The following is a 72,089-nucleotide window of genomic DNA, read 5'->3' on the forward strand; positions in this document are numbered from 1 at the left end:
CAAAATATAACAGTCTTTGTACACAATTATCTTTTCATTCAGTTTTCAATTTTTAAAAGCATTCAAATAAAAGGAGTCAACAGTAGCAGGAAATTATCTTGCGAAGAACTGTCTTAGTAAAGTTTGAATCCATTATAAATAACCTCTTTTGTGCTTGAGATGAAGAGGCACACCCACCTAGGTTTAGTGGAGTCTAAAGTGCAGAGGTAATTGGTCTTCGACCATCCCTGTTCGTTGCCTAAGGCCGATTGGACTACTTGAGGGTTTGGCAAGTCTTTTTGTTTTCCAATCTGTGGTTTTGGGCACCAACAACTTGTTCCACCAAATGGAAGAGATAGGGAAATTAAGAACATGCTAAGGAGATTCATCATACCAAGTGAGGTGTTAGGAAACTATTTACCATTTTTTATGCATTTTCCACATTTTGAGGTGATGGTCCATATTTTGGATTAGGTGTTTGAATAATGGAATACTCAGAGCTCCACATGTGTGTTTTATAGTTATTTCAAGGATGATTGTCCCCTAGGTTTTTACTTTTCTCAAATCTGGACTATGAGCCCTTGTAAGCCCAAAATAGCATAAATTTGCATTGTGATCTAAAACGACTTCTAAAGCCTCATTAGGCATTTAGGCATATCGGTTTAATGTTAGGAACTCGTGCTAGGAGGTTTAGTATAAGTAAAAATGCATAAAAGGCAAAAATACACATTTGAGAAAGAGTTGTCATTGTTGCTTAACAACTTTTTGCAACTTTTTGAAAAACTTTGCATTTTTTTAGCAAATTGGTGGTTAGGCAACCGATGTAGAGTTGGTTATGACCAAAATGGCATATAAAATGCTTTGAGAATGACCAAAATGACTAGAATAGAAACTCAATTGTGCTACAAGAATTTAATTTTGTTTATAGTCATATATATTGAAATGCTTGACTTTGATGTTATACAACAATTTCATGCACATACAATCAAAAACATTTGTTTTTTCACCATATATAATGAAATGTTAACAACAATTTCAAAATAGAGAAGATAAGAGTACCAGTTGGTGTCAACAATTTTTTTTTTGTTCGATAAAGCTATATTTTATATTAATTCTGAAAATGTTTACATTCTAAAAGATAAACCTTTATGGCTAGCCGACTAGACCATCAAAGTTGGTGGACGGTATACATAACGATCCATACATAACACATTCAAAAACATTTAAAAATAAAACACAGCCCTTGCTTCAAAAAAGGTTGTATGTGCCATCTCGCTACGCCATGTGAATAGTGACCTTGCCCTTTTCCACATCCAACACTTCCATGTTTCTAACTTGGTTAATTTATGTCTCTCTGCTGGAGCCTTCACCGAACTGCAGCACACCACCCTCTTAGTTGTCCTTCCACAAGGTCGACCCCGTCGTTTTGTGCGTGCAGGAACCATTCATTGCAGAAGTGCTCTATATTCCGACCAAGGTCCCCATTTTGCCATCTCCACATGCACTTCCCAGACATCGACCGTCTCAAGGTATTGCACAATACCATAAATCCCATCCTGTGCTACACTTCTTCTGGCCTCTTTATCAAATGTGGCACTCCAGAGCAAGAACAGTCGCAAGGGAGGAGTGAATTCACTCATGCGAATCCATGCTCCGCCCACACTTTTAAAGTCATCCATGTCTCGTGCCAAACCTAATAAATCTTTCATTCCGCCTAGCCATTCCTTCTTCACACACTTGTTCACGATTTCTCTGACTTTCAAAACAGGTCGGAGCTCTAGACACCATGCCATAAATAGAGACACTATGTCCGCATTCATTATATACTTCCATCCACCATCATGCCATAAATAGAGACACTATGTCCGCATTCGTTATATACTTCCATCCACCATCTACATACTCAGACCCAAGGATCAACTTCACCGAGGACATGAATGCGGTTTCTTCATAGATAAGCAGGTTCATCAACCTATCATCGCTTATTCATCCCCAAAATATGACCCATGTTTTGCTTGTTTCTAAATAAAAGTTGGCCTCCATATTTCAAATTGAGATAGCTGTGATTCCAAAACGGGCATGCAAATCTGTCAGACTAACAATGACATCTATAAATTATTTCAATTTTTATCAACCTATGCCTTAATTTTTTAGTGCTTTCTAATAATTAAGTTCATCTACCACATGTTCCATGTTATTCTACAATCTAAGTTTTTGCACAATAGTCTGTGGACATTTTTGTACACTTACAGATTTCCATATCATGCTATCCTACGAAGACCTTGGATTCATATGATGCACACAACTAATCAAAAGTTTCTTTGATTAACAAGGCACGTTATGCGTTTCGCCCATGACCGCTCCAAAATGGTAGTACGCAATGACTAACACACCTATTAGTTGCATGTTTTACACCATCGATTTTGCAATGAACGGGCAGCGATTGACTAACACAATGCTAACACGCTGTACAATAGGTGCTCCCGCTCCAAAGCGAAACTTTCGTACAGGGATGCATCTATTCTGGCTCCAAAATGGCAGTATAGATTGACTAACACACGTGTTACACTGTTGATTTTGTAATAAACATTTGTGATTGACTAACCTGTATCTAACATGCTGTACAAAAGGTTTGTTTTGGAGCCAGAATAGCTTCAGCCAAAAACAACATGTTAGTGATAGGTTACTCAATCATAGTTGTTAATTGCAAAATAGGTTACGCGTTCGGCCATAGCTCCAAAACATACATTTTTTTTGTTATTTTAAACTATTTATGTAATAAATAGTAAATCATAATAAAAAAAGAAGACAAAAAACCTTGTGTAAAATTATCTAAAAATTTATATGGGTATTTCTACATATTCATTTGAATCATTTGAAGATAATTTCAATATTAGTGTTAATCATCCAAGGACTAACATGCGTCTTAATTGTTAATCGCCCAAGGACTAACACACATAATCCATTGAAGAAGCATCAAAACCGATAACAACACATGGAAATCCAAGGTCGGACCTATTGGTATTACTCTCGCCAATTAAATCAATAAGGCAACTACGGTTACATCAGAGAAGCGACAAAAGCATAATATTGTCTTGTCGATAACCGATGAGGCTATCGGTAAGACTCATACCGAAAAACACAATACTAGAAATGTCACCAAATGTGAAGGTTGTAGCGAAAAGAAAGTCTGAATAGCTTTGCCCATAAATGACATACCAAATAGACGCGGGCAACCTAACACCAATCGCCCACCAAAACGGGAGTACAGAGAGACTAACACGCATTTTTGTCGCGCATTTTATCACGGATTTTTGGAGCCCGTAAACATGCATCTAGCTCGGTATCTAACCCTAACACAAGTAATTTCAAACTAGAGAAAAACAAGAATAACCAAAGCAAAACAAAACAATAAAATTTTCGCACTACGTATAAACCAAAACATGCAAATTTTCCCACTGTATACAACCAGAAAAAAAAAGGCTACTCAACATACCTAACAACCTTCAGAAATGAATACAGACTGCCCTTGAAAAGTAACTCCTCGCTGCCTCCTTCTTGAAACCCTTCTTTGCCTTCAAAAACAACATAAGACTTCAACAATGAGGGCTTTGGACACTTTCTTTAATCGCGCATTAGTCTCTTTATTCTTCCTTTTTTCCACGTTAAAACAAAAAATGGCGGGAGGACGCGTTGTATGGCTCACCTAACACACGTGTTAGTGCGGAATGGCGCGTCCCTATTCTACATCGTCCATTTTTCTATGAATGGCTATAATTTTTTCCACATGAGGCCACAGAAAATGGCATCGGTATTCTATTGAAACAGTACAAGGCGTACTACGATTTTCCTAACATGCTTGTTAGTGGTGCATTCTACATGGTTGATTTTTCACTGAACGACTGTGATTGACTAAGGAGTAAGGACACCACCTGTCAGTAGCACGTACGAGAGGTTTTGGAGGGAGCCACCGCAGTTTGGAAGCCCGCGCCCTCTTTTTCTTGCCGTTTTGGCGTCCGAACGTGGGCATCTACACTTGCCATCGGTTGTTTGTTTTCAATGGCTTCTAATGTGTGTGTTAGGAACAACACACCGACACAAGCCGCGACCCATGATCCTCCATCCTTCGGCATGTCCACATAGTTTTGCATGGGCCCCGACGTTTGAAACAATTGAGTCCACGACAACTCCACATCATTTTCCCTAGGTCCGGCGGCTGCGCCAAATTGGTATGGTATGCATGTCGTTGGTACGATAGGTCACTTTTGGAGCTAGACTAGACGCGTCTAGTATACTAAATAGAAGCAAAGCATGAGATTTAATAACTCAAGTGAAATACTCAAGAGAAAATCACTTCACTAATATTAGCGTACATGGTACGCATATTAGACAGAAGCAAATTGCATGGAATTTAATAATTCAGGTGAGATACTTAAAGGAGAAACCATTCTACTGATATTAGTGTACAGGGCAAGTATCTTAAGTAGAAGCAGAGAAAGCTTAAGAACAAAAGCATTTATTCTCTTGTATGAAGTGATATATCATCCAATGCTATAACCTCTCGAAAGCCATTCATGTACAATAACTAAACCTTCAGGTAAGAAATAATTTGATAAATTCACTCTCTACGATTAGCCTCTCCATGAATTTTATCCATAGTGCTATCAAAGTGATCTTTCTCTCTAAATTAAACTTGGACCCACATAAAAGTGGAGGTTAATGCAAATAAATTACATTATAGAGAAGAGCTAAAATGTGGATCCAAATTTTAGCCATGACTATGAAAAAGAGGTTATAAAATAATATAGCTAGAGAAGAACTAAACCTTCAGGTTAGAAACAATTTGATACGATAAGCCTCCCCATGAATTTATCCATAGTGTTATCAGAGTGTTATTGCTCTCTAAATTAAACTTGGACCCACATCAAAGTGGAGGTTAATGCAAATAAACAACATTGTAGAGAAGGGCTAAAATGTGGATCCAAATTTCATGAGCAATATTAAACTATCCTAAATATTTGATTAGGTTATAAATTTAATGATATTTAAATAATGATTAAGTAGAATATCATTATTACATAGGACAGATATATTATCTTAATAAGATTACAACAATAACAAATTCAATGTGCTACGTGGAGAATTAAATGGTATGATTTTTAAACCTTTCATGGTCCTCTAAGAAGGGGTAAAGGTTTTTCTTTATTAATTTGGTTCTCATGATTATAGAAATGTATAATAATTATTAAACTAGGTAGTTTCCACATAAATAGAAATTTATAATAATAATTAATTTTAAATAGTTTAATGTTATTAGAAATCACATAATAAATTAGGGTGAAGTAAATAAATTAGAATAATTTGAAATCATTATGGTATGCTCGAAACTGTGTAGACATGTGGTGGTAAACAAACACTCAAACAAATCAATGAAACATTATGTTAGAGATCAAAATCATTAAAACAAGCAAACTAAATAAAGATCTTAAGTACGTCTCATTGTTCTCTATCTCCAAGAACCCTTCAAATCAAGGTGGCTCTCAACTTGGAAGAGCACTTGATCTATATGATGACTACCTAAAGAATGAGGGATACATGATGAAAGACCTAAATGCTTGTGCAACTAAGATCTTAGTGAATGCTATTGATATGGATATGAAACTATGATATTGATATGGTGCAAGATGATGAGATTGATATGAAGCTAAACTAGCATGAAAATGATATTGAGATGATATTAAGCTAACATGAAAATGAAACTAACATGATATATTGCTAACATGATAAATCTAGGCTATGATGCTACTAAATGATATAATTAATATTATCAAAGAGAGTCTAAAATGCTAAATGCTATGTGACTATAGTGTAGATGCATAAAACTTGGATGATGTGTAATGGAGAAAATGGGCTCTATTTATAGAAGAAATGATCAAATGGATGGTCAAGATTGAGTTGGCTTGAGAAGGGTTAGGATTGAAAGTTATCAATCCATGTGAGATCTTCAACCCAATTTTAGGTTGACAAGTGTCACCATGAGGAGGCTTGAGGGGATGTTAAGTAAGCATTAGATGCTTATTAAGCTTTGAGGGTTAAGCTTAAGAGGATAAGCCATTGGATAGAGATATTATCCAAGGATGAAGGCTATTGTCCAAGAGTTAAACTCTTGTGCAAATTTGGAAGATGGTCAAAGAGACAACCATCATGGACTAGGGTGATGTCTTGTAAGAGGCATTAAATGTTCTTTGAAGACTTTGGAGGTTAACTTGTTGGAAGGTAGATAACCTTCAAGGCTTTTGTAAGGGCCTTACAAGTTTGAAAGACTCAACAAGTTAACTTGTTGAAAAAGGTAAAGTCTTCAACACATTTTGAAGACTTTCCCCAAATTTGGAGAAGTGACTCCCCCAAATTTAGGGATGTGACATGATTGGAGGAATTTAAGCTAGATAAGTGAGATTTGAGGACTTCTACAAGAATGATTAGGAGGCTAATGGAAAATATAGGAGAATGTAAGTAGGATAAATTGGAATTTTATTTTAAAAAAAAAATATTTATTTAAACTAAAATTAATGCAACTTGCATTTGTAGGAAAATGCAAGTGGGGGGTTTATACATAAATATTGATTTATTTCTTTGCAGAAAGGATTTTAATTAAATGTAAATTTAATCAAAATGGTGGAAGAGAATTTAATTAAATAAATAAAATTTATTCAATTAATGGAAGAAAGGTGATATTAATTAAATGTTGTATTTAATTAATGGCTAGATAGAAGAAAATGAGATATTAATTAAACCTTAGTTTAACTAATAGGATGGATAAATGATAATTGAATAAATAAAATTCATTTAATTAAGTGTGTAGGTTTTAGGCATCTACATTTTGCCCCTCTTTGAAGTGATGTGTGACCACATGTTGATTTAAAGAAAATCATTTGACATGTTGCCAAAATTTCTGATTTTGTTGCCATTGTCAAAATTTTCGATATGATGCCCTAAATATTGATTTTAAGATTTTGATACTGATATGATGTTGATGTGATAATGATGCCCCCTCAGGAGATGAATTGAGAAAAAAAATGTTGCTCACGATGATTATGTCAATTTTTGATGATTTTTGGAATTTTTGGAAAATTTTGTTGACTTTTTGGATTTTTTAGATTTTTACAAAATTTTGGTGATTTTTTGGTTTTTTTAGATTTTTACAAAATTTTGGGGATTTTTTAGATTTTTTCAAAATTTTGGCAATTTTTTAGATATTTTAGACTTTTACAAAATTTTGGCAATTTTTTGGATTTTTTAGATTTTTACAAAATTTTTTGATATGGATCTGCTAATAAAAATAAAAATAAAAATGATTAAAGCTATGAGATTTCCACAATCCATTTTGTATTCTAATGTATTTTTCTGGATTCGATTGTGTGTATTTTTTTCCATCAATGTTTCGAATCACACTTTGTGATTCATCATCAGGATGAAAAGAATTCCAAAGACATGAAAGATGATGAATCACTGAGTGTGATTCGCAACGTTGATGGAAAAAAATACACACAATCGAATCCAGAAAAATACATTAGAAAATAAAAATGATATTGTGTGTAAAATTACATGCCCAGTACAAAACATACACTGCGCATGTCCATGTAGGCAACACATGGAGCTATATAAGCCTCCAAGGGTCCACTTTGAGCTCATTTGTACACTTGGCTTGTGGAGATTGGAGCTTGGAGAGGACAAGGAGAGAGATAGAAAAATAGTGCCACCTCATCACAGCCACAAATTTGAGCGGGTTCAACGATATGAACGACCAACAACGCATGGACCACCGATAAGTAAATTTTCCAACCTCGTGTGATTTTTAGTTATATTTAGCTAGGTTTTTGAAGATTTTTGTATGGTTTTGTGCGATATTTGTGTGCCCTAGTTTTTAGATTCTTTTAGCTCATAGGTTAAAACTCGAAGCGCATTTGTAATTTTTTGTAGCGCGTATGCAATTTATCATGGCACATTTGTTTAGTTATGTAACACATATGTTTGATTGTTTAGCACATTTGTTCAATTTTGTAGCGCATATGTCTGATTGTTTAGCGCATTTGTCTGATTGTTCAACGTATTTGTGCACTGTTTTAGCACAAAGGTAAACTAGTTTGGTGCATTTGTCACAGTTTTGATTTTTTGATACTTTTAAATATTTTTGGCATTTCCAAATTGATTGTAGAGATGTTAATGATGTCGGATATTGGGTCCAAATATAGATATGAGTCTTTGATGTCGATATAGGTCTCTAATGTCGATATGGGTTCAAGTATGATATGAGTCATCTATATGAGTCACTGTGGTCAATATGGGTCTTGATTTGATATGGGTCTTTGTTGTCATTATGGGTCTATATAGTTGATATGGGTCAAAATGATTTCAATATGAGTCATGGTAGGATAACTATGATTTTGATATGGGTCCACCGTGTCACTGATATGGGATAACTTGTTTTCGATATGGATACCTTGTTGTGGATATGGGTCAAATTTTATTTTTGATATGGGATACGTTGCTCGTTGATATGGGTCAAATTTTGTTTGTGTTGGTTGTCGATATGGGTCAACTGATTTGATAGGATAGGATAGGTGAAGTTAAATTCACCTAATTGATAAGAGTTTAAGAATGAAACTCTATGAATGGTGTCGTGACTTTTTTCATTCATAGGAAAGTGTGTCGATGGTGTTTAGGATTGTAATGGCATTGATTGTGGTTTTGTAGGCTGCATTAGGTGTGTTGATGATTCAAGAGAAATAATCAAAGACTTTGTCTATGCGAGCAGTGTTGATAGATGCAGGAAGAGCTTTTATTGTTGCATGTGGTTTATCTTATATTATGTTCACGCCTTCCTATTAGAATAATAGGGCACTTCTGACTACCTTGGCAGACATAATGATCATAACACCTTCCATTTTCCCACTGGAGACATTACTGTGAAACTCGAGGATGTATACAGGATTCTTTAGATCTCGATCACTAGAGAGTTAGTTCACCATGATGTGTAGGAGCAAGGTAGGATGGATGCATCGTGGGAGGTGTTTGTTGATCTATAGCTTAGTGGTTACTCAGTGGTATGGTAAGACATGGTAGATAAGTATACCCCACTATTGTCGATACTAGCAGGGTTAATAGGTGGTTTCCTATGTCCCGATAAGAGATCACATGGGTTCTCAGTTGGATGGGGTCAGATACTTCGATGGATGGTGAGATATTAGACACGATATGCTTGGGGGATCTATGTATTGGCACACTTATACCACGAGTTACAATAGGTTATTTATGATAAGGGTGCTAGCCTATTAGTAGGAGCCACATTGTTATAGATTTGGGCATGGGAGCACATAGCTATGATTCATCTAGTGTTAGAAAGGTCCCGACTAGTTGGACTTCCATATTTATTTATGTATAGATAGGCTACTTCCAACCCATGCTTGGGAAGTTAGAGTACTGGAGGTGGATCCTTGATGACATGGATTCAATGATATGGAGACCTTACATGGATTGTGAGGTTTGGGTTGAGGATACAATAGAGATCCTGGTGCTTTTTTAGAGAAGGTACTTGATATTGAGGACTCCCTATATTGCTGAGATATTTATTATGCCACGTGTGTATCAATAGTTTGGTCGTACCCAAGGGATTCCTTAGGGTTCGGCCATATATTCTTGAGCCCAGATTGGATTTTGATATAACATAGGCCGACTTTGAGACACTACCACATGTTTGGTGGGATGTGCATTGAGGGTTGGTAGATGTTGGGATGGTTGATTAGTATGCCTATTATTTTGTGAAGAATCCCTTCCCACAATTGACAAGACCGAGGGAGCTGATACAACTCTTGGAGGAGGTGGGTGATGATGATTGTGAGGAGGGAGGACTAAGAGGATGGATGGGTGGTAGGTGAGGGTGGGGGAGAGAAAGAGGTGGGAGAGGTGGTGGTGCAGGCAAGGGTAGATGTCAGATTGGCCATGAAGGAGGTGGTAGCGGTGGGGAAGGTGGTGGAGTTAGAGGGAGAGGTGGAGGATTGAGGTAAGGTCTAGGTCGAGGAGGGTCATTGCAGCCAGATGATGTAGCAGAAGAATACAAGACGGGGGAGGAGGAGGGTTCATCTAAGGAGGGTTGATATGAGGAGACAAAGTCTGAGTCAGGGGAGGAGGTGATAAGGTAATGGGTGGGATGGATGAGGAGGAGAAGAATGTGAAACCTTTGATCAAGCAGACGAAGATAGATATGCCTCCACCTACTGCCACAACAATGGTGACAATAGCATTGGTGGATCAGTATCCATAGCCTTCACAACCATCAGGGGTGTAGATATCAGTGCCACCACATTAGTGACAGCCTCAGATAGAATCTTTACAGTCATCAGTACAGAGGCTACAAGGTCAGCTAACATAGGCATAGGCTCAAACTAGCTAGTTGTAGAGATAGGTTATTACAGTGTCACTGAAGTGAGATACAACTCAAGTAGAGAGAGACACAACTCAACGGGAGTTGCAGGCATCATAGGCTTAAATATCATAGTTATAGACATAGGTTGCTAAAGTCACTACTGAGCGGGATACTAAGATAGAGAGGTGTGGGTGAGCTGAGGATCTTGTCCAATTTGTTTAGCGAGCTGCATCTCAGGGGCCATTTGGTGAGACATTAAGAGAAATGTTGTATCAAACTGGTCGGGCAGATTATTACAAGGGTTTATATTTCTAGGCAGTGCCTCTATATAGGTGAGCATAGTATTTTGTTAAGAGCTCGAGGCATGTTGGTTCTCAGTGAGAGGACTTTAGCCGAGGGGTTACAGGACCTAGGAGAGATCTTGGTGGAGATGGTATAGGTGGTAGTGGCATTCGAGGTCCTAGACTAGCAGATTCGAGTGGTAGCCAGTCTTAGATTTTGCCCCTCATTTATTTTGATCATTTGATGATATGTTCATACTGATGCATTCATTTTGATCTTTGGATATGGTGTACTTATTGATGTATATTGATGATTTTGTGCTTCTTGTTGATGCACATTTATCTTTTGATATGACATCTAGGGACATTCAGACATTTATTCTTTTAGTTTGATTCATTTTTGACATGTATTAGTTCTTTTCTTTTGGATCATCATGGGTCACACATGCATGATGATATGATACTAAGATGCTTATATATCATTATGGATGCTTTTACTTTGATGATCTAGATATTTTGATATGTAGATCTACATGATTTGTTGCAATGATTACATTTTATATGATTGTATGTGATGATGTGATTTATTTGGATGAGATGATCTATATGTTTTGAGGGTGGTATATGCCTATATGATGATTGCTTTTATGATATGCAAATGTAAATGTAGATGTGTACATGTGATAAAAAAATGTCCTATTATGTTGTGATGATATATACGTCTGTAGATGATATAAAAGGTAGATGTAAATGTTTTAAATGATAGGATAAATTTTTCGATATGGTACTAAATGATAATGATGAAATGTTTTCAATGGAAATGATGTTAAATGATCAATGATATGTAAAATGAGATTAATGTAAAGTTAAAATTATATGATAATGAAACTAAATGCAATGATACTAATAATGATATGATAATGAAACTAAAAAATGCAACTAAATGTAACTATAAATGATATGAGATGAGATGATATGATATGAAAATGTACCTAAGGATATGGAATGAAACTAAAAATGATTAATGATATGTAGTGCACTTTAATGATGTGATAATGCAACTAAATGTATTGATATGAAATGATGATGAAACTAAATGTGACCTTTTAACTGATATGAAAAATGATGATGCACCTAAATGCAAATTTTTACATGATGTGAAATGATAATGCAATTATGATATGATAATGAGAATGCACCTAAATGCAAAATCTTAAACGATATGAAATGATAATGTACCTAAGTGCAATTTTGAAATGATATGATAATGAGATGTATCTTGAAAATGAGATGCAAAACTAATATGATAATGCTATGATACTAAATATTAAATGATATGAACCAATAAATGATATCCAACAAGGTGGAAATGACTTATTAATACGTGCTAATATGAAATGATCCCTCATTACTGACATAGTCATCCTTTTGATCAAATTTTATTGTGCATTTTCATTTGTCATCATTGAGCCTTTGATATGTTGAAAGTTGATACAAGCATTTGGTATAATCGAACCATAACGATTTGAGTATAACTTACATGGAGTTTGATATTGCAAGATGATACAAGTGTCAATGTATAATTGAACCAAGATGACCTGAGTGTTGCTTGTGTAAAACACACAAGAGTTAACCTTTTTCCTATACAAATCCAAAATGTCCTCAGTGATATGTTATTTGATCACATCGTGAAACAAACTTGCATAGTAAAAGGTGTCACTCACAAATAGAAAACAAAGAAAATGTCACCCTCCATCCTTGCTTCTCTAGTTTCAAGACATCTTTGAGTTGCTCAGGAGATATGATATCAAAAATAAAAAACAAACATAGATAAACATTCATGCTACCTTTTTTTTTTTATCATATAAAATATCTTGCAAGTAGATCTTAGTTTAGTTTGCTCAGTTCATGTGATTTATAGTTTTGAAAGTTTTTTTTTGTCAAAATGTCTCTATTTTGATGGTTATCTACTTCATTAAAAACTCTAAAAGGCGAGTGCCCCTATTTGTAGTCAGGATTTTGCACCTAGCTATGTACACTTCTTTGATATGGATATATACACTGACCACCAAGCCATGGTGAGATATGATGTAGATAATTTTTCGGATAATAAAGGACAATGACTACGCTAAGTGTGTGTAAGATTGTGCTGCATTTTTCAAAGCTTTGTGATGGTCATGGGCTTAGTGAAAATGGATGCAAAAGATATGATATGGGTACATATATATGAAAGAGCCAATATATCACAAATAGCGCTTGTTGCTATGTTTTCACTATTTATTTTTATTACACTTTTTGATTTGTTTTTTGTTTTTTTTTGTATTTTTCTTGATTTTTTAATTTTTTGTATTTTTCTCAATCATTTTGATTTTGAAGAATTTGGATCTTGGGAAATTATCTTCTTTTGAGCTTGAAGAATTTGGATCTTTTGGAGCTGTAAAGTATGAACCTTCCTTTCATTCATCATCATCATCATCATCTACCGGCAAAAGTGATTGGAAGTCCCTATATGCAAAAGAATTGAAAGATATGAGCAAAGAAGATGAATAATTTAAGCAACTTGAAGCCTTATTTGCTAGAAGAGTAAAGGTCTGACAAGAAGTAAGTATGAAGGAAAATAACCTTTTAAATGTTTTACATGTAATAAGATTGGTCATTATGCATCTAGATGTCTTGAAAGGAATGCAAGATTTGAGGAAAGAGTTAAGAAATCATTTAAGCCTAACCAGAACAGATATAGATTCAAGAAAAGTAAACAATGCTACACAAAGGATGAGGAAGGAGTAAGTGATGACTCTAGGGATGAACCAATATAAGACTTTGCTAGTGGACCCGGCAATGGAAAGGAATGGGTGTTCTATGCTTTAAAGGAAGATGAACCGGAACTGGCTATCATGAATGAAGAAAAGGCCCTGGCAGCAAAAGTTGAAGATAAGGATGAATGGGTAATTGATAGTGGATACTCACATCATATGACTGGAGATAAAAAAAAATTTTGTCCCTTTAAGAATACAATGGCGGTTAAGTCAAATTTGGAAATGAAAAAGCATGAATGATTAAAGGTAGAGGTATTATTACTCTAGATGGAAAAGATAATACTGATAATGTCTATTATGTAGAAGGTTTAAAGAATAATATTTTGAGTTTTGGTCAATTGGTGGACAAGGGTTTCCAACTTCAGTTTAAAGATAGAAAATGAAAAATCATTAACAAAACTAGTTTGGAGATTGCAACCAGTACTCAGACTGGAGGTAATATCTTTCACTTGAACACTGGCAATAAGACATGTTTGATTGCTCATATTGATGAGAGTTGGTTATGGAATAAGAGGCCGTGTCATATTAATTTTGGTTGTATTGTTAAGATCAGTTCAACTAAGTCAGTTAGAAATATACCTAAGATTATGAAGCCTCATAATCTGGTATGTAAGGAATGTCAATTGGGAAAGTTAGTTAGAACTTATTTTAAGAACATACATGATAAATCTAATGATGTAGTTGATTTGATTCACATTGACTTATTTGGTCTAACAAGGACTAGAATCTTTCAAGGTGATAGGTATTTCATGTTGATTATTGATGATTATTCTAGAATTATGTGGGTGACTTTTCTAGGGGAGAAGTCTGATCCCTTTGAGAAATTCAAGATCTTTAAAGCAAAGGTTGAAACAAAAACTGGATTGAAAATAAAATGTCTAAGATCAGATCAAGGAGGCGAGTTCACTTCTCATGAATTTAACAGTTATTGAGAGATAAATGGAATTAGGAGACAATTATCTGCACTTCAGACTCCTTAGCAGAATGCAGTAGTGGAAAGAAATAAGATAACCATTTTGGATACAACAATATCTATGATGATGGAAGCCAAATTGCCTCACATCTATTGGAGAGAAGCAGTGAGTACATCAATCTACACATTCAACATAGTTCACATCAAAGGTGAAACTGAGAAGACTCCTTGTGAATTATGGTTTGGACATACACCTACTACTAAATATTTTAGAATTTTTGGAAGTAAATGCTATATCAAAAGAGATGATTCAATTGGAAAGTTTGATCCTAGATTTGATGAAGGGATATTTCTTGGTTATTCAATTCAAAGAGAAGCATATAGATGTTATAACAAAAGATTGTAGAAAATTGTGGAGAGTGCTAATGTGAAAGTGGATGAGTAGTACAAAAACCAATCTATATAATATGACATGGAACCGACAGTGGAAATGATCATAACTAAACTGGTAATACCTCAACCAGTACCGAAAACTAAGAGAGTTATACCGACACAATCAAAAAATTTAACTGTGACTGATGATCAGAGTAGTGAACCTGAAGTTCAGAAAACACCAAGGTATGTAAGGTTAAATCATTTTGAAGTTTAAATCATTGGAGATAGGAACAAGGGAGTTATTATAAGAAGAATATTGGCACATGAAGAGGTATGTCTTATTTCTCAAATTGAACTGGCATTTGTTATTGAAGCCTATAAAGATAAACATTGATTAAAGGCTATGGAAGATGAATTAGATCAGATAGAGAAGAATAAGACTTGGACTTTAGTTCCCCAACCTAAAAATAAGAATGTTATTGGAACTAAATGGGTTTTCAGGACTAAACTAAATGAGGATGGTCAAGTTGTAAGAAACAAGGCTAGATTGGTTTGTCAAGGATATTCTCAAATGAAAGGAATTGACTATGGTGAGACATTTGCACCTATAGCTAAAATTGAAGCTATTAGACTATTTCTTGCCTATGCAAATTATAAGAACTATTAGGTTTATCAAATGGATGCTAAATGTACATTTTTGAATGGTAAACTTGAAGAAGTATACATTGAGAAACCTGATGGATTTTCACTGATAGATGATAAAGATGTGGTTTGCAAACTGAAGAAAGCTTTATATGGATTGAAACAAGCTCCTAGAGATTGGTATGCAAGGTGGGATAAATATCTTTTGAAGCTTGGTTTTACTAAAGGCAGTGCTAATAGTAATCTATATTATAATATCACTGATGATCATATTCTAATAATTGAAGTATTTGTTGATCATATCATTTTTGGAGGAGAAGATGAATTGTGCATGGAATTATCTAATAATATGAAGATTGAATTTGAAATGTCCATTATTGGTGAAATGAGATTTTTATTAGATTTGTAGATTACTCAAACTGACAAAGGAATTTTTATCTGTCAAACTAAGTATCTAAGGGAATTTTTGAAGAAGTTTGGTATGGATAATTCTAAACCGGTAAGTACTCCTATGGTGACAAGTGAGAAATTATCTATCAAGGATACTTCTATACCGGTAAATTCGACAAGGTATAAGTCTATGTTTGGTGGTCTATTATATCTAACTCAGATTAGACTAGATGTTATGAATACAGTAAGTATTGTTTCAAGATATCAAAGCAATCCTAAAGAAAATCATGAATGTGCAGTAAAGAGGATATTCCGGTATTTGCAATGAACAACAAAATATAGCTTATGGTATTCTAGAAATAATGATTTCACTTTATGTCCATATACAGATTCAGATTGGGCGGGAGTTACTAATGACGGGAAGAGCACTTTTGGTGGAGCTTTCTTTCTTGGAAAGAAACTGGTTTCATGGATCAACAAAAAATAGTCATGCATTTCTTTATCTACTACAAAAGTTGAGTATGTTGCAGCAACAACTAATTGCACTAAAGTCTTGTGGATGAAGCAAATGTTGAAGGATACCAAGGCAAATTGTAGTGAACCGGTAGCTATCTACTGTGATAACTCTGCAACTATTGACATGTCTAAGAATCCAGTATTTTCACTCTAAGACTAAGCATATATCAAAAAAGTATAACTTTTTGAAGGACAAGGTAGAAGGAAAGGAAGTCAAATTGGTTTATGTGAACACTAAAGAACAAATTGCAGATATATTCACTAAACGGATGTCTAAGGAATCATTTGAGTATATGAGAGACAGGTTAGGGGTTTCTACCCCTCCGACAAAGACTTGATTGATGCATTTTGTCATTAGTCTGACATGAATTATCAGAGATATTATTCATTCTGGCATTGATGAGTGGTGCTACTACTTAGGTGGAGTAGTCAACTTTGAGATTCAAAGGTTTATATTCTTGCTTTGATATTTTTGCTAGATTTCTAGCATTGATGTCAAAGGGAGAGAGATAGTGATGTGAAAAATAAATTCAAAGATATCATTCATAGGGGGAGAGTTATTGATATTCAGGAGATTGTTGGTTGTCTTCCACAAGGGGAGACTTGTTTGGCATTTCTTGGTACTTAGATGTTTTTCACATCTAGTGTTGCCATCAATGCCAAAGGAGGAGATTGTTGGCATTATGGATGAATTGATTATGTGTTGCATTGATGTTTTGTCATTGATGTCAACACTAGCTATTATGATTGGTTACCGACAGACAGGTTCTGGTTATCAGCAAACATGTTTTGGTTACTGGTAGAAGATCTAGTGTTATCAGTATAAGAGACTATCTGTTAGACACTTTTGGCATGTTTGGATCAATGGAGTATGTTTTATTTTATGTGTTATATTCTTCTGGGGCATGTTTTGGTTAGTTGGTATTGACTTGGTAATCAAATTCTATCATATACTCTTGTAAACCCTTACCAGCATTGGTTTAAGGTTTAACCGACAGAGCTTTCATAGAGAAATATTAACATGATACATAAGTGTTGTTGGTGCGGCTTCTAGATGGATTTAAGGATGATGAAGATGTTCTCTGATCATGCCTCAATTGACTAAAGACATTTCTTTGGCGTGGTGGACCTAGAATAGGTCTGGTGCCTATCTAGATTATGGACCGGTATCATGTTAACGTGTACTCTACATGTTACCGGGATGTTTCAGGATGATTTATGTATTGGTTATTTTTGTTTTGGTCTTAAGCCGACATGGTATATCACTATAAAATGGATATATGTAATGATCTTATTGTAATATCTTTTAGGTGGCTGAACTAATTGGTTTAGGCCTTAGGGATGGTATAAAATGATGTAAGATCTCATTGTAGATCATGGGAATTATGTGTCATGGTCTTGAAATGTAACATCATATGCCAAGGAGATTTGGTCGATCATAGGTGATCAAATTGGGATTAAGGAAAAGGTCAAAGGCCTCTAGTATTGAGCTTAACCGAGACTGTAATCAGGCATGGTAGATGTTATCTCTGGTAGTTCATTATTCTGGATTCTTGTCCATTTATCTTGAGGTGCTTATAACCTCTCTGTAGTCAGTGAGACTCTTTTGTAATGAGTAGTACGCTCTATGCAGTGTGCCTTCCTACATGTGTAGGCCCCTCATTGTATCACATACTTTCTATAGAAGTATCATCTGAATGTGGGTAGGCTTCCTATAGTGGTTTTTCCCTTTTGGGGTTTTCCACGTACAAATCATGGCGTTATATGGTATGGTTTCATTGTGTTGATTATCTATTTCATTGTTAAGTTTTATTGCTTACCCATATCTGTTTTTGTTGTTATGATATTTAATGTTTATGTGATCTGGTTAAAGGTTGTTAAGTGGATTAATTGATATAATTTGTCAACAACTGATTCACCCCCCCCACTCTCTTAGTTGTTCATCGGTTATCCTAATAGTATATGACATAAAAAAATGGAGTTAAAGCATTGAACAAACCTAGATGGGAGATGAGGGGGAGACATGCTAAAGTAGGGGAACAAACATGAGGTGTAAATTGGACTGGTGATAATTTACGATTCTACAATTCCTATGGGAACATGATTGTAAGTATTAGTAGAACACTATTGTAAGTCATACGAGCACCATATATTAAGTCTTACAGGAACATTGAATTAATTCCTAGGGGAATATTATAAATTATCCTCCTTGTAGATCTTCCACTTGTAAAATAATTGTATTAAGACCTATGGGCACTATGTAATGAACCTAGGTAAAGGCTAATTTGAGGAGATTGCAGCTCCAATATAAATTTTTTATAAGACCTCATAGCATCATTTTTAAAACACTAGGATTATAAATTATGACAAGATGAATTTCATGTATTCTAGAATGCATGATCTTCATGTTAGTATATATTTGTGTCCATATTTATCATTGATAAAGAAGACTTGCATTGTTGACGTATTTCATTTTTTTCTTTTATGGAAATTGACATGTGATGACATATTAACATTAAGGGTAGGTGTAAGAACATAATATTATTAGGCATCACATCCTTATAACATTATATATAAGGTTCTAATATAGTGTTATAAAACCTTTCATTATGTGCTTATAAGCATATCCCATTTGAAGTAATTATAATCTAATATTTATTAGATTATTAATTATTTATGAATGGGGGTTATTAAAAAGGTGTGACTAGTGAAGTCACACTTCCTCCTATATTTAAGGAGGTTCTCTCTCATTTGAGAGGTATGTGAACATGGATCCTTATGGTGAGTTATATCACTATGCACAAGAGGTATTAGTGGCCATGTGGAAGTATTGGAGGAGTGTCCCCAGGTTCTAGTCTATTTTATGATAGACTACATTTCTAAGTGTTTTAATAAAATTATGCTTTATGGATTTTTTTTAGCTAAAAGGGTTTTCCCCATGTATATCTTGTGTAGTGTGTTAATTTATGGTTGTATGATTCTTAATACATTTATTTTATAACTTGTTTATAATGATTAGTATCCTAGGATCCTAATTTCTAACATGAGTAGATGTCAAATACTACAATGTTGTTTGATACATCATAAACTATAGACATTGGGGACATAATTGAGGATACTTTATTCTTATTTGATAGAAGCTTGAGTGTTCTTTTCATCACATCTTCATTGCCTTCAAAGGTTGTTCATCATCTATTGTCAATGTTGTTTAATTTTGTTGTAGCTGATTGGGCATCTTTCAATTTAAACATGTAGACACTTGAGTAGTCTTCAATGGCAAACACAATGAAATTATTCCTTCCATCTCCCTTTTCCCTTGGCCATTTGATTTGTTTTGTTCCAAGGGGAGGAACATGGTTTGGAGCTTTATCAACATTCATCCTTGAGCCTTCATCTTTGACATTGGATCTTCTTCATTATGGAATGGATACATCACCTCTTCCTTTCTCTTGTATGGGGGGATATTGATTGTACTTATGTGATAGATCTAGTACTTTGGGAACATTTGGAGTCCTTCATGCTTAGTCACATGTACTCATTTTTCATTTATTTTTCTCTCCTTCTCCTTAGGAGAAGAGTTTTCTTGCACTGGGTTTTTCTCCTTTTTTGTTTGTTTGTGAGAGTTGCATTGGTTTTTGCATGGCTACACAATCAAGCCTTTGTTGTTGGGACTTGTTTATGCTTACATTTTTCATTCATCATTATATTCTTATCTTCTCCCTAAGTTAATATTAAAGGGGGGTGTTGGAGTAATTAGTACAATTATCTAGTTATTTGATTAATTAGGTTTATCAATAACTTTATTCACTTAAGCTAAACTTAGGTATTTTTTTCTTTTATATAATTAGGCTAATGATTGTGACAATTGGCAATAGCTAATCTAATCATGCTTTAGGGTTTAGCATAGGGTATCATTCATTCTTTTCTAAGAATTCATCATTCATTGTAACATTATCTTTTTGTGCAATCGATATAAAATTCTTAGGTTGTGTTGAGTAAATTATCCCTACTTGATTTCTCTATGTGACAAGTGGTGTTCTTCCAGAGGATTCTTGACTTGTGAGGTTGAATCATCAACTTTTACAATTATCACAAGTAAGGAAAGTCAAATCTTAATGACACCTTTCACTAAGGAGGAGATCAATTGGGATTCCTTGTAAATGAACTCAAGCAAATCCTTAAAGTATAATGGATTTTCTGTTTCCTTCTTCTAGAAATTATGGTGAAAGGATACAAAAGGTATTCAAATAAAACGATTGTGCTTTAGTTATACAAAACTTCAAGAATCTTTCCTTTGAATCGTTAATAGATTTTTAAGAAATCTCCATCAGTAACACTTTATGAAAAATTCTCTCAAATTTATTTAAGAATCAATTAAAAATAATACTCCGTTTTTCAAATTTCCAATTTGAACAAAGTGTCTTAAAGATCCATTATTGAAGATATAAGACTAGACATGAAAGAAATCACTGAATTTACAATTCAAATAAAAAAGCACGACAATCCATTTTGTTAGTATCCTACAATTAGGGTGTTATATGATAAAATATCCTTTTTTAACCATTCTGTTAAACAGTTTACGTGCCTTGTCTATGCTTCCACATTTTCTATACGTCTACTAGGGCATTTCCAACTCTAATATCTGATGATGATTCTTCTCATATTATGCTTTGATGGATGATCATACGCTCTTCAGAATTTCCCATTTTGGCAAAACTTGTTTGTTGCATACGGTAAAACTTTCACGTGGGAACAGCGTTCGAATTCTAACGTCAAAGATGAGTTTTATTCCAACGGAACGGACGCGAATGAACGCTATGGGAAAGTACTGGACCCACAGCTATCTAAGCTGTCAAAGCGTGTAGTATGTGCGCTTTTTACCAAAAGGAACGGAACAAGTTGGGCTTGAAAAATAAAAATGTGTAGACGGAAGAATGATGCCATGTAGATTATAAATGTTAAGGATGTACGAGGTTGACGTTTGTCGTTCCTCGTAATTGTGGACTACATTTTTTTTTTCATACAAGTCAAGCTAGTGGGCAATTGAGGGGTCCATCTTGCCACCTTTTTTTCAATATTGCGTTTGGAAAAAGATTAGCATGATTAAATTGATAGCTTCGTCGACCCCACAACTGCGTCCATCCCTCTACCTATTTTCACTCAGAGCGAGTAAAATCGTAATTTGTAGTTTCCTCCACTCAAATCACGTTATTGAACTTACGAGAAGCATGAGGAAGATTTTCGTGACACCAACAATGTCGTAATTCGTAGTTTCATCCACTTACATAACATCATTAAACGTCGTGACTATCACGATGAAGGTTTTCATAACAGCGACTAAATACTTTATATCCAAATCGAATATGAATAGAGATGAAAGCGTATGCCGACAAAAGAGGCAGCAACATATAAATTATTATTTTCCAATTTTAGATGTGTGAAATCGGATTATATTCAACATGTAAGAATGGTGAGGGATGGCGACGGGCAATAAAATCAGGTATTCACTACCTTCAGTGACTGTGATGTAGTTTTAACCTGCCCTATATTTTACTTTCACTTGCATAAATGTGTCAAACTAATGGCCAGTTGAAGATTACATTTTTCTACCCTTTTTCTATATTGCGTTTGGAATCAGATTAGTTTATTTCACTACCTTTTTTCAAGTTAGTGTCTCGTGGAATGCATAGTTTATTTTTTCATTCAAAGTGTGTTGTATTTGATAAGACGTTCATAAAAATACTCACATAATGAATCTAGAAGCAGTTCATATCAATCTCGTGGAAATCTAGTAACAATATTCTGTTCTTGTCACATTCATAATAAATAAATCCTAATTTGTCGTTCCTTGCGCTCAGATCACATCATTGAACAACACAAATATCGCAAGAAAGATTTTCCTCACAGCGAGTAATCACTTTATGTCGAAATCGAATATGAATACATGTTAAAGCGCGTCTGGATAGCGAAGGCAGGAATATGTATATTACTTTCCACATTTACATGTATGAATTCGGATTCGTACTCTCTTTTACAGATAGGAATGTGATGAGGGATGATGAGGAGCGATGAATACGGATTTTCACTATTTGGTATGTTCACTACTTACTATCTTCGATGCTCAGAAAAACCACATAATTTAGCCATTTGCCTACCAATTTTAGTTTCCTAATTTCTTATAAATATTGTCATCACTTTTGTCTAAAATTAAAATTTCTAGACGTTCATAATATTAAATGCAAGGAAATCAATCTATAATTTGAAGTCATATCCTCTCACATGGATAAACATGACAAACATGAATTATGAAAGTTCAAAAGACGAGAGAAAGGATTAAAAGTTATCTTCATATTGGAGAGCAAACAATGTCAAATTCAACAAATACAAAATGCATTTGAGAATTTCTCCAAGGGAGAGAATTTGATAGAAGTTTTCTTTAAAAAACTTAGAAAGAAAATAACAAAAGCACTTCTCCCCTTTATATCCTCCCCTTTATATCCTTTTTCCTTTTCTAAAACTATTTGCAAATAACTAAAAACAATTAATTCATTTTCTCATTCTTAGATGACCAGTTAAATAATTCAAATTATTTAAGTTAAATAATTCAAATTATTTATTGTAAACAATTCAAAAAAATCAAATAAGCTTTCCAATAACAAACATATTTCAATTATAATCAAAATAATTGTGATAAATTAATATGTTTATTGCTGTATTTAGATTAGCATATTTTCTTTTTCCAGTTTTTCAATCTCACAAATGCATTTTCTATTATTAAAATTTAATGATCAATTGTCAAAGTATAAAAAAAGCAACAATGAAATAGGAAATCACATATTTATAGGTTTTCCACAACATAAAAATTATTGAATCATCAACTATATAGATCAATACTAAAAACTGAACTATTAACAAGACATATTCACCCATCGAGACATCTTAGGGAAACAAACCATGTACTTACACACTCAAGTCACACATCAATCATACCTACACCATACATAATGTCCAAAAAAATACATAATAACCTAGTAGCTATAATGTCATATCCATCACATCTAGATTACATGCTATAATGATAGCTAAGGAATAAACATCATGATAATCCAATCATAGAAGCATAATATCAACATCTCAATGTATATAAGACAATGTAAATGCTATTTGTGAATTTTGAGTAGGGATCTGATCCTCAATTGCATCAAAAAAATTCTATTCTACCTTCTCTACCACCCCATAGCTTATCTTCTTTTTGGTTTTTGCGGTCACAAAGGTTCTTCTTTCTCCAAAGTTCATTACTATCCCTCTCCTAAAGGTTGTCAATGACCCTCAGGCTTCTTAGAACCCTTCAATTGAGTCACCACACTTCTCTCCCAAGAAGTGTATGTTTGAGTCTTTGTAGGATATTCTAACACTATTAACTACCTTCCACAAGATTATTGACACTCATTTAATAGGAACTAGTTAGATAAGAAAATATTAAGGTAGCTTCATCCATGGCTCCTGTTGTAGGTGATATGCTTTGTAATACCCCTCTTACCCTCATACAGTAGAATAGGTATTACAATACTCAACCTATACTTTAATGCGGATGATGCAAGTAATATAGTAATAATTAGTGTAGATAGAGACGTTTGTTGGTTCTAGTAGTCACTGTGATGATTAAGTTTCTAACAATATAGTTAATTCATGAAGGTAGCATGGTTATATTTTATGTATGATGGATAGAAAGGGATGACATCACATCATTTGAGTAGATGAGAATGCATGTGATGTTAGAATTGCCTTCCAATGATTTAACATTTGGTTTCTTATAGCTATTTGAGGGTGCTTAGGTATAACGTGTAAATGTCCTAATTATGATTCTTCTGGATTTATGCTGGTTTTAGCAGCATGTTATTTGTTAGATGTAGATAGACTTAGTTGATTTAATCAAGGTTACTTATATATAATGGATCTATATTTTAGGAGATGACTATGTGGTGATGATTTATATTTTCAAGGACCTATTGGTGGTATTAGAGTTTATCATTACGTCTATGATGTTCTAGTGGTGTTGATACATTGAGGGTATAACAATGAAATAATAGGGTTTAATGGTTAGTGTTACTTGATGATTAGATGTGAGATGAATTATTATGATTATGATGATATATGCTCATGAGGACTTATGATGATGTTAGGGGTTTATGTTATATGTTAGATGACTATATGTTAGATGATGTATTGTGTTTATGATGTACTAACATATGTTCAAATGATTGCATATGAGGACTGCTTATGATTGCTAATATTGTTTGTCAGGCGTATATATATGGATGTGTATTTGTGCAAGTGTTTTGTGTTTTATTTTGATGCAGGTACTAGGGTTTGACTCCACCTGGCTTCATAGGTATGAGTGTGCCTAACAATCCTTGATGGTGGTAATGGAGATAGCATAAAGGCCCAAGTTGACTTAGCCCTAATTACTGTCTCATATTAGGAAAATCATCTTTAGTTTTGAGTTTACCTATTTGAATTGCCATAAAGGAAATATTCATATCCCTTAGTTAGTTGTCTTGATTATCTGGCGAACAATGTAAATTCTATCTTGTTTATATTCATATGTATTCTTGTGGGTAAAATTACAAACCTGTGTCACACTTTTACAAAGGAAAAGTCTAACACAACAGTAATTGTTCAATTTCATCACCATAAATGTGTCATTTGCATTTTGAATTTGAAGATATGTAAATTGATTAAATGTGTAAAATTTGTTGAGGTTTAAGTCTACTATTTTTTGAAAAAAATTTATCAATAATTTATATGTTTTTTAAAGCTTTAAAGTCCATTTTGTTATTGTTGAAAAATGCTAAAAAATAGGGGGTTTAGTTCCCACCTCAAAAGAAAATGTAAATCAACTTTTTTTTTTCCCGATTTTGATATTCGTTATAGATCACATATTTATACAATGCTTGAAAAAATAAATTAATTGTTGATGTATATTTTGTTTGTTATAGCATTTGGAAGTCGAATACACCATAATTTGATAGTTTTTATCTCCGACCATAATTTGTCTATTCAATTTATGATAATCAAAAAACTAAAAATACCCTTTTGGAGAAGACTCTCTCTTCTAGTGAACCATATTTTTTTCAATTTTTTTTGAAGTGATTCGACATTTTTTTGTTTTTCAAAGGAGCCTATTATCAAACAAAAGAATACCTAGTTGTAGTATTTTTAATTTTTTATATATTAAATATAATCAAAATATTATAAAAATTATATGAGTAGAATCATGACTTCGATCTCTACAAAAGGGTATTTTTAGTTTTTTTAATAAATTTAATTTACCTATTTTATTGCAGAAGTGACAAGTTTCAGAAAATCACCATTTTTGTTGATGTGGCTACCACTTGGCATTCCACATAGGCTGTTTTGGTTGGAAACATTCTAGCTGGAACTATTCAAAAATATTTTTGGCCAGAACTGCTTTTCGCCGAAACTCTGAGGGTCGACATGACTGGTCGTACAAACGACTGATCACTTGAACCACATATTAATAAAAGTTTTTTTCGCAATTAAAAAATCCAAAACAACCAAGTGCGAAAATAATAAGAGTTATTTTTGGAAAAAAACATTTTTTTTTCTCAAATACAGTGGCATTTTGGAGTGAGTAGGAAGATTATAAAGGGGCGAAAATTTTGATTTTTTTTTCGGAAGGTGTCTAGCCTTTCCAAGTATTTTAGTTTAAATTATTTTTTTAATCATGCTTAATTTACAATATTAGATATTTTTTTGGAAATTAAATATTTTTAAGATTAAATTTAAAACTTTATTTTATTATTCGTTAATTGCGCTTCAATCATTTATTTTCAATTATGTTATCTTAAATTTATTTTTCAATTATTGTTATTAAATCATGTTATTAATGTTATTAAATCATGTTCATTGTACATTGCATAGTCAAATGTAGAATCCAAGTAAACTTAATTTCTTACTCTTTAGATCAATGCTCTTATTTCTTGAATGCTATTTTTTCATTTTCTAAATTTTAAAAATTGGAGTTTAAGACAAATGATCTAAATGGATGAAATTCATACATGTTTCATTTATTCAATTTAAAAGTTTAAGAAAACAAAATTATTTATACATTTCATTAATCACATTTTGTTTGTTAAGAACAAGGAAAAGTAACTAGATATAACTTATTTACTATATGAGTAGATTAATTCTTATAAATTTACATACTTAAAATCTAACTAAATATTGAATTTGTAAAATATATTTAAACACTTTAATGAAATTGAGTATATATTCAACACTATTTAGTACTGAATTATATTATATTTTATTTCCTAATACTTGACTCAAATTCTCTATATATTAGCTAAGTGATTTGAAGAAATTAGTGTTATTAAATCATGTTCATATGTACATTGAATATAGTCAAATGTATCTAATTGAAGTATACTTAATTTCTTACTTTTTATCAATGCTCTTAAATTTCTTGAGCCTTATTTTTTCATTTTCTAAATTATTAAAATTGGACTTCAAGTCAAATGATCTAAATAGATGAAATTTACACATGTTAAGTTTAAGAATGCAAAATTATTTATACATTTAACTAACTACATTTTTTTGTTAAGAACTGAGAAAAAGTAACTAGATATATAACCTTTTTAGTTCAAAGCACTAAATTTTGAAGATCTGCATATTTGCATGTTTTTGTTTTTAGGTTCAAAGCACAAAATTTTGAAGATCTAAATATTTTTTGCAATGGGGAATAAGAGGACTAGATCAAGGTTGTATGATCGTAAAAGGGACGATAAGATGAAAGGTCATACAAAACATAGTCAACAACAATCCATTGTTGTTCACACTCAACATGATGATGTTCAAGAAACATCTACTCAGGTACGAGATGAATTTTTATTTCTGTTATGGAAAATTTGATGGAAATGGATGAAGATAGTCTTTTCAATGAAATTCCATCTAAAGTTATGATACTTGAAAGCACATTAAAATTGCATTGTAAGAAATTGCGAGATGATTATTTTCAAAATAAGTCTATTATTGGAAGAGCACAATTGTTTGCTAAGTTATTTAGGTAAAGGTAAATGAAACCTCTTTGGAGTTGTTGGGTGTTGGTAATAAGAAAAGTTCTCCTGATACATTATTAAAAGAAACTATAATTGTAAATTTACAAGAAGCATTGAATTGTATTGACAACACAAGTCGAGGTGTTGATTTAAGTGTTGCACGTAGAGCATTGATGACTATGGTTACTAGTAAGAAATTGACTCGTAAAAAACAAGTTAATGCAATTTATCAATTAATACATGTATCTAGAAGAACTGTTCAAAGATACATTAGGAAGAGAAATATGTTGGATGAAAACATCGAAAAGAATTGGGTAAATATCTGTAGGGTTCCTAGAAAAGACAAAATTTCCGAAGATATAAAAAGACAGGTCATTGATTATTGGACCAACCAATCTCGTGTTTCTTCTAATAGAAGGGACACTATACAGATGATAGATGAAGATGGTAAAAAAGATTACACATCCAAAAAATTTCTTAGATACAACACAAAGTGAATTGTTTGAAGCATTCAAGCAAGAATTTTCAGATGTAAAGATTTGCCAAAGGATGTTTGAGAGATTGTGTCCTTTCTTTGTACGCATAAATAAGGTACGTGAAACTTGTTGTCAAAATCATGTTGAATTTCATCTACATTTGCAGTCTTATAAGAAGTTCATGGCAACAATTAATCCAAATCTAGTCATTCCTACAAGTACAACACAATTTGTCAAGTTTATTTTATGTGATAAATTAGAAGTTTTAGATGAGTTCAAAATACAATGTATAAAAGGTGAATGTAATGATTGTGGATTTTTGAGTAAGTTTTTGTTGCAAACAGGGAATATTGATATTCATGCACTAGTTATATGGAAGAGATTTGAATATGAGACTTAGCAAAGTAAGTTAGGAACTGAATCCAAAAAATTATGTTGAAAGAGAGTGAATTGCCCTACATTCAGTTTATAGATATATTTTATAATATGATATATCCACATATCCAACATTATCATGGTACAAGATGGTAGGCTAAATAGTTTCATGATTCAAATAATTGTTTTCCAACAGGTTGTATTCTTTCAATTGTATATTTCTCCGAGAACTATACATTTAGTCCTCACACAGAAATTCAAAGTCAATATTATCATTTCGATCAAGTTGCAATATTTGTACAAGTTTGCTATAGACATGCACAATTTTATGTGGATGGTATAGAGAGTACTGAAAATGAATGCATTATCATCAAGGAGGTTCGTTTCTATATCAATGATGATACGTGTCATGATAGGAGCTATGTAGCACATTGTTTTGGAATTTTTTTTGAAGATATTAAAGATCATCGGATAGAATGTACACAACATTGGATTTGGTCAGATGGATGTGCCGCTAAGTTTACATTAGCTTTGAAATTGATTATTTAAGTTGATTTTTTTTCTTATATATGATTTGATTGTATATAGAAGGTCAATAGTTTTTATATATATATATATATATATATATATATATATATATATATATATATATATATATATATATATATATATATATATATATATATATATATATATATATATATATATATATATATATATATATATATCTGCGTGTGTGTGTGTTATATTCATGTCAGGGCAATTTAAGTCTGCAAAAGCTTTTAAATAGTTATCCCTACAACATGCTCGACATAGCATAAAATTTTTGTGGAACTTCTTTGAGAGTGGACATGAAAAATGAGAGACTGACGGAGCAAGAGCATGTGTGAAGAGTGCACTTTGCCAACATGAACTTGCAGGTAAATTCTCTTCATATTTATGTACAGATTTAATTCTCTTCATATTTGTGTATAGTTCTAATTCTCTTCAAAGATTAATTTAAATATATATATATATGTGTGTGTGTGTGTGTGTGTGTGTGTGTGTGTGTGTGAAATAAACTAACATTGACTAAGTAATTTGTATTATCAGATATTGATCGATCAAATCCTTATAATTTTCAATCAATTAATGGTATTAGAAGTTTTCATAAGTCACAACTACAAGATTTAGAAAGACTCGTGTTATTCTTGCAAGAGTAAAATCATGCTTTTTTGTTGATTGCATTGCGAACAACACAGATACTCATTGTCAAAATATTGCTAATGGATATGTTTTGCAATGGGAAATGAAATAGTTTTACACAATGCCTCCTTACGAAGATAGTGACATTATTGATAATTATGATCTTCTATATTCAGCTAATTTTGAACGTGTTTCTGATTTAGTTGTTACAGGTGCGTGCATGCATATTTTGTAAATTATATATGTACATATACAAATTTTTAAATTCTTATTTAATTTAATATTGTTAATATTAATTTAAAAATGTATAATGAACTAATATTGCTTGAAATATATATACATGTGGTCTATTTTCACAGGTGATATTTTTGCAGTGATTGTTGATCCTGGCAATACTGAAAGTGTAGATTATTATCTACTGAGATGCACACAACCAAAATTCAAGTTATTGGAATCAATCAATGATGATCATGGGCAACAATATCCCACTAGTTCAGTTGTTGTTGAAGGCATCTATTATCAACAATAAAGATAGATACAAATGGTGTAACATTCATTGATTATATGCTTGGCCAAAAAGTTGTACACTACAATCACTTAGTAATAGCGACAAGATTGCACTTGGAGACATTGCCAAAAAAAGGACGTGGCAACCAAAAGTGGAGGTTGTCTATTGAAGATCATGAATTTTTTTTAGAAATTATAAAAGATAGGGAGGACCCGGATTATATGTACGAGAAGCTTTAAGTTCACTTGTCATGTTTGAACAAGTAAATTATATTTCATAAGTCTTATTTTGATAAACTCGTATATATTTAGATATTTTTAGACATGTGTTTACATTTGGATAACTTGTGGAAATTTAGTTTTGTTCATGCATTTATTTTACTTTTTATATGTTGATTTTACATGTTTTATTCTTAAATTAAATATTTTGTGTCTATGCATTGAACATGTATACATATTGATTTTAATTTTTAATGTTATTTATGTGTATGGATTCATTTCATTACATGTTGTCTTAAGGGGTCATTTAAACACATGTATGGATTCATTTATATTTGTACACATGCATGGATTCATTTTATTCATCTATATATTCATTTAATTTATATTAGTTTCATTTAATTTATGTTGTATATATAGTTACACTGGTAGCTTGAATTTTCAATGTGTGAATAACCTATTAAATCATCTTTAAATATATGTAAAAATGTATCGATTCATTTATAGATATGCATGATCCAAGAGATCATCTATATATATATATATATATATATGTATGTTGTCTTAAGGGGTCTTAAGGGGATATTTGTGTCATGGATTCTTTTATATTTTTACACATGCATGCATTCATTTTATTCATCCATGTATTCATTTAATTTATATTTACACATGTATGGTTTCATTTAATTATTTTGTTTGGATTCATTTAATTATGTTGTTGTAAGGTGTTTTAAGTGGTCTTAAGGGGATTTAAGGGGATATTTGCGTCATGGATATAAGTTCATTAAATTTAAATATATAGATATAAGTTCATTAAATTTTTGAAGTAAGTTCATTAAACATACATAAACACCTAACTAAAATGAACAACTAAAATAAATTCTAATGACTAAATTTATATGCTTGAGGGGATTTAACTAAAATGAGCAACTAAATTAAATTTCAATCTAATTATGTTGTATTAAGGTGTTTTAAGTGGTCTTAAGGGGATTTAAGGGGAAATTTACGCCATTGATTGTTTTATATTTTTACACATGCATGCATTCATTTTATTCATCTATGTACATTCATTTAATTTATATTTACACATATATTGTTTCATTTAATTATGTTGTTTGGATTCATCTAATTATGTTGTCCTAAGGTGTTTTAAGTGGTCTTAAGGGGATTTAAAGGGATATTTGTATCATGGATATAAGTTCATTAAATTTTTGAAGTAAGTTCATTAAACATGTACATAAACACTTAACTAAAATGAACAACTAAATTAAATTTTCACGACTAAATTTGTTTAACAATGAAAAACTAAAATATACATAAACACTTAACATTCACATACACATGCAATTAACTAGAACACTTAACTAAATTCAAATGACTATATCTATCACATAAAATTAACTAGAACACTTAACTAAATTCACATAAGACCCCTTGTGATACCATTTGGTCTTATGTGGTCCTAATAGGTCCTAAGGGGGGCACATGTGTCGTAAGGGCCCTTGTGTGGTCCTAAGGGGTCACCCATGTGTTAGAACACATGCGCGACCCTAAGGACCTCATAAGACCCCTTACGATACCATTTTGTCTTATGTGGTCCTAAGAGGGCCTCAGGAGTGCACATGTGTCATAAGGGGGCTTGTGTGGTCCTACGAGGTCACCCATGTGTTAGAACACATGCGTGACCCCTTAGGACCACATAAGACCCCTTGCGACACCATTTGGTCTTATATGGTCCTAATAGGTCCTAAGGGATGCAGATGTGTCATAAGGGGCCTTGTGTAGTCCTAAGGGATCACCCATGTGTTAGAACACATGAGTGACCCCTTAGGACCACATAAGATCCCTTGTGACACCATTTGGTCTTATGTAGAACACATGAGTGACCCCTTAGGACCACATAAGATCCCTTGCGACACCATTTGGTCTTATGTGGTCGTAATAGGTCCTGAGGGATGCAGATGTGTCATAAGGGGCCTTGTGTGGTCCTAAGCGATCACCCATGTCTTAGAACACATGCGTGACCACTTAGGACCACATAAAACCCCTTTCGACACCATTTGGTCTTATGTGGTCCTAATAGGTCCTAAGGGGTGCAATGTGTCGTAATGGGCCTTGTGTAATCCTAAGGGACCACCCATGTGTTAGAACACATGCGTGACCCCTTAGGACCACATAAGAGTCCTTGTGACACTATTTGGTCTTATGTGGTCCTAATAAGTCCTAAGGGATGCACACATTTGTCGTAAGGGGCCTTGTGTTGTTCTAAGGGGTCACCCATGTGTAAGAACACATGCGTGACCCGTTAGGACCACATAAGACCCCTTCCAATACCATTTGGTCTTATGTGGTCCTAATAGGTCCTAAGAGGTGCACATGTGTCATAAGGGGCCTTGTCTGGTCCTAAGGGGTTACACATGTGTTAGAACACATGCGTGACCCGTTAGGACCACATAAGACCCCTTGCGACACCATTTGGTCTTATATGGTCCTAATAGGTCCCAAGGGATACAGATGTGTCGTAAGGGGCATTGTGTGGTCCTAAGGGGTCACCCATGTGTTAGAACACATGCATGAATCCTTAGGACCACATAAGACCCCTTTCAATACCATTTGGTCTTATGTGGTCCTAATATGTCCTAAGGGGTGCATACATGTCTCGTAAGGGGCCTTGTGTGGTCCTAAGAGGTTGCCCATGTGTTATTATACATGTGTAACCTCTTAGGAGCTTATAAGACCCCTTTCGACACCATTTGGTATTGTGTGGTCCTAATATGTCTTAAGGGGTGCATACATGTGTCGTAAGGGGCCTTCAGTAGTCCTAAGGGGTCACCCATGTGTTAGAATACATGAGTGACCCCTTCGGACTACATAAGACCCCTTGCGATACCATTTTTTATTATGTGGTCCTAATAGGTCCTAAGGGGTGCATACATGTGTTGTAAAGGGCCTTGTGTGCTCCTAAGGGGTCACCCATGTGTTAGAACACATGTGTCACCCCTTAGGACCACATAAGACCCCTTGCAACACCATTTGGTCTTATGTGGTCCTAATAGGTCCTAAGGGCTGCACATGTGTCGTAAGGGGCCTTGTGTGGTTCTAAGGGGTCACCCATGTGTTAGAACACATGCATCACCCCTTAAAACCACATAAGACCCCTTTTGACACCATTTGGTCTTATGTGGTCCTAATAGGTCCTAAGGGATGCAAATGTGTCCTAAGGGGCCTTGTGTTCTCCTATGGGGCTACCCATGTCTTAGAGCACATGCATGACCCCTTAGGACCACATAAGACCATTTGCGACACAATTTGGTCTTATCTGGTCCTAATAGGTCCTAAGGGATGAAGATGTGTCGTAAGGGGCCTTGTGTGGTCCTAAGGGGTCACCCATGTGTTAGAACAGATGCGTGACCCCTTAGGACCACATAAGACCCCTTTCGACACCATTTGGTCTTATGTGGTCCTAATAGGTCCTAAGAGGTGCACACATTTGTCGTAAGGGGCCTTGTGTGGTCCTTAGAGGTCACCTATGTGTTAGAACACATGCGTGACCCCTTAGGACCGCATAAGACTCCTTGTGATACCATTTGGTCTTATGTGGTCTTATTAGGTCCTAAGGGATGTAGATGTGTTGGAAGGGGCCTTGTGTGGTACTAAGGGGCCACCCATATGTTAGAACACATGCATGACCCCTTAGGACCACATAAGACCCCTTGAGACAACATTTGGTCTTATGTGGTCCTAATAGGTCCTAAGGGATGGAGATGTCTCATAAGGGGCCTTGTGTGGTCCTAAGGGATAACCCAGGTGTTAGAACACACGTGTGACCCCTTAGAACCACATAATACCTCTTGCAACACCATTTGGTCTTATGTGGTCCTTATGGGTCCTAAGGGGTGCACATGTGTCGTAAGGGGCCTTGTGTGGTCCTAAGGGGTCATCCATGTGTTAGAACACATGCGTGACCCCTTAGGACCACATCAGATCCCTCTTGACACCATTTGGTCTTATGTGGTCCTAATAGGTCCTAAGGGGTGCACATGTGTCATAAGGGGCCTTGTATGGTCCTAAGGGGTCACCCATGTGTTAGAACACATGCGTGACTCCTTGCGATAACATTTGGTCTTATATGGTCCTAATAGGTCCTAAGGGGTGCACATGTGTCGTAAGGGGCCTTCTGTGGTCCTAAGGGGTCACCCATCTATTTGAACACATGCTTGACCTCTTAGGACCACATAAGATGGTCCCTTTCAACATGATTTGGTCTTATGTGGTCCTAATAGGTCCTAAACGATGCACATGTCATAAGGGGCCTTGTGTGGTGCTAAGGAGTCATCCATGTGTTAGAACACATGCGTGACCCCTTTGGACTACATAAGACCCCTTGCGACACCATTTGGTCTTATGTGGTCCTAATAGGTCCTAAGGGGTGCACATGTGTCGTAAGGGGCCTTGTGTGGTCCTAAGGGGTCACATAAAATAATTATATACAACTTAGGACATACATACACATCAAGACATGCTATCAGGGATCATTTGTGGTCCTATCTAGACATGCTATCAGGGATCATCTATCAAGACATGCTATCAGGACACGTGTGTGACCCCTCAGGACCACAGACGACCCCTGATAGCATGTCTTGTGGTGTATGTATATCCTAAGGTATATATAATTATTTTATGTGTATTTATGCATGTATGTATACCTATGTATGTATGTGTATTTAGTTTTATGTATGTGTATGTCCTAAGGTATACATATAATTATTTTATATGTATGTATATGTATGTATGTATGTATGTATGTATGTATGTATGTATGTAGGTAGGTAGGTATGCATGGTTGTGTATGTTTGTATGTAGGTTTGTATGTATGTGTATGTATGTGTATGTATGTATGTAGGTTTGTATGTATGTGTATGTATGTATGTAGGTATGTATGTGTATGTTTGTGTATGTATTTGTATGTATGTGTGTATTTAAGTACATGCATGTATTTATTTTCTAATATTCTAAACTAATATGATACAATAAATACAATATATATATATTTAAAACTATTTTACAAAAACTTAAAAAAAACTAATTTGCTATCAAAAAATTAATTTTCTATTATAAACTATTAATATGATACAATAAATATATTTTAAATTAAAAATAAAAATAAAAGGTACTTACCATCGAAACCCTTCCGGCTGAATCTTTGGAAACGTTTTTCACCCTCCTTATCTGTGAGCCGCTCAATGCAAAATGAGGGGCTTGGGCGGATTTTGGCTTTTATATAGGGCAAGGGGTTTCCGGTCGGAACCCTTCCGACTGAAACATTTCCGGCCGGAAACACCTTTCCATGCGAGCGCTACGTGGCTACCAAATCGGTCCGGTTGGAAGTGTTCCGACTGGAACATGTATTGTTAGCCTAAAGTGTGAAACATATCCATACAATCACCCTTGTGTGATATGTTTAATAATACTTATGAGATGATTATATAATTTTTTTGTGTGAGTATTTATAATTATTATTATTATATTAATATCATTGTTAATGTTAATACCCGTGTGTGGGGATGGGTGGGGGGGCCTTTTTCATCTTAATCCTCCCACCCACCCCTTTCCTTTATCACTTGATTTATTTCATCTTTTCTTTGAGCATGTTACGTTAGAATCTTGTTTGATGTTTGGTTTGGTTCTCTCTTGCGTTCTGGAAGCCCTACTGGATCCCTTTACTATATTGGGCAGGTTTTGTAACTCATTTTAACCCACATCGATTATAAAGAGGTATCCCTACTAGATTCCTTTACTATGTTAGTGCCTCAATTGGTATCTGTTGGTGTTAAGATGGACAAAGAGGAGAAATGCCAAATCTTGCTTTATTCTTTGCTTGATTCATGGGATTCTCTTGTTATGGCTATCTGTAGTACTTCTATTATTTTGAAGTCTGCAGATGTGAAGGGTACCCTACTTGGTGAAGAGATGATAAGGAAGGTATCCATTTGTTCAAAGGAAGCCATAACTACTCATGGAAGACCTAAGGAAAAAGGTAAGAAGAATGAGAAGCGCAATAAGTATAAATCCAAAGGGAGATCCAAATCTCATGGTAAGTCCAAATTCATATGCTTGAATTGCAGTAAACCAAATCACATCTGTAATGGTCCAGGAGCATCTAATGTCTAGTCATCATGTTAAGTAGATGTTTGAGTCTTAGGAGCAGGGGGTCATGTTATTTTGGTTCAATAAGGTATATGGAGACCATTTGTAATGTCATTTCATGTTTTCAGGTCAATATGTCAGAGTTGGAGTCATATTTTGCAAGTCTGTAAAAATTTGTCAATGTTGTCATCGAGATAAGTTATACTAATAAAATATCAATGTTGTCATCAGGATAGTTATTCTGATGAGGTACCGCTATTGTAATAGAAGTGTCAAGTTTTCCATTGGGATAGTTATCCCAATAAAAGGGTCATCGAGATAGTTTCTTCTATCGAGATTGGCAAATATGGTTTAGTCGACTATGCAAGGTTATCCTGATAGTTCTTCAATTGCCTCGTTCGGTATAGCTATGCCGACATGGGGTCATTAGGGTAAGTTTATCTTATCGGAGTTGCACAAAAAGGTTATTCCGCCGATAGTACCTATTCTGATGGGTGAATAAAGACTTTAGTTCGGGATTTCTATCCCAATGTCAGTATCCGTTAGGGTCTTATCAGTTCGGGATTGTTACCTTGATGTACGTGTTCAAATTTTATTTTTCAAATGTGGAGGTTGAATAGTCATGCAGTCCAAAGGTCAAGGCAAGAAAACATAAATTTAGTATAAATTGTATAGTAGCATTGGAAAAATCGATTCGAAAGGGTAAAATATGGAAATTTGAATTTGAATTTGATTCTGGAACATATTTTGAAAGTTTTGAAATCACTAGCATTGTATTGGAAGTTCTTTTAATTTTTTTTTGTAATTAATTTGTTTCCTATACTTACATGTCGTTGTATGAATTCAAATTGGTTGGTCAAGTTATATGTATGGTTAAGCATTTAATTGCATTCTAGTTTCTTGTGATCTGAGTTTCGCATTTGTTGTGAAGAATAAGTTTAACCGTTTGCACACGGTGACTTGGTTAGTAGGGCAACTATGGTCTTAACCTTGTTTTGACAATTCTCCCTCTATGTATTGCATCAAAGTCGTATCAGAGCTTAGGTTCTGATGGGGAGTTTTGTGTGTGTGAAGTTTGAGAGGAAATAGTGATTGCATAGAAGGAAAAGGGAAAGATGTCTCCCAAGGGAAGTGTAGTCCTCACAAAAGAGGTGAGGTTAGTTAAGGAGGGCCAAGATGGTAAGTTGGTCAGGATAGCAGTAGTGGAAGTAAATTTGAGAAGAACTAGGGTTGCTAATATGGATAGCGACTCATAGGAAGAATAAGTAGATGAGAAGGGGAATGAAGCTCCCAAAAATGTACCCCAAGAAGAACAGTTGGGGCTGAAAGAGAAAAAGTTCATAGCGATGCTCAAGGTTATCAAAGGAGACCATTATGACATGAAATTGGATTTTCTAATGTATGTTGCAAGATGGATAATGAGGAGGTACTAGATTGGATAGATGCCCTTGATAATTACTTTGACTTCATGGAGGTCCCAGAGGACCAGAAGGTGTATCTGGCCAAGACAAAGTTGAAGGGGTCGGCACTGAGTTGGTGGAATTACACTCAGTCAGAGAGATTGAGAAGAGGAAAGCCCAAGATTAACATTTAGGACAAAATGGTAGGAAAGGTGAATGCCCAATTTCTATCGGGTGACTATGAGGTTCAAATATTTAGGAGATTGTAGAACCTAAAGAAAAAAGAAATGGATGTGATGACATACACATAGGAGTTTCATAAATTGAGCCCGAGGGTAGGGCACCATGAAGATGAAGTGGAGAAAATATAAAGGTATATAAATGGGTTGAGACATAGCATACACGACGAATTGAGTCTAACTACCCCTAGGAGTGTAGAAGAATGTTTCCATTTAGCCACAAGAGTAGAAGAGAAGGTTAAAAGGAGGCAGGAGCAGTAGGCCAGGGGTAGAGGAAAGAACAATAGAGGAAGAGGAAACTTTGGAGGAGGTAGAACACAATTTCAAAAGCATTAAGGGGAGACTAGTGGACAACAAGAACAAACTAATGAGCAAGGATGTGGATTCAAGGGAAGGAGATCTAACACAAGAGGCAGATTTGGAAACCAAGGAAGAGGATCAAATACATTCTTAGGGAAGTGTTTTCAATGTCGCCAAATTGGTCACTCAGCTTGGAGATGCCTAGAAAAACCAAGTACAAGCTCATATGGATGAGAAAGGAGGACACAAGTTGTTCATGAGGAAGAGGCAAAGAGAGTGAACTTACCATCATTTCTTGTAGAACCTATGGTAGGGGAAAACATACTCATGAGGAGGACATTGATCAAGGTCCCAACCATCAAGGAACCACCACAAAGAAAATATTTGTTTAGAACCATATGTATGACACAAGGTAAGGTACGTAAAGTGGTGATTGATTCCGGTTCAACTAATAATTTAGTTGCAATAGAGATGGTAGAAAAGTTAAAACTAAAGTAGATCCCTCACCCCACACCATACAAGGTTTCTTGGCTAAATAAGGGCCAACAAGTACTTGTCAATGAGCAGTCTTGGGTAGAGTTTAGTATTGGTCCTTATGAGAATAAAATTTTATGTGATATCATTCCCATGGATGTGTACCACATCCTACTTGGCAGGCCTTGGTAGTATGATAGGGAAGCCCAACATGATGGAAAGAAGAAAATCTTTATCATCAGTTAGGGGGGATTATCTTATACCCTTACCCCACTAAAGGAAGTTGAGAGTGCAGTCCATGAAGGAACCAGTGTAATGGTGGTGAAGGAGAAGGATTCCATGAAGAGCCTACAAGAAGAGGAGTGCATATACACCATTATGAGGAAACCGATCTCAGAAGCAACAGATAATAACAACAAGGAAGTCCCTAAAGAGGTGCATACCCTACTTGATAATTATGAAGGTATAGTAGTGAATAATTACCTAATTTTTTTCCTCCCATCCATGATGTGAGTCATCATATTGACCTAATCCTTGGTGCAAGTCTTCCAAACAAGGTGCCATACAAAATGAAACCCCAACAAAATAAGGAGATCAAGAAGCAGGACCAATAATTGCTTGATAAGGTCATGGTGAGAAACAGTTTGAGCCATGTATTGTGCCAATAGTTTTGACACCCAAAAAAGATGGAGGCTTTGCATAGATTCAAGGGATATTAACAAGATAACCATTAGATATAGATTTCCCATTCCCCATATGGAAGATCTCATGGAAAGTCTGGTCAGAGCAAGGTACTTTACTAAAATTGATTTAAAAAGTGGTTATCACGAAATAAGGATCAGAGAGGGGGATGAGTGGAAGACGACTTTCAAGACTAATGAAGCCCTGTATGATTGGCTTTTCATGCCTTTTGGTCTATCTAATACCTTGAGTACATTCATGAGACTCGTGAATGAGGTCCTTAGAGACTTCATAAACAAGTTTGTGGTAATATACTTGGATGACATTTTGGTATTCAATGGGACAAAGGGGGACCATTTGGAACACTTGGATAAGGTGTTAAGAAGGTTGGATGAAGAAAAATTGATGATCAATCTCAAGAAGTGTGAATGGATGAAAGAAGAGTTGGTATATTTGGGGTTTGCAATTTCACAAGGAACTTTGAAGATGGATCTGTCAAAGGTAGAGGCCATACTCAATTGGCCAACACCTAAATCAATTGGGGAATTCAAAAGTTTCTATGGTTTAGGAAGCTTCTACCATAAGTTCATCAAGAATTTTAGTTATATTGTGGCACCCATGATAGACACCATCAAAGGAGAGAAGAGGAGTAGATTTCAATGGACTAAGGACACTGATCAGAGTTTTGAGTACCTCAAGAAAAGGGTAGAACATCAACCTATCCTTACCTTACTATATTTTAAAAAGGTATTTACAATAGAGTGTGATGCTAGTGGTTATGCCATAGGGGCAGTGTTGAGTCAAGAGGGGAAGCCAATAGCTTTCTTTAGTGAGAAATTGAATGAAGCCAAAAAGAAGTATTCATCCTATGTTTTGGAGTTGTATTTTATGGCACAAGCACTTAAAAAATGGAGACACTACCTACTACCCAAGGAGTTTGTGGTAAACACAGATAACCATGCTTTGGGCTTCCTAAACAGTTAGGATAAGTTGAGTCATCAGTGCATGAAGTGGGTAGAGAAATTGCAGTCCTATAACTTTACTATAAAGCACAAGAAAGGGAATGCTAGCAAGGCAGTTGATGCTTTAAGCAGGAGGACAATGCTGATACAAGAGGTGTAGTTTCAAAGTGTAGGAATTGATTCCTCAAGAGGTATGTATCAGAATGACGCAGACTTTCATGAAGTGTTTGTTGTTTGTGAGTAGTTACATGGTTCTTTTCATAGTGAGTATGCAGATTATGTAGTACAAGGTGGTGTTTTGTTTAAGGGGGCTCAGTTATGTGTCCTAAAGTGTTCTATGAGGGAAAATTTGATCAGAGAGAAGCATAGTGGTAGTCTTGGAGGACATTTTGGATGTGATAAGATATTGGATCGGGTCAAAAGGTTTTACTCCCGGCCTAAGATGCACCTAGATGTGAATAAGTTTGTGGAAGGCTATGGTATATGTCAAAGAGAAAAGGGGTCAAGTTCTAATGCAGAGTTGTATCAACCTCTACCCATACCCAATAGACCATGGGAAGCCATCAATATGGATTTTGTTTTGGGTCTATCAAGGACCACAACGGGATATGACAATGTGTATGTAGCTGTGGACAGGTTCAACAAGATGGCTCACTTCATTGCATGCAAAACAACCAATGATGCCTCCCACATTGAAAACTTATTCTTTAAGGAGATTGTAAGGAACCATGGATTGCCATTATCCAGTGTGTTTGATTGATTAATTTTAATATTTTTTATTAATTAAACATTGCAAGTAGGGTTTTAAGGTGAAAAAAAAGCTAATTAAAAAAATATATAATTAATGATATTAAAAAAAAATTAAAAATTATTTTCACTAGTAGAGGGAATCTTCTCCAAAAGGGCATAATGTTTTTTTTATTGATAAATTTAATAGTCAAAGCGTGACGTAGAATGAAAACTACCAAATTCAGCTATGTTGGACTTCAAAATATTATTACGAGAAAAATATACATCAAAATTAATTTATTTTTTTTAACATTGCATATATATGTCCTTTATTTAGAAATTAAAAAATCAGAAAAAAATAAGTTCGTTTTCATTTTTTATTGTGACGCCGACTAGAACTCTTGCTTTTTCAGCATTTTTTAGCAATAAAAAATTTGTCTTTGAATTTATTAAAAAAAAGTCAACTTAAAAAAAATATATTTAAAAATAACAGACATAAATTTCATTAATATTTCTACATTTGATCAGTTTACATCATTTTGAAATTTAGTTTAGAAATGTCACTTTTATGTGGTCAAAGTTAAACAATCTTAGTTTTGTTAGCCACTTCCTTTATAAAAGTGTGACATAGGATTGTGCTTTTACTCGGATATCTTTGTTGGTTACCTGATCGCACTAATGAATATTGACTAATGGATACTAAAATAAATGATCTCTTAAACTTGTTGGCAATCTCATCTGCTTAACTCATACTCACCATAACATCTCTTTTTTATAGTTGGCCTTGTTTTTCACTTCATGATGCAGCTAAATAAGGTTCATTACAAAGTTGACAAACACATTTTACATAATATCTAGGGCACACACAAGTATGGTATTCACTATACAATCGATGCAAATTTAGACTTTATTGGATACACAAATTTTGATTGGGTTGGAAAAATTAGTGAGTGCAAGTTTGTATCTAGTTGCATTTCAGACTTTGGTTCAAGTCTTATTTGTTGGTAGAGTAAGAAGCAATGTACCATTTTTCTCTCTTCGGCTAAGGTTGGGCATTGGGGGACTATCAATCCGACGACTAAGACTATTTTGAGTTGAAATATCCTCATTGAACTTGACATCATCTTTTTGAAGACTGTGTTCATCTATTGTGATAACCAGAGATCCCCCAAGATCTCAAAGTACATTGTCCATCATCAATGGCTCAAACACATTGAGATCCATATGCATTTCCTTCCATAGTTGATTTAGGAGTAGGTCATTGATTTGTGCTACTGTCTTACAATAGATCAAGTTGTAGATATATTTGCTAAAACCTTTAGTAGGAGAAAATATGTTCATCTACAATATCTCTTAGAGGTGTACGAGAATTATCTTCTAGAGAGTCACTTGTATCTTTTTCAATAATCCTCTCATGAGAGATTTTTTTCCCACTAGGTTTCCTCCTCTTTTTATTGTTTAGGGTATCTTTTGTACATTTGATCCATAGAGGACATTATAGTCATGACCCATTCTTATTTACATTTCCCCTAAGTTGCACCTAAGAGAGGTGCTAGTATGAATAGGGTACTCTATCTAACTTGTTCATCTAGTTATCCACTTTGGTCCTTTTCACATCGTATTAGTTATGTTTACTTAGGATCCATATGATATATTTAGCATTTTCTTTCATATCATAAGATTAAGACACTTTTATAATCTTATGATACTTATCCACTTTATTTCTCATATCATAAGATTAAGACGCTTGTCATAATCATATGAGATCTTATCTCTTCCCTTGGCCTATATAACAAAGGGTTCCCTTTGCAATCTTAATTCTCTAGTTCACTGTAAAATTTGGATTCTCCTGAATATGGTTTATTCTTGCTCATTTAGTCTTCACTACTTTCCTTCCTTCATCTATTTCTATCTTGGGTAGGCTTTTGAAGCCAAATTTGAGAAGGTGGAATTAATTAATCAAGTGAACTATTGGTGCACAAGAGGTGGAACTTGATATTAAACTAATCCATTAATGAACAATATGTAGATAAATATATAAATAATTGGATAATGTAACATATAAATGGATAAATAACATGATCCCCAGTGTTGAATGAGAGATACAAAATCTTATGAAATGAATGAGTGACTAGATATCCTGTCAGATAAATAAATAAATTAAAATTAGAATAATAATGTATACTTAATTGATAAATTGATGAAAGCGAAGTTGATATTATTTAGATGTATACATTTTTTCCTTATTTAAAACAATATTTTAGAAAAAATATTTATAAAAAATAAACGAAATATAGCAAAACAATTAAAAGAAAGAAAGAAAAATAAGAGCTATAAAAGAAAATCGGCTCCCTCATTATAGCTAACACTAATACTACATATTTATAGCTAACACTAATACTACATATATTAGCCGGTGGCTATCTAGCCAACAAAATGAATAATTTCCTAGTTATTAAAAATACTGAGGACTATGCAGCCTTGTTCATTACCTCAACTGAAGAGACATCGCCCATATATTGTGATTATAAGGGAGAGGCTAATATAACCCATTAATTGAACAACTAATTTATTTGATAAAAGCGAGATCCCAAATAGGGAGTCCCACTATGCATATTGAAATTGACAGTCGAGTGAAGGGAGTCTTATCTACGCATATTTAGAAATTGAGGTAAACTTTTATTACATTTAATTATGATTTTCTCCAATCTCTAATTGTCATAAACTAGTAAATCCAAACAATGATATTCGTGCAATACGAGGAGGTCATTGGAAGGAAACTTCTTGTCAGGTGTCTAGTATGAAATAACCTGTTTATTTATTGACAAGTTATGATTCCACATCCGAGGCAGAAAATGTTTATTAATTTTCACATTTCCACATCCATCCTTCACGAATAATGCCTTTTAAGCTGGCATGTAGGAACCAATTTGTTGACATGGAACTTTTATGAAGGATTTGAGAGCGTGGTTTTAAGTCGAAACTTCTTAGGGGTTTATTGTCTATCTAGAGATTAAAATCCACAGTTGACTGAATTCTTTCATATTTATTAATTGATTGGAACGGTACAGAAAAAATACAGTCAGCAGTGCATTTTTATCTCTAGATAGACATAGTCTGAAGTCAAGAATCTTCATTGAATTTACGAGGAAAATGATCCAACTTCATCTTTAATGATATTGGGACCATGAATTCAACAAGACTTCTAGTTTATATTATTATAAAAATAAAAAACTTAAGCAAAGGATTACGGAGCAAAAAATTCCTGTCAGAGCAAGAAACAGCCTTAATCTGCAAATATGGCCAACATAACTAACGAAACGGAAACTGATTTCATTGAATCTTGTGAAACAGGTGATATAACAAAGGCCGAAGGCCTGCTCAGACAGGTTAATCCATCATGTTTAAAGGAACGGAGGACATCGGAGGGGCGAACATGTTTACATGTGGCAGTACTTACAGGAGACCCAGGTCATTCTCTCTCACACTCCATCTGTTTTAAAGAAAAGCTGTTGTCTAATTGATTTTCTTGCTTGAGTAGGCAGTTGATTTATTAAATGCAGATTTGTTAGGAGAGTTAGCAGCAAAGTTAGACTTGAAAGAATTGATCAAAATAACGGACAACCAAGGCGACACAGCTTTGCATGTAGCTGTAAGGATATATAGCGTGGATATGGTGAAGCAGATGTTAAAGTTAGCTGCAAAAGTACAGTTAGAGGCCGGTTTGTGTGGATGTAAAAACAATAAGCAAGAAACTCCACTAAATATGGCTATAAGGTTGCAATTCCTAGAAGCTGTAGAGTTGTTAATAACTCGCACTAAAAATGCACTGGAAGACGAAAACAAATTTCTTTTGCATAGGGTTGTGTCGCTTAACCAAGTCAAACTTCTTAAAATTTTAATTAAATTTTCAGAAGGCAAAAAGTTATTGTCGAAAGTTATCAATCTGCCTTACCGGCCTCCTGTAGATAATGACGGTAGTCGTGCTGTTAATCCCCAGCATATCCAGCCCGTGCATACTGCAGTGAGGAACATCTATGAGCACGTAAGTTTCTTTTTCTTTTTCATTTCTCTTTATTCTTAACTAGAAATAAACTGGAGTTGTGACAAAAGCTTATTTAGCAGGAAAACCGTCCCACCCAGCCAATTGTTCGAGGAGATATGCCCCTGCACATTGCAGCAAGGAATAAATATGAGCGCGTAAGTTCTTTATTTATATGATATATTTCACGCTCAATTTTCTTTATTCTGTCCTGTTTTAGACTTATTCATATCATTGTAGTGCGACTTAAGGTATGCTCTGCATCATAATCTTTCTATAGCTTCCATTAAACTGGACCAAATCAAAATTTGAAGTCTGTTGTTTAGATAGCTTCTGACAAATCCACAGTCTGATTTCTTAATCCTGGGCCCTCCCGTGAGAGAGATAGGCCCAGACTCATTCTGATACCGGTTTATAGATTACCAGACATAAATTAAATTGAACTCATAAAAAACTTTTATTTATTTAATATCTATTATATCATTATTTATCTGTAAGTAATGGTTACATTCTGATTTAGATAAACAATACTAGAAGACAGTTCAGCTTAAAAAAATATGACAATGCACAATCAATAAAGAAACTTCTAAAACATAGTAATTATCATCTATGAAAATTTATCAAAACTACTAAAAACTGATTTAAAATCTCTACCTAAAAATTCCAATTACATAAATAATTTTGCTAATTGCATTTCTAGTTGCATGCTTGTATCACTATCCAACAGAACACCTAATGTCCCAAACAAATAGTTAATAGAATTTTTAATTTGTTTAGATAGATGGACATAATTTATATTTAATATCTTTTGATGTATTTCCCCTTTTGTTTTGAATAAATTTATATCTTTTATTGACAATTTTTATTCAAATGAAATAATAATTTTTCAAGGATATTAAAGAACAAGATACTAAGAACATGATTTTATGAATTTGTTTCAGATTTTATTTGTATGAACTAAAAAGTCTGATAAGAGAAAACAATATCTTTTACAAAATAAATTACAATCTTGATTTTAAAAATAAGAAGTTTACATTTTTATGCTGCCATTACAGGGAAACTGAAAATGTCCTCCAGTAATTCAAAAAACTTTCTGCTACATATTATCCATCTATAATTTTTAACATTAAACCTTTCTAAAATTTAATGTAACTAAACTTTTCTTATTAATTTTTTTTTATAAGATTACTACTTTGACTCATTTATATACACCCATGCGATTGCTTAATAATAGAAAGCTTCTAAATATCCTCAACAAAACCCATTCAAATATTCTTTTGGAAGCTTCCCTTCATAAAATCATAGCAACTGATTGTCCCTCTTTCTTTTCCCTTTACTTGTTTCATGGCGCAGATGGTGGATTTGTTGCTAACAGTGCCTGACCGGAAGAAGCATGCCCTTAACGATGAGGGCAAAACACCAGTGGAGATAGCGAGAGAAGTCATGGAGTACTACGAATGTTTCAGGATTATAAGAAAGCTGGGAGATTTTAAGGGAAAGGTCAAACCATTCATGTACTGTGCTCCACAAGTAAGCTATGAAAAGCACAAGAGAGCGGCGGATATGATTGACCAAGCCTACAAAGAGAGACGCAATGCAGAACTAGTGGTGGCAGCGTTGTTGGCTACCATGACATTTACCGCTGCCTTCAGTGCCCCAGGTGGTTTCCAAACAGACCCAAAGCTGATGGATGAGCAAGGGATCCCTGTTCTCATATCCTTCACGTCATTTAGGGTCTTCCTTCTTTTCAACTGCATAGCCTTCTTCCTATCTCTATTCACTTGTATCATGTGGGAAATGACTTCAGAGCTTACCGTAGGGGACAAGTTGTTCTTCATGACCATCAATGGTGTAGCGGTTTGTTTGAGCTTTGGGTTCACTGCTTATGGGTTTATGGCTGCAGTATTCACGGTGTTGGACAATAACATGAACACTTTCTCTTGGGTGGTTTTGGGAGGTCTAATTTTGATGTCTTTGTGTGGCGTCTTGGCAGTTCTCTATCTAGCGGTAAGATTTGCAGTCTCGCGAGCCAGATTCCAACGCCTGTGTGGTACACATCGTCGAATAGATGATTTTGTAGTATGGGTATGGAAAATATTTGAACGCTGTGGGTTTCTAGACTTAACACGTTTTATTGGTGATAAGATCCGTGCCAGTATTAATGGTGATTACAACCCTTTCTGGAAATGGACCATATCGTAGGTGCAACTGCTGTGGGTCTTCATCCCCGTGTCTCACGGACTGTAACAATGTTCGACAATCTGTTTAGATCCTTCACTTTCTTCTCTCTTCAATATGCAGGCCAACTATGATCCTCCCTACCATGCCATAACTTAAGTGAGGTCCTGGTAAGCATGATATGTAAAGATGTACTTTTTGACCCTCCTCTCTTTAGTTATCACCTTGGCATTAAATTTTCTACCTCCTTTCTCTGCACATGGACAGCTGTCATGGCTTGCAGAAGTTTGTGGAATATTTAAATAAATAGATAGCCATCAATTAAGAATATTTTATTGCCTTTTCAAAATCTTGACTAAGAGGCTTTTGTGTTTGTGTTTAGTGGGTGTCATAATGTGAATGATATTTTGTTCTAGTGATTTTATTTTGTTTTCACACCAAAAGTATAAGGAAAATTGATTTTATATGGGTTTCAAATCATATTTTTATTTAAAGTCATATAACATACATTTTGTACTACTATCCACTTATCTATATTAAATTTCATGAAAAGGAGATGTCTTATTCCTATCATCACTAATATATATTATTCAAATTGTGCATTTCCATCTTTGCTCTATTTTGCATTTGCTTTAATGTTCCCTTTAAATTATGGAATGCTTTAAATAACCAAACTAGCATTTGTGACATTGTTTCCATAGAAAGAATTGTGAATATGATTGTTGTCTTCACTTTTTTTTTACAAATATTCTTCATAAAATAAGTTATTTGTCTATATGAATTTTTTTTTAGTGTGGTGTTCAAATGTTGGTGCTAAAATTTAGATTGTATTTGTTTCTTACCTCTATAGTATTTCTTTAGTTAGACTCAAGACTATTTCTATGAAGTTTTGCTATGGTTGTATGCTCCATTGAAGTTGTTTTAGTTTCATGATACAACTATGTGATGCCATTATTGTATAATTTTCATTCCTTATTGTTGAGCACAAGATGCCACTGAGAGGGGGGGTGAAAAAATGATTTACAATATTTTAACCTTTTCAAACCAATGTGAGTACCGGTTAGCAATTCAAACACTAAGTAAACCTATTGGTGAGATAAGGGAAGATATCAAAATGAAAACACACACAAGAGGGAACATCACATAACATCAGATGTACGAGGAAAACCAAACATGGGAAAAACCTCAGTGAGAAATGTTGTTGGAGTCTACTGCTCCAATCCAGCCTCACAATAAACACTGTATTACAAAGTTTAGGGTACCAACCCAAGGAGCACCAACCCCTTTTTTAGGGCACCAACCCAAGGGCCACGGAGCTCCAACTCAATGATTGCAATGGAATATATCACTACAATAGTAATAACCTTGTTACAAATGAGCTTTATAACTCTCACACATATCTTTGTCTGATGCTCTATGTTCTTTACATCAGCTCTATCGGATCTCCCTTCACTCTTCCTCTGACTTACTAGTGAAATCCTATCTCTACCGGTTTTATCTCTTTACTGTTTCTCTGCTTCAGTCCTACCGGTTTAGACTCTATCGATTTAACTCTTCTCTATTTCTCTACCTCTTGTCTGTTGGTTCACTTTTCTCTTACCCCTTGCTAGTTCAACCTCTATCTCTTCTCACTTTCTCTCCAATCTTCTTTACTCGTTGCCTTGACATTCTACCAGTTGCCTTGACCTTGTCGGTTACACCTGAACACACACTCATTCATTTATGATTTTCCATCGATTACACTTGGACTAATGAACTCTCTTCTCTTCTCTCACGCCCTGCTCTTCAATATTTGACACCTCATCATCTGGAAGCATCTTCTTCTATGATCTGTAATATGTGTATTTATAATTGAGCATTCCCACCAAGATAGACATTCGAACTTGGCACACTAGGATTCCTTCAACTGATTGTGGACAATATCGAATCATATCTGATCTAAATGTGGATTGACAACCTGCAAGCAATCAGACATCATCGTCAATCTCATTTCTTTCAATGCTCATTTTCTATATTTAGAAAATATGACAAATTGATCATCGACCTATATCTGTCAATCACATTAAATGATCTCTCAGTTATCTTCTCCAGGTCGACAAGCTGATCAGATCTCCTACTTCAAACAACTCACCAAGAGGCATCCTTGGATCTTCCTTGAGCCGCACACCTCTACAACCAACCCATGATTTATGCAGTCAACATTTAATGTTGACCAACTCATCACCAACCTTGCCAAAACATTCTTCACCGACTACTGCATATTTGACACCTAGATTCTACGTGTCAACTCTGTCAACATCCACCTCTTCGTACCATGTCAGTTCAGGCTTAGTCACCGACCAACCACTTAATTGGTGTACACCCTATTACTATTGGTCCATCTTGCCTACTGGTTCTCTAATCCTGTTGGTTAACCTTCATGCCTGCACTTTATTATTCTATCAGTGGATCACATCAACCAGTCACCAATCACACCAATCCACCACATGTATCCAGAGTGAGTCACCATGCATATCTTTATCAGGTGAGAGCCTTTTACCTTGGCCTCTTTCATTTCCTACCGATTGACACAACACATCAGTTATATTCAATGCAACTTATCCAATGTACCGGTAAATATGTTTACCAGTGGACAACACCCTTGCTCACACACCAATGACACCTTTGATGACTCCATTCCATCAACCTTCAACTATCTCCATTGGTGGCAACATCAATCTCCATCTGAATCCTAGCAACTCCATGTTTGCAACTGCAAAGCCACTTGCATCCTTCTTCATCTAAAAGTTCACATCTCAAATAGTTTGTCAAAGTGAGAAACTCATCACTACTCACTCTTCCTCTTCCATTTAGGTAGCTTATCTTTCTCTCCCTTGTTACACTAGTGCACATCTATGATTTCATGCACTTGAGGCATCTTTGTGTTTCACCTGTTCATCTGGTGCTAGCCTTCAATCACCTTCCTTCTACTTCTCTAACTATCTTATCTCAAAGGGTTTACCAGTGGGAGTAGATCCTTATCATCCCCTGACCAATAGCTGATGGGAACTAGTTGCCATTATATTGTACTCTCTGCTTTTGGTGTAGCTTGATATGACTTCTTGATTTGAGAAAACAAAACTATACTCAAACATAAGATCAAGTAAACTTCTCATATGCCATACTTTCTATCATGAGGCAACACATTTTTATGTCAATCTTCTCTTCATTAGGTGACAACATCTTCAACCAGTGGGAGTCCTCCTGTATGGCATCTAACTATATACCAGTTGCTTGTAGACTCTTTATTGGCCCACCCCATTTTCTTATTTGTCACATGCTTGCCATTTTGCAACCATACACTACCAACACATTACTTACCAGATACATACCATATCGGTCTCCAATACTTACTCACTAGTTCATACCATAACTTGCATCATACCGGTTGATATCCCATGACCCCAAAGTCGGTTGACAACAATACCAACAATCTCGCATACCAGTTGATATGCTATACTGGTAACATGCTATGCCCGTTGACATCAATGACAACACAATGCCAACACTTATTGCTTGTTTCAATATAAAAATTTATTGGTCCATTCACAATATTTTTTCCAAAGTTAGGTAACAAGTAAACACATTAATAGTTCTTGTCACCCATCATCATCATTTATAAAATCCTATCAAATTTCTTTTCACATTTGTAACTAGTGATAAAATAAAATATCATAAATATTGCTAGATGGAAATTATTTAACAAAAATATGGTTGATTATTGCAAGTAATCTTGTTAGTTTGAGTAACTATCCAAAATTTGTCATGTCCATATAAAATTTAATCATGGTTATCATGTTTCCTTGATGTTCATAGTGTTAATTTACTAAAAGTATAAATTGTAGATATAATCCATATTAATAATTGATGAGGGTGTCCAAATGAAATGAATTTCATGTCTATGAAGTGGCATTGATAAAAAAATATCATTGTCAAAAGTAAATATGAAACTTCAATATGATATAATAAACTATCTTTCTATAACATTTGTAGTGATAAGCTTACAAAATAAGTGAATTCCTAGTAAGGAAAAGTGTGCATGCACACATACACACACATAAATAGATACATTTATGTGTAAGTAGATGTAATAGTCTATGTATTATTTGTCTAAGAAATGTATATTTTTTGTATTTTATACTATTATTTAACAACAATATGCAAGGTTCCTACCATTTTTTACATAGAGTAAAATTAGATATAATCCCTATTTCTATTTTTTGAGTTGAATATTACCAAAAAATGACCACTTTCCAATCTTAAATCTTTGAATATATTATTTTTCAATGACGGAAAGACCGTTACTAGATAAAATCATTGAAGTAAAAATTAAATGATAAGGCAGCTCTAATTGCTGAAAACTATTATAGTCAACACATATAATCTCTAAATTATAGAAGTGTAGCCTCTCAAAGCTACCTTTCGCATCATAAAACTCTTCAACTATTTGTTGAACTCAAGGAAGGACTGTGAAGGAGGGGTGAATCAGTCTTAAACAAAAATTAATGTAGCACGTAAATATTAATCAAGAACACAAACACAACACATGAACATCAATATTTTATATGTGGAAAATCCAAACAGGGAAAAACCATGGTGAGCACTTTCCCACAAAATATATATACTATGAATATTAGATTACAATGATCAAGCTCACTAGTCTTGACTTGCAAACAAAGGATAACTTCTCTTGGGGCAAGACACAAAAAGGGAACTTGCAAACCTGAAACCAACTACAATAGGGAAAGATATAAAAATAATTTGAAAAGAAGGATCACTTGATCATGAAACTGTCCTTGAACTCTACATCAAGTGATCAACATCAACTCACACAAATCAGACCACAATTTTTAACACTCTATTTCATACCTCTACCACACTATTAAACAACTCTCATATCATCACAACTCTTCTTCTTTTCTCTTCACTAAATTTTTGTGATAATTCCTCTCTCTTCCACACATACTCTCTATACACACAACATTCTTTATATACAAGATAGACTATGAAAGCTTGAATCAAGTCAGCCTAAACCAAAATACACCTTCTAAACCAAAAACACATATGTTGATCCACTCTAGGAGAAAGAGGGGACCAAAATAAATATTCCAAAGGTCAATCAATTGATCTGCAATTACAAAAACATAACTAACAACATACCAACATGCAACACACTCATAAAAGCAATTAACGGTCAAAACATATCCCTCAATGCAAATAACTCTACTTTGGATTGTTGGATATTGTTGGTTATTGTCGCTGCTAAGATATGTTGTTGTCATTGATGTCAACATATTCCTGTGTATTGCTCTAGTGATTGCAGATTGGGAAGATCTTATGATTCGGTTTGTAGTATTATTTTGCATCATTGTTTTGTAGAGTTTTCTATATCCTTCGGTATATTCTAGTGTGATCAGATCTTGTGCTAATATTTTGGGATATTTCTTGGGATGGTCTTATGTATCTTTATTTCAGATGGATCATGATTTGGTGCTCCACAAGTTATCTTTCTTTGTGATAGTTGCTGATTGGTTGTATTCTTGAACTTATAGATGTTGATCGGTGAAGATTTGATAAGTGATGTTGGTGCAGTTGTTCTTGATGATTCTAGCATTCTTGTTGGTGTTTCCTAGTCATGTCCTATTTGTTTTGGTGATTTGCATCGATCATTGTGCAAGTTTTTGGTGGTTTCTATCAACCGGTGATGATTTTTGTGTTATGCCATTTTCATGGTGGTGTAGCATGTTTTGATTGATCTTGGCATGATTTCCAATGGAGTTGTGCATTTGGGAATTTGATCTAGGTCCATGCTATACTATGTAAATCATTATATTTCTCTGGTGTTCGATCTTTGTATCATGTGATGTAATTTTATAATTGAGGGTTGAGGATTTAGCCGACGTTGTTATCAAGGTTGATTAATTGTATATATAGGTGATATATTCATGTAATATAGGTCTTGATGGTATGTATGCATTATCGAAGAGTGATTCATCCTTCAGTATTGTGATTGTCAAGATATTTGGTATTGCAGAGAAAACAATTATGCTTAACTAGAACTGTGATCAAGCATTTGGAGATGTTATTCTTATAGTTCATTGCTTCCAGATTGTAGTCTAAATCTTGTTGTAAGTCACTGAGACTTCCCTAAGGGTTGTAGGCTTTTGGGCCATTATTTTTTAGCATTGAGCTCTAGGCAGTGTTCCTGAATGCATGTACATTCTCCATTGTTATATTTTAACATACTACTATAGAGTATCATCTTACTATGGGTAGGTTTCCAACGTGGTTTTTTCCTTAACTGGGTTTTCCACATCAAAATCTTGATGTTGTGTGTTGTGCTTTTAATTTTCTTATCTATCCTATTACTGCAGTTTATCAAATCTATTTTTGAAGTTAAAATTGATGATCTGGTGAAGACTGATTCACCTCCCCCTCCCAGTCTTCCTTCTTGTTTGCTACTAGCAATTGGTATTAGAGCTAGATCCTCTAGTAGAAAATTGACTGCTTGAGGAGATCCAAGATGATATCTCAAGGTGTTATCTTTAAGAAGGACACTCTAAGGTTTGATGGAATTAACTATTCTATATGGAAGATCCAGATGGAAGTGCACTTGAAATATCTCAGAGAAGATTTCTGGAAGATTACAAAGAATGCCTATTTTGTTCCTCAGAATGGGCCTTCTACTCCAAATGAGATCAAGGAAGATGAACATAATATTAGAGAGAAGGAAGAATTGCTTAGTGCTTTGACTAATTGTGAGATGACAAATGTAATGGAACTTCAGACCGCACATGAGATCTGGGAGAAGCTTGAGATCCTGTATGAAGGTGATAAATAAGTGAAAGTTGCTAAGCTGCAGAGTTTGAAAGGAAAATATGAGACATTGAAGATGGGAGATGATGAGAACATACACTCTTTCATGGCTAAGTTGAATGACCTTGTTCTAGGTATAAGATGTGTCGGTTGAACCATTGAGGAAGATGAAACTATTCCTAAGGTGCTGAGATATTTCCCTTCTTTTTATAAACATAAGGTTGCTACTATTGATGAGATCCAAAGTGTGACTACAGTAACAAGAGATATGCTAGTTGGAAAGATTACTGCATTTGAGATGAGTGAGTTTGGAGAATCACATGGAAATTCTAAGACTGCATTTAGAGCATCAATATTTGTATCCAATAAGCAGAAGTATGATCCTGATGAGTGCAAAATATCTATATATGAAAGAGAGAGAAGAATTGTTATTATGTTGTTGATGAAGGTGTTACAGATGAAGAATCAGAAGGAGATTAAGTTGTGTTTATTCTCATTAAGGAAGATAGACATGTACTTGTTGATTCCACAAGCTACACTATTGAGGAGAATTCTTTAGTTGCTAAAGTTGAATAGGTGATTGAGAGTGGTTGTTCACATCATATGACTGCTGATAAAAGAAAATTTATGCATATGGAAAGGTATGATGGTGGAATAGTTATATTTGGAGATGACAAAGCCTGTGTGATCCGTGGAAGTGGTTCTATTTCTTTTGATGGTAACCATAACACTGATTATGTCTTGTATGTTGAAGGTTTGAAGCATAATCTTTTGAGTGTTGGATAGATGGTTGATAAAGGTTATGATTTACAATTCAAGGATGGAAAATGAAAGATCCTCAATGCCTTTGGTATAGAGATTGCATCTAGAACTAAGATTGAAGGTAACATTTTTCACTTGAATTTTGTTGAGAAAATTTGTTTTATTGCTCAAATTGATGAGAGTTGGTTGTGGCATAGGAGAATGTGTCAATGCGTACATTTTGATTCAGTGATTGAGATCAGTTCTACAAATGTTGTTAGAGATCTTCCTAAGATTGTTAAGCCTGATAATCTGGTCTTTAAGGAATGCTAGTTGGATAAGCAAACAGGGATTTCTTTCAAGAGAAAAGAATATACATCATATGGATTGCTAGATCTTGTGCATACTAACCTATGTGGACCTAGAAATTTTAGAAGTGTGTAGGGTGAGAGATATTTTATGTTTCTAATTGATTATTATTCTAGGATGATGTGGGTTGTCTTTTTGAAGGAGAAATTAGAAGCATTGGACAAATTCAAGATATTCAAAGCAAAGGTTGAGATTGATTTCAGGTTGAAGGTGAAGTGTCTGAGATCTAATAAAGGTGGAGAATTCTATTACAGTGAGTTCAATTCATTCTTTGAGAAGCATGGGATTAGAAGACAATTATCTGCTCCTAGAACCCCTCAACAAAATGGAGTTGTTGAAAGTAAGAACATAATTGTTTTGGATGTTGCAAAGACTATGCTGATTGAAGGAAATGTTTCGAAGATCTATTGGAGAGAAGCTATTAGAACTGTTATTTACACATTCAATAGAGTTCATATCAAAGGTGATCATGGTAAGACTCCTTATCAGCTTTGGTTTGGTCATATTCCTATTGTTAGATATTTCAGAGTATTTGGTAGTAAATGTTATATCAAGAGAGATGAGGATATAAGAAAGTTTGATGCTAGAAGTGATGAAGGAATTTTCTTGGGATATTCTCCAGAGAGAAAACCCTATCATTGATACAATAAGAGACTGAGAAAGATAGTGGAAAGTGCAAATGTGAAAGTGGATGAGAACCTTGGGAAGGAGATCAAAGCATGTGGTTATGATGATGGTCAACATGTTATTTTAGCTCCTATTCATACCAAAGAGCCTAAGTAGAATGATCTAGTAGAGATAGCTAACCCAGATGTTTCTTCTACCAGTGAAGAAGTGTAGGAACCTGATAATCAGAACAATTAGAAGACTTTGAGGTATGTAAGACTAAATCATTCTAAAAATTAGATTATTGTTGATAAGAATAAAGGTGTAAATGACTAGAAGAAGGTTAGTTGTTGAAGAAGTATGTTTGATTTCTAAAGTTGAACCTAAAGATGCCGATGAAGCATGTAAAGATGAAATTTGGATTGGAGCTATGAAAGAAGAAATAGATAAGATTGAAAAGAATAATATATGGGAACTTGATTTATTCCCGTGGAGTTGTACATTTGGGAATTTGATTTAGGTGCATGCTATGCTATGTAAATCATTATATTGGTTCAGTGGTTGATCTTTGTATAGTGTGATGTAATTTTGTAATTGAGGGTTAAGGGTTTAGCCAACCTTGTTATCAAGGTTGATGAATTGTATATATAGGTGATATATTCATGTAATTTAGATGTTGATGGTGTGTCTGCATTATAAAAGAGTGATTAATCCTTTGGTATTGTGATTGTGGAGAGATTTGGTGTTGCAAAGAAGACAATTGTGCTTAACCAGAATTATGATCAAGTATTCGAACATGCTATTATTTTAGTTCATTTTTTTTGGATTGTATTCTAAATCTTGTTGGAAGTAGTGAGATGCTATACTTTCAGTTCAGTTCTTCCAGATTGTAGTTTGAATCTTGTTGTAAGTTAGTGAGATTTGGTGTTGTAGAGAAGACAGTTGTGCTTAACCAAAACTGTGATCAGGCATTTGGAGATTCTATTCTTTCAATTCATTTCTTCTAGATTGTAGTTTGAATCTTGTTGTAAGTCAGTGAGACTTCTTTGAGGGTTGTAGTCTTCCGATCCATAATATTTGAACAGTGAGTTATAGGAAATGTGCTTGAATGCATGTGCATTCCACATTGTAATATTTTTACATAGTACTACAAAGTATCATCTAACTATGGGTAGGTTACCATAGTGGTTTTTTACTTAACCTGGATTTCCACGACAAAATTTTGGTGTTGTGTGTTGTTGTTTCAATTTTCTTATATGTCTCATTACTGTAGTTTATCAAATCTCTTTTTAAAGTTAAAATTATTGATCCGATGAAGACTAATTCACATCCCCCCTGCTCTCAGTGAGACATCCACACACTATAGTGAGACCCATAACACATCCAGTAACCTTCCACAAATCATACTTGGACCCAAAGATATGTTCAATGTAGAATATCGTAACCTGCTATGAAATGCACCACAAATTTTGAAAAACATAAATATTTGTAGACCACAAATACAAATAATTCATAATAGCGAAAACATAATCAAAGAAGATAACAATATCAACAACACTTTCTAGACCCAAACATTTCTAGAACAATTAATAGAACAACTACAAAAAACAACACAACAAGATATCATTGCACCACAAATGTTTTTGATCACCAACTATCCCAAAAAAATTAACATCAATAACAACCACAACACCACATACTTCAAATAATCTCCCCCTTTGTCATCATTGGTAACACTTGACTAAACTTAACACTCAACCAACCTACAAAACAATATTGCTCTATCTAAAACATTGCAAAAAAGGCTCTATCTCTCCCAAACAACTATCCTTTTGAAAACTACTTAATCTCTTCCCTTTTATTATCAAAGAAAAAGTCCACAACACTACTAGACACTCCACTACTCGCCCTGAGTGCAACCATAGCATCAATATAGGAAAATAAATAGGCATGGAGGATCCCCCTAGAAAGATGCATCTCTGAAATGCGCATAGCCAGGAGGAGGGGCAATAACCCCAAGCTTCTCCCAAACAAACTCAAATGTATCCTTTTCCAATGCCTTAGTGAAAATATCTACAAGTTATCCCTTTGTAGAAATGTATTCCAATAGAACTTCCTTCTCAACAACCTTCTTTCTTAAGTAGTGATATTTGACTGAAATGTTTATTGCACTTGTATTGTGACACATAATAGGAATTGCTTCATCATATGTTATCTTTATATCTTTTAGAGCCTATCTCATCCACATTACCTAAGTACAAAAATATGCTACTACAATATACTCTAATTCAGTAGTAGATAGGGAAATTGAATCCCATTTCTTACTAAACCAATAGACCAATATGTCTCCTAAAAAGAAAGCACCACCACTAGTACTCTTCGAAGCATCAACACATCCCAACCAATTTGCATCAATATAAGATTTCAACACAAAATCTCCATGTTTTTTGTACTAGAGTCCAAAATCCACTGTACCTTTCAAATATCTAAAAATTATTTTCATATTTTGCTCATGTGTCACCTTTGGATTTTCCTAAAACCTAGCTACCAAATAAATAGTCTACATGATATTTAGTCTAGACATGGTTAGATATAGCAATCCACCAATCATCAACCTACACTTCTTCTATTCAACCTCTATGGACTCATCATCTTTCCTCACCTTGGATTCAATAGTTAAAGGAGTTGTAACCGGTTTGCAATCATCAAAATCAAATTTCTTCAACATCACTTTCATGTAATTTCTTTGTGAGAAAAAAAAAATCTCCAGATTGAATAACTTGCAACCTAAGAAAAAAGGATAACTCACCAATCATTGACATCTCAAATTCTTTCTATATCTATCTACCAAACTATTTACATAGGCTATCATTTCCTCAAAATATAATGTAATCAACATAAACTATAACAATAAATATCTTATCTCCATCAATCTTGAAATAAAGATTACTATTTGTTGAAACAAATAACTATATAATCTTGCATATTAGGCCCTAGGTGCCTATTTGAGTCCATAAAATGCTTTCTTCTATTTGCACACCATATCCAAATCCTCTATTAATTTGAACCCATCTAGTTGCTCAATTTATACTTCTTCTTCTAGATCTCCATTAAAAAATGCTAATTTAGCATCCATCTGATAAACTCTAAAGTTTGTGTAAGCAAAAAATGCAAGAAACATACATATAGCTTCCATCTTTGCTACTGGAGAAATTTATTTTTCAAAATGTATGCCTTCGATCTAAGAATATCCTTTACATACTAGTATTTCCTTATTCCTTGTAACTTATCTTTGCTCATTTACCTTGTTCACCAACACACATTTAGTTCCTATTAAATTCTTGTCCACTGATCTACGTACCACCTCTCAAGTCTTGATCTTTCATGTCTGATTTAGTTATTCTTCCATTTCTTTTGCCCAACTCTCATCTTTACTCACTTCTTCATAAGTCTTCAACTCAGTCATTGATAAAAAATAGTAATTGGCTTACTCTTGAACTTCTATAATCTTCCTTCTTATCAGAACACCTTTTGTCTTATCATCAATTATCTAGGTTTTTGAATGATTCTTCTAGACATATTTAGCAAGAAATTTTGGTGAGTCTTCCTGTATCTATTTACCAAACTATTTACATAGGCTATCATTTCCTCAAAATATAATGTAATCAACATAAACTATAACAATAAATGTCTTATCTCCATCAATCTTGAAATAAAGATTACTATTTATTGAAACAAATACCTATATAATCTTGCATACTAGGCCCTATGTGTCTATTTGAGTCCATAAAATGCTTTCTTCAGTTTGCACACCATATCCAATTCTTCTATTAATTTGAACCCATATATTTTCTCAATTTATACTTCTTCTTCTAGATCTCCATTCAAAAATGCTAATTTGGCATCCATCTGATAAACTCTAAAGTTCGTGTAAGAAAAAAATGCAAGAAACATACATATAGCTTCCATCGTTGCTACTAGAGAAATTTTTTTTTCAAAGTGTATGCCTTCAATCTAAGAATATCCTTTACATACTAGTATTTCCTTATTCCTTGTAACTTATCTTTGCTCATTTACCTTGTTCACCAACACACATTTAGTTCCTATCAAATTCTTGTCCACTGATCTATGTACCACCTCTCAAGTCTTGATATTTCATGTTTGATTTAGTTATTCTTCCATTTCTTTTACCCAACTCTCATCTTTACTCACTTCTTCATAAGTCTTCAACTCAATCATTGATAAAAAATAGTAATTGACTTACTCTTGAACTTCTGTAATCTTCCTTCTTATCGGAACACCTTTTGTCTTATCATCAATTATCTAGATTTATGAATGATTCTTCTAGAGATATTTAGCAATAAATTTTGGTGAGTCTTCCTCTTCTTCTTCTTTTTCATCATTTGATTCCTTCTCTTTTCTCTCTTTCGGATCACTTGTCTTCTCCATAATTTTTGGAAAAAAATTTGCCTTCTGTGCTAGAAGACATTTTCTTTCTCTCTTATCCTCAATGTAGTATACATTTCCACTTGTTTTAACTCCTTATACAACCCTTTTATCAATCTTTTCTTTTCTAATCACACATCCAATGCTACTGAACAAAAATTTATAGCCTTTTCCACACATTTGACTAACACTTAACAAACTATGTCTTAATTCTTCAACATAATAAACATCTTCAGTTTTATGCTCACCATCAATAGAAATATTTCCAATGCCTCAAATAGTTGCTCCATCTTCTCTAGGAAGTACACTAATCCACCATCATATCTCTTGAGGTTAATATAATTATCTTTATCATTAGGCATATCATTTGAACATCTGAAGTTAATGATCCATGTATTCAATTCTATCTTCGCATGTAATGTAGCCTTATTTGTCTTATCCTCTTCTATTTTTTCTAGACTATTCTCCTTTTCTTCAATTTATAGAAACAAATATTATTCACTTGATTCATCATTAATCTCATTTTCAGATGTATGTTCCTCTATAGAACATAAGCCCTTTTTCTCTCTTTTGTTAAATTTGCTTGTCCTACTTTTATTTTTCTTCTCATCATCATCTGGTCTTTTATAATCTTCCCTGTAAGTACAGTGAGAAGTGTAACAAAACTATTTCAAAGGTAACCTACCTTTGTATTTTCTAGTACCTCACTGTAATCTTCTCACAAAGTCTACTTCAACTTCATCCAAATCTCACTACATTGTAGATCATCGTATCTTGAAATATTAAATGCCACTTCTTTCTTTTCTCTTTCCTATTCCTCAATTTCTGAATTTTCAAAGGCTGTTAAGGCACTAGTAAGCTAATCAATAGTCTAATGTCTCAAGTTATTTCTTTCTTGAATGAAACACCTTGTTCCTTGGTAGGATTCTGATAGGGTCAATGAGATATTCTAAACAACATCACATTCATTCAAATATCCACCAGTAGCTTCAAAACCATCAACAAGACCAGTCAATCTATGAATATAGTTCTCAACACCTTCATTTTCAAGCATTCTCATATAATCATACTTCTACTTCACATTCATCAGCCTAGCTTGTTTTGTCTTTGGATCTCCTTCAAATGCCAAACATAGCTTGTTCCACATTACTTTAGGCTTCTTTCAATCCTTTTACTCTTCCAGATATTGAGTCACTTATACAACTAAAAATTATATCTCTAGCCTTTGCATTAGTGTCCTTTAACTTTATCTCATTCAAAGTCTAAGGAGCACCCTGCAGTGGTGTATATATAGTCTGAATGATTTTTCATATTCCATTCTATAATGTCTCAAAATGTGATTTCATTCTCTCCTTTCAATATGGAATGTTTGTACCATTAAATCTTCGAACCTTGTAATACACATCTTGTGCCATATCCGATCTACCTCAAGCAGTTAAGCTTACTTAGGAGGAACCCTTCTTTAATACTAATTGTTTAACCCAAGGTAGGATTGAGAGGGGGGATGAATTAGTCTTGAACAAAAATTAATGTAGAACATAAACACCTAATTAGCTACACAAACACAACACATGAACACCAAGATTTTCGAAGTGGAAAACCCAAACAGGGAAAAACCATAGTGAGCACTTGCCCACAAAATATATCCACTATGACTATTAGATTACAATGAATGAGCTCATTACTCCGGACTTGTAAACCAAGGCTAATTACTCTTGGGTCGATCATTATTGTTTGACCCTACAACCTTCTCTTCATAATCAATCACCTAGAAACAATTGCAAGAATATATGGTAATAATCCTGCAAGATGCATTGAAACCTGATATTCTATCTTATATCAATGATTTTGTTGATCTAATTTAACAATAAAAATGAACTAAAATACAAGAAAACATTACATATGAAAATTGTTTATTGACACTTTATGTTAGTTAATCTATGTTTATTAATGATTTAGCATAACGCTTACACTACTTAACACTAGAATTCTCCATCAAATACAAGATTGACATATTATAATATATAAACATAATATTTATTTATAATTTCACATGATTTTTATGATTTTTAAAAATAACAGAGTATTTAAGTATAAAATTTTATAGAAAGAGGCTAATCTCCACACAAAACGATAATCTATATGATTTCTAAAATGCACAAAACACAACGGATTTTCACGAAATTCTCAACAGTTAAATCTTAATGATCTGCATTCCAATTACTGTAAAAACACAAAAAATCAAACAAAAAATCGTCATGTTTTGCAAATTTGGAAGTTCTTTTCCACTGACATTTTATGTGGAGATTAGCCACAACTAGTATTATATATTATTGAGAACAAAAAGAACATGACATTAAAAAGGATGTGAAAATATGAACTTTAAAAAATGGGACTACGAAGCTTATATCTATATGGCTATGTAATGCACTATCTAAGTTCTGAAAACAATTAGGTATACACCAAAAGTTAAGAAAATCTGCTATGCCTAGAAATTTGCAATGTCTAGAAACGAGGGGCATATTGCAAAATTAGCAAAATTAGACATTACCACTTTATATCTGTAAAATGGTCAAATTTTTAGTCTATTTGAAGTTTGTACGATCAAGAATAGAACCCTTGCAGTTGGTTAAGGATGGGCTTCGCAGCAAGAGAAGGATGAAATTGACATCATTTGTGTGATGTTGAGACTCCACATGGTAAGGGTGTTTTAGCTGTAGCCATAAAGATACTTTACTTCATTTGCATACGTATGTCAAATTAACAGGCCAGCTGAAGGCTACATCTTCTATGTATTTTCTACATACGAGGCACTATATTCCTTTTGGAACCAAATTGGTATGATTATACTGAGAGTGACATCATCGTAATTTGGTCCCTCATCTGTTGCTAGTCATACAATGATTATGATGGAGTGGTGACGAGCCATATATTTTACTTCCATTTGCATATATCTATCAAATTAATGGACCAATTGAAGGGTACATCTTTCTTCCAGTTTTATATATTGCGCGTGGAATCAGATTTGGTATGATTACATTGACAGCTTCATGGAAGGCACAAGACTTTGATTCAACAGGATGTTGTTCTATTCTTGTGACATTCTTGTAAGGAAAGCTACGGTGCGGAAACACTTTCCTAATGTCAATTCATAGAGGATGTAAGCAACAATATCATTCTACTTCCTAAATTGCGGAATCTTAAGATGACATAAGTAGAAGAATAGAGAACATATAAAGACCATGCACATATACACAGAGATTTTTATTGTGGCAAACCTTTTCTTGTTTCTTGTGACATTCTTGTAAGGAAAGCTACGGTGTGGAAATGCTTTCCTAATGTCAATTTGCAGAGGATGTAAGCAACAATATCTTTCTACTTCCTAAATTGCAAAATCTTAAGATGACTTAAGCAGAAGAATAGAGAACATATAAAGACCATTCACATATACACAGAGATTTTTACTGTGGCAAACCTTTTCAGGAAAAAATCCACACACCAAAAAGCTGAGCATCTCCTTTGTATTATAGTAAACAATATTATATACAATTGACAATGGACTTTTTGCACAGGCTCAGATTGTACTACAATCAACCCAAATTTCTATCACACTAATTTCCCAATGAAACTTGTAGCAGTTTATACACATTGCAATCCGTTATGAAACCTGGTGCATTAACTATCACTACACAAAAAATGGATACTGATAGCCTTGGCCCTCCTCCATCCAATAGTCATCAAACTATGTGTGGACATCACTGCATGCTACATACTACTACACAAGCATCACTGCCTGGTATGGAATCATTATACACTCTACAACTTCACTGCACACCTTCATACACTATGCATGCATGTCTGTACGCCACACTACTCGATCTTTCCACACAATCCATACGATGTATCCCTCTACATAGTCTGCACGATGACTCTTTGTATAGGTCGTACGGTGTCTCCTTGCATAGGCTGTACGGTGTCTCACAACACACCACCATATGGCCATACAGTGTCTCACCACACACCACCATATGATCGTACAATGTCTCACTACATAGTGAACAACCACTGTACGGTGAGTTCACCGTACATGCCTCATCATTCTCAGCAATATCCCACTTGACAAGGTACATACTGATGCCCCATTGAGCTTGTGCACCATTTAAACTTAAGTATTCTCATCAGCTTTATCAATGCATCTGCAACATTCTCCTTAGTGCCAATCTTGTCTAGCTTCACCTTCCTGTCTTTAACCATGTCACGTACAAAGTGATATTGCACATCAATGTTTTTTGTTCTGGCATGGTAAGTAGGATTCTTCACCAAACAAATTGCACTCTAGTTGTCACATAATATAGTGATTTGCCCTGCGTCAAAACCAACATTAGAACACAAGTGCTTAAGCCAAACAACTTCTTGACATGCATGAGCAGATGCCATGTACTTTGCCTCAGTTGTAGATAACGCAGTTACGCTCTATCGTTCACTCATTTAACTGATGGTACCACCATTCACCATGAACAAATATCCACTGGTGGATCTTCTACTATCAACATCCCCTGCTCAATCAACATCCACATAACCTTCAATGCTAACAGATCTACTTGATCTAGTTGAGTTACCTTGATAGCATAAAGTGCACTATGTCATACCCTTCAAATATTTAAGCACTCTTTTCACGACATCCCAATGCAGCTTGCCTAGATTTTCCATAAACTGACTCAATACTCCCACTGCTTGGGCAATGTCTAGTCTTGTACTAACCATTTCCTACATGAGGCTACCAACAACACTTTTATAAGGTACCCACTTCATGTCTTCAACCTCATCCAGAGGCTTTGGACTGTCATTAACTGACAACTTCATTCCCTGTAAAACTAGAACTACTTGCTTCTTGCAATCAGTCATATTGAACTGCTCAAGAATATTGGTAATATATTTTCTTTGGTTGAGCCAAATTTTCCTACTAGCCTTGTCTCTCCTGATTTCCATCCCGAGAATAAATTTAGCTACCCCCAAATCTTTCATCTCAAATTTCAAAGACAACTAAGATTTTAAATATGAGACCATTCCCTTATTATTTCCTATAGACAACATATCATCTACATATAGTGCAATAATAAGTATCTAATCATCTTCAATTTTATAGTACACACAATGATCTGATTTAGACCTCATAAAACCCAAAGATAAAACATCTGAATCGTACTTTTGATACCACATTCTGGGTGATTGTTTCAAACCATAAAGAGACTTCTTAAGCTTACAAACCAATTGTTCTTTACCTTTCTCCATAAAATACTCCGACTGGGACATATATATTTCCTCTTCAAGATCACCATGTAGAAACGATGTCTTCACATCCATCTGCTTAATTTCAAAATCATGTGTTGCTGCAAGTGACAACAAAAACCTAATGGATGTTAGCTTAGCTATAGGAGAAAAGATTTCTCCATAGTCAATCCCTTCTTTTTGAGAATACCCCTTTGCAACCAGCCTTGCCTTGTACTTGTCAATGCTTCCATCTGGACCATGATTTTTCTTAAATAGCCACTTACAACTCATAGGCTTTCTACCTTTAGGCGAGGGTACTAGATCCCAGGTTCTATTTTTCTCCAATGACTTCATTTCATCTTTCATGGCTTCCAACCAAAAATCTGAATCTAGCATATTAATTTCTTCGTTCATAGTCCTAGGCTCATCAACATCAGTAAGCAAAGCATAGACACAATTAACATTCAACATTGAGTAATTAAACCTTTCTGGTGAATAGCCATGCTTATCAAGTTGTCGTCTCTCCCGGGTGGATACCCTTACTTCCCGTGGTGAGTCTTCACGAAGTTCGACATGAGGTTCATGATCATGTTCTTCTGAACTTGCAGAACCACTCAAGCTGTCCTCATCCTCAGACATATTCGGGTCCTCAGTCTCAAACACATTTGGGGTTTGTAATATCTCCCTTTTAGAAGAGAAATGGATTTCAACTGCTTCTTTTTATTTTTTTGTTTTCTCTAGTTCCAGATCTTTAGAAGTAGGTTTCATCTCATGAAAGATAATGTTCCTGTTGTACAACACCTTTTCAGTGAGAGGGTTCCACAATTTGTATCCCTTCACACTAATGTAACCAATGAAGATGCATTTTACTGCTTTGTTATCCAATCGACCTTCTCACATCAGGTACATGAGCATATGCCTCACAACTGAAGACACTCAAATGTCTCAAGGAGGGCTTCTTACTAGACCATGCTTCCATAGGTGTTTTGTTGACTAGTGCTGCAGTAGGAGAATGATTCAACAAGTAACATGTTGTAGCCATTGCTTCAGCCCAGAACTTCTACTCCAAACCAGCATTGCTCAACATGCTTCTTGCTCTTTCCATCAAAGATCGATTCAACCTTTCTGCTACTCCATTCTGTTGCGCAATATAAGGCGTAGCCTTATTCCTCTTAATTCCATGATCCACACAAAATTTATCAAAATCTGCATTGCAAAACTCACCACCGTTATCCATTCTTAAACATTTAATCTTTCTCCCAGTCTGATTTTCTACAAGGCTTTTAAATTCCTTAAACCAACTGAACACTTTTGATTCACTCTTCAAAAAATAAACGAATACTCTTCTTGAATAATCATCTATAAACAACATATAATATCTTAATTTAGACAAAGAAGGAACATCCACAGGACCAAATACATCAGAGTGAACATAGTCCAGCAAACCAAAAGACTTTTGAGAATTAGAATAAAGTTGAATACGACTTTGTTTTCCATATATGCAATGTTCACAGAAATTGAACTCAAGATTACAGTCAATCATCCCCTCAACCAAGTTTTTATTCTTCAAGGTTTTTAAACCTTTCTTGCCAATATGGCCAAGTCTATAATTCCAGAGCATTGTTTTCTCTGCCGGAATTTTAACTTCCATTGAACTCACATCATGTGTTGCCATAGAAGCTTGATTGGACTTTACCGAGACATTATTACAGAACGCGGGTTTGACATCTAACCTATACAATGTTCTAATCCGTTCACCCTTAGCTAAAACAATAGAACCCCTAGTCATATTACAACCATCATGCACAAAAGTTACCTGAACTCCAGCATCATTCAGTTTGTTGACTGAGAGTAAGTTTCGAGCCAGACCAGGTATATGAAGTACGCCATCAATTCCCTTTACTCTACCATCGGGGAACTGAATTCTAACTCTTCCCCTTCCAACGATCTCCAGTGTGGAATGACTTGCTAGTAATACCTTTCTGCCATTGTACGGTTCATACTTTGAGAACCACTCTTTATGAGATGTCATGTGGAATGATGCTTCCGAATTGACTATCCATACATGATCGGATATAGGTACTGCCAAGGTTGCTACAAAGGCATCAAAATCACTCTGAGAAGATTCAGTGTCAGAAGTACATTTCTTCTTCTTCTTTTTCTCCTCTTTGCAATCCTTCTAGATATGACCTTTCTGCCTGCAATTCCAACACTTTGCCTTGGACTTCTTTCCAAGAGTAGAGGATCTCTCCTGTGACTTTGACTTTGTGTCCTTCTTCTTGCTTTTGTCCATAGATCCACCTCGGACAATGAGAGCCTCTTTAGCTGCCTCAGATGATTTCCTTCGCATCTCCTCTGATAGAAGTGCAACAACTACTTCATCCATTTTAAATTTGGTAGTAGTACTTTCGATGGCCATCACAAGGTGATCCCACGAATCAGGCAAAGAACTCAACAATAACATACAACACTCCTCTTCACTAATGGACAAACCAACAGAAGTTAATTGTGCAATCACCATATTGAACGTGTTTAGATGATCTGCCACAGACGTTCCTCCATCCATCTTCAGAAAGTACAACTTCTTTCTCAAGAAGAGCTTGTTTACAAAGGATTTTCCTTGATAAATGTCTCCTAACTTCTTCCACAAAGAATGTGAGGTTTTCTCTTCATGGACATTAAACAAAACAAAATCTGCAAGACTCAATCTTATCAGTCCTCTAGCCTTTCAATCTACTAGATCTCAATCTTCCTACTTCATGCCTGGAAGCTTGTTGCCAGACACAATGATCCACAAATCTCGATCAACCAACATGTCTTCAACTTTAAGTTTCCACAACTCAAAGTTTGTGCCATTAAACGTTTCAATGTCTATTCTCCTTGGCGTTCCAGCCATCTCAATTTCTAGACACAATCGATGACCACTTCACAAACTCCCACTGAAAATAAATTGACACAAAAAATCAACCCTACCCAACAAGGATAACAACAACTGGCTGGGCTCTGATACCACTTGTAAGGAAAGCTACGGTATGAAAACACTCTCCTAATGCCAATTTGTAGAGAATGTAAGTAACAATATCTTTCTACTTCGTAAATTGCAGATTCTTAAGATGACTTAAGCAAAAGAATAGAGAACATATCAAGACCATGCACATATACACAAATATTTTTACCATGGGACCCTTTTAGGAAAAAACTCACATACCAAAAAGTCGAGTGACTCCTTCGTATTACAGTAAATAATATTACATACAATTGACAATGAACTTTTTGCACAGGCTCAGATTGTACTACAATCAACCCAAATTTCTATCACACTAATTTCCCAATGAAACTTGTAGCAGTTTATACACACTGCAATCCGTTATGAAACCTGGTGCGTTAACTGTCACTACACAAAAATGGTTATGGTTATTGATAGCCTTGGCACTCCTCCATCCGACAGTCACCAAACTATGTGTGGACATCACCACATGCTAGATACTACTACACGGGCATCACTATGTGGTATGGCATCACTGTATGCTCTACAACTTCACCACACACCTTCGTACACTATGCAGGCATGTCCGTACGCCACGCTGCTAGATCTTTCCAAACAGTCCATACTGTAAGGAAAGCTACAGTGCGAAAACACTCTCCTAATGCCAACTCGTAGAGGATGTAAGCAACAATATCTATCTACTTCCTAAATTGTAGAATCTCGAGATGACTTAAACAAAAGAATAGAGAACATATAAAAACCATGCACATATACACAGAGATTTTTACTGTGGGAAGCCCTTTCGGGAAAAAACCCACACACCAAAAAGCTGAGCATCTCCGTTGTATTACAGTAAACAAAGTTACATACAATTGACAACGAACTTTTTACACAGGCTCAGATTGTGCTACAATAAACCCAAATTTCTATCACACTTATTCCCAATGAAACTTGTAGCAGTTTATACACACTACAATCCGTTATGAAATCTGATACTGCAACTGTCACTTCACAAACGGTCAACTAACTCAGCCTTGTCACTCGTCCATCCATCTGGTCATCGTCAAACTATGTACAAACACCGCACTCATCGTACGCCATTGGAACCACCATACGGATCAGGATTGGGCAACTGCCTGAACCACTGTATGAATATGTCTTTGTTTATACTAGTAGGTCGGCTTGTACCGTCCGATAAGAAGGACTACATAGATTACTTTAACCAATGCATATCTACTTACCTTATGGATGGATACTTGGATGCCTTTTACCTGACCCCACCCATAGACTCTTTATCTTACCTTGGCGGCCCTTTGTCCGTACTAGTAGGTCTTTTTTCTGTACAAATATGTTCATACTAATGTGTGACATTCTGTACTTGGCAATGATTTTTGTCGATCTGGCAATGCAACTACCATACGGGTTAACTCAGTACGTACGAGGCAACAACTTCTACGGTACACATGAGGCAACAACCATACGGTCCGTACGTACTTCAACAATCTCCCACTTGTCGAGGAACGTACTAATATCTATGTAGTTACTCAACAAGACTAATAAGAGTTAGGGGCTTTAAGCCCCATGGAGCTTGCACACCATTTAAATTTAACTGTGCTATCACAGATGAATGCCTTTCAGTTGAACCTATTATCCATTTCAACTCAGCACCATCTACATTTCCATGTTTCCAAGAACACCTGTAGCTGATCAGCCCATGCCAAAACTTCAAATGCAAAACCAGATTATCATGAAGTACCAAACAAATGATCAGTGTACTCTAAGCACAAAAACAGAACCAAGATCATTCTCAAAATTCCAACTGCAGAATTAGGAACTCAAACATGACAACCATGATCTAAAACATCTCACCCAAAGAGATAACATGCTCAATATGAACATAAACACATTATGTCAAAACTCTAAATGCATCTCAAGAGTATATCCTGACATAAAAACATCCTAACTAAGGATTACAACATTTCTACCAAAGACCCCTTATGAATCTTCAAGATGTTAACATCTCCAGTTACATGATAAACTTTCACCAATACATGATGTCTGACTTGCCAAAGCAGCTCAGAAGGCATCTCCATCCTCATTCTGAGAGGACCCTGAATCAGAAGAACTCTTATTCATCTTCTTCTCTCTGCAATCCTTTCGGATATGAACAGTCTGCTCACAATTCTAGCACTTCACTTTGGACTTCTTTCCAGGAGTCTTGGAGCTTTCCTCCGACTTGAATTCTGACTCCTTGTTCTCTTTCTTGCCTCTAACAGCGAGAGCATCCTTGACCATTCTAAGAAGATTTTCTTCGTGTTTTTTCTGATAGCAACGAAGCAACCACACCTTCCATTGTGAGCTTGGTTGTTGTACTCCCAATGGTCATTACCAGATGATCCCATGAGTTAGGCAAAGAACATAACAGAAGCATACATCTATCCTCATCATCAATCTAGACTCCTACAAAGGTTAGCTAAGCAACGATCATATTGAAAACATTCATATGATCTGCAATAGATGTACCCTCGTCCATCTTCAGGGAATATAACTTCTTCCTCAAGAACAAGTTGTTTACCAGAGACTTTCCCTAAAAAATGTCTTCAAGCTTCTTCCATAGAAGATTAGCAATCTTCTCCTCATGGACATTCAATAGAACAGAGTCTGCCAAACACAGTCCGATTAGCCCTCTAACTTTTCTATCTGCAAGATCCCAGTCTTCTTGCCTCATGCCTAAAGGCTTAGCGGTTACAATCACAACACCCCAGAGATCTCTATCAACCAGCAAGTCTTCCATCTTGAGTTTCCACAACTCAAAACTCGCACCATTGAATTTCTCGATCTCCACTCGACGAGAAGCATTCGCCATCTCAATTTCCAGACACAATCGATAACCACTTCGCAAACTCCAATAGAGAACAAATTGACACAAACAACCAACCCTACCCAACAAGGATAACAACAACTAGCCAGGGTCTGATACCACTTGTAAGGAAAGCTACTTTGCGGAAACGCTCTTCTAATGCCAATTCGTAGAGGATGTAAGCAACAATATCTATCTACTTCCTAAATTGCAGAATCTCGAGATGACTTAAATAGAAGAATAGAGAACATATAAAAACCATGCACATATACACAGAGATTTTTACCGTGGGAAACCCTTTCGGGAAAAAACCCACACACCAAAAAGCCGAGCGTCTCCCTTGTATTACAGTAAAGAAAGTTACATACAATTGACAACGAACTTTTTGCACAGGGTTTGATTGTGTTACAATCAACCCAAATTTCTATCACACTTATTCCCAATGAAACTTGTAGCAGTTTATACACACTACAATCCGTTATGAAATTTGAAACTGCAACTATCACTTCACAAATGGTCAACTAACTCAGCCTTGTCACTCGTCCATCCATCCGGCGGTCATCAAACTATGACGGTCATCAAACTATGTACAAACACCACCATACGATGGATGCTACACCGCGGT

General features: G+C 34.7%; 1 protein-coding gene across 1 annotated transcript; it reads left to right on the forward strand.

The window, feature by feature from the left end:
- The first annotated feature begins 44,409 nt into the window (after positions 1–44,409).
- Positions 44,410–47,354, forward strand: LOC131049450 (ankyrin repeat-containing protein ITN1-like). Its single transcript, XM_057983504.2, has 4 exons — positions 44,410–44,581; positions 44,674–45,155; positions 45,236–45,310; positions 46,506–47,354. Exons 1-4 carry the CDS (start codon positions 44,410–44,412, stop codon positions 47,352–47,354), a joined length of 1,578 nt encoding a protein of 525 aa, XP_057839487.2.
- The last annotated feature ends 24,735 nt before the right edge of the window (positions 47,355–72,089 follow it).

Source organism: Cryptomeria japonica, chromosome 1 (genome assembly GCF_030272615.1).
Source record: "Cryptomeria japonica chromosome 1, Sugi_1.0, whole genome shotgun sequence".
In the NCBI taxonomy this organism is placed as follows: domain Eukaryota; kingdom Viridiplantae; phylum Streptophyta; class Pinopsida; order Cupressales; family Cupressaceae; genus Cryptomeria; species Cryptomeria japonica.

What these genes read in the sequence shown, in the direction of transcription:
- LOC131049450 (XM_057983504.2), top strand. Translation starts at nt 44,410, where the DNA reads ATGGCCAACATAACTAACGAAACGGAAACTGATTTCATTGAATCTTGT. An exon ending in TGAGGAACATCTATGAGCAC is followed by an intron (nt 45,156 to 45,235) that starts GTAAGTTTCTTT and finishes CTTATTTAGCAG; the next exon opens with GAAAACCGTCCCACCCAGCC. An exon ending in CAAGGAATAAATATGAGCGC is followed by an intron (nt 45,311 to 46,505) that starts GTAAGTTCTTTA and finishes TTCATGGCGCAG; the next exon opens with ATGGTGGATTTGTTGCTAAC.